The following is a 72,089-nucleotide window of genomic DNA, read 5'->3' as shown; positions in this document are numbered from 1 at the left end:
TCTCTATAACCTTCCCTGATATTATATATCCCATTGCTCCCATACCAGAATGAGTTGTTTTTCTTTCTGTGCTCCCAAAACACTCTATATATACTTCTCTGATGGTTTTTAGCATTTTATGTGGTTTACTGTAATTGAAAGTGTATTTCTAGAAGCCATATTATGTTTGAACCCCTGGAATTGTATATGGTGTCATACAAGCAAGCATCCAACAGATGGTGATTGAGTTACTCTGAACTCAACTGAATTAAATTGAACTTAAAAGTAAGACATAGTCATTACTTCTGAGTATAAAAGATTGGGAGACCTTTTAAAGTCTGACGTATGATGGCAATGTGCCCTTTTGAGTTCATGGAGGAATGGAGTTTGTGCCTTTTCTCCGGAGCAGATATTATCTCTTCAGAAGCCAACTTAGTAGCCAAGAGCAGAAGAGCTGCTTCCTCTTCAAAGTGGATGTAATCTGGATCCACCAGAAGAAGTTGGATTGATAAGACGACAAGAATATCTATGACTAGAGCAAGATGTTTTCTGACAATGTTATTTTTCCCACATACCACTCAGTAAAAGTCCATGGCTTAGAAAATCCTACAGATAAAACTATCTGTGTTAGAATTTTTACAACCTGGGAAAAATAAAGGAAATTAACAAAAATAAAGAGCATACAAACACATAAGTATAGGCAGGTGAGTATGAGAACCAGTGTTTAATTGCCAATTGTGCTTTACTAAGGACTATCTTTCATTGTGAGAATAAATGCTTTCTGATTTCTTCCTGTTGATTTTTCCTAGTATAGAAGAAACGATGGCAATAGTTATATGTTTATTCTTTGATTGATATGTCTTTGTTCGTTGATTTCTTTTTTTGTTGTGGTTAATTTGGATTTCTATTTTTAAGGTTCTTACTTGAACAAATTAAAGTTTAGCAGCACTCTAGTAGAACTTAAAAGGGTGTTTGAAATTCAACTGATCCAAATAAAAGCCAGTCTGGGAGCAAGAAAGTTCCTGAGAACACAAAGTAAAATTGTTGATAGGTAGTGGGAGAACCATAGGTTGAGAGGCCAGAGGCCAGAGATTCTGTCACTACTTGAATATGTGAATGCCTGAAAACTACTTTGTGTAACTATGGGAACCCAAGCTTCTGCATTTATAAATGAGGTTAGTGTAGCAGGCCGTTGGTTTTTGAGATGTGTTATGAAGTTTCTGGGTGGCACATAGTTATTGCTAGAGCCACAGAAGGAGAGAGGTAACCATGAGTGGAGAGAGTGTTTCTCCACTGACCTCTTCTTAGTGTCTCATTCATATTTTTTACTTACTGTGTTTCCATAAGATTTCTCTGAAGACAAAAACAAAACAAAAAAAACTTGTGTTGTTGACATCTCCACATAAATGTCTAATAGATCATCAAGTCCAAATCAGAGCTTTGAAGTTTATCCCAAATCGGCTGCATCCATAGCCTACTGTGTCTCTGCTGATGGTAACGCCATGCATCTAATAGCTCAGACATGAAATCTGACCAGTCGTTCTGATTCTTCTCTTTTTCCTACAATCCACATCAAATCTTTAAGTATATCATGTTGGCTACATCTTCAAAATCCATTTGGCATCATACCACATCTCACCCCCTCCTTGGAGGCTGCCTCCATTGTCCCTGACATGGATTCTAGGAATACATTCTTCTCTCTGCTTTTATCTTTAAGCCCAACAGTCTATTATCCACAGAGCAACCAGATACCTACTTGTAAAACTTAAGTCAAATTATGTCATTTCTTTGCTCACAGCTCTCCAGTGGTTATCTCACCTAACTCAGAATAAAAGATAAAGTCAATATCATGAGATAAAAAAATTCGAGAGATCTGTGCTGCAGGTGGGCTGGGGCACTGCCCCACTGGCTGCTTCTTCCACTTATCTGTCTTCATCATCCAGTTCCTGCCCCACTTGCCTCCTGGCTGTTCTTTCAGCAAGATGGACTTGCTCCTGCCTTGGGGCCTTTCCATGGCCTTGGATGCTCTCCTATGCTCATGATTAAAATGACTAACTCCCCAACCTCTTTAAAGTCTTTGCTAACATTTTTTGTTGTTGTTTTAAACATTTCATTTTTTCAATGCATCCTGCCTTGGCCACTTTATTTAAAATTCAATCCATCACCTCCTCCAGCTGCTCCTATTCCTCTTATCCTATACCACTTTTTTTTTTTCTTACCCATCATTCATTTTAATTTCCTACATTTTACTTATTGGCTCTAACTTTTTCTTTTTTTTTTTTTTTTCTGATATGGAGTCTCGCTCTTTCTCCCATGCTGGAGTGCAGTGGCAGGATCTCGGCTCACTGCAAGCTGCCCCTCCCCAGTTCATGCCATTCTCCTGCCTTAGCCTCCTGAGTAGCTGGGACAACAGGCGCCTGCCACCACGCCTGGCTAATTTTTTGTATTTTTAGTAGAAACGGGTTTCACCATATTAGCCAATCTCCTGACCTTGTGATCCGCCCGCCTCAGCCTCCCAAAGTGCTGGGATTACAGGCGTGAGCCACAGCGCCCAGACAGCTCTTACTGATTACCCACATATATTTGCTAGAATATAAGCTTCATGATGGAGGGCTTCTCTGCCTACTTTTCTTCATTTTTACATCTTAAATATCTAAAACAATGCTTCCAACTAACTAGGTGCTAAATTCATATTTATGAAATGTTAATAAAATCAAGAAGGAATTTGATAACTTAAAAAAAAAGGAAGACTGTGAGGCCATATGATCACCAAGGGTTTTCCTAGTTCCTCTAAAATACTGTTATTCTACCAGTCAATAAATAAAATTGATGTGATCTCCTAGGCATACTATCTTGACTGTGAAGCCTATCGGCTTCTAGGAACATTAATAAGAAAGCAAGTTTTTTCACGTTTTGGTTGGCCAAACTCACACATTGCTCAAACCATCTTGCACACCACTGGTAGCTGATATACTCTCTCAGCTCCCCATGTTCTTGTCAGCATCACTCACAGAGTGATTTTTAAACTCTCCTGGATTTCTCTATTGCTTATGACATCTGTGAGGTTCAGACACTGGGAGATATTATTTAGAATTTACACTGCTACCATACTCAGACCGGCTAGCCAACTAGTGACCAAAGAAGAGAGATGATTCAGCAAACACGATTCTTCATCTGAAAGTGTGTCTCCAGCCTGGGTCTCCTGAAAATAAGTGCAGCTGAGGCTTGAACAAGCTATAATGACTTCAAAGGAAATCAGCTTGTCAGAAGTTTTGGAGATGGGAAATTCTCTCACTGACCTGATCCAGAAGGGACCTTTCCTCAAGGGAAATACGTTTTCTGCTTACTTTGCACAGGATATTTCTGTTTTACCTCCTTACATTATTAAATCCGTACCTAGGAAACACCTCTAAGTGCTTTCAGTAAAGACAAACGGTTTGCCAAGGATGCTAAGGAAGCAAGTTTAGATATGTGCTCTTCTGTTGCCCCCTCTCATAAATGTATTCTGTACTCATTCCAACAGTTGACTTTCTTATGTGTGTCCTCCTTTTTGTTTTGCTTAAATGAAATATTAGAGATAATTTTCACAATTCCCTTCCTGGGTAAGAAAACGGGTGACATATTAGAAAAAAATAAAAATAAAAGATGGGTAAGACAATGTAGCTTTTGTGGAAACAAATAAAAATGAAATCGTTTTTGTTTCTGTTTGCCGTTATCTATCTGTTTTGTCTTTTTCTTCCTTTTATTTTTTTTTAAATGACTTTAAATTTTTGTTGCATTCTCTTTTTCTCAGAATTTTTATCACACTATAAAGGAAAAGATTTGGAATTTAAAAAGTGAGCTTAAAGTATCTCAAGCTATTTCTTTAATTCATTGAGTGATTATGTCAGTCAACTTAAACCAGTAGTACATTTCTTATCTTCAAAATATGAGTACTAAGAATGCTGATTAAACAGTTTTGTGTGAAGATGAAACAAGATAGTGTAATGTGCTACATTGCAGATATATGCATATATATGTATGTTAAATATATGTAAAATCAATTGCTTGGCAACGTGATTAATACCGAGGATAAGAATTCTTCTATTTGTTTTTATCGTTATTGTTCCTTAAATCCTCCCCAACTAGTATGAAGTTTCAAGACTTTAGAATTTTTTTTCTTATTCAACAGCCTGTTGCCAATGCCCAGGACAGGGACAGCCCAGTGTAGGGCCCTGATACATGTGAAGAATAAATCAATAAATAAGGGGTCTTTTAGGAATTTCTACCTCTTTTTATATTGTCTTGTGAGTTTGGTTAGAGATGGCAGTTTTGGGAAAATCAAGAAACTTTTGAGAAGTACATGACAATTAATTTATTACCCCTCTAGGAATTTTCTTCCTCTATCATTTCCCTATTCTTTATATCTTGATAGATTTCTAAATGTAATTACTCTGCTATCTCCCTAAAAGAAAAATGAAACAGGCTTAGAACTATGAAGAATTGTTTTTCAACACACTAAATTATGCTATATTAAGTGGCATCTATGCCAGTTTTGTTTTCTTTTATATTTTAGTTTTCAGGGCCCAAGATGTGAATGACAGAGAGACAAAGGTCAAAGCCAGGCAGTAAAGGGTGTAATTATACGAAATGAAAGACATTTCTTTATGTGGATAGAATGAAAATCTCTGACATTTTTCTTTTTTAACCTTGGGGAAGTGGGAGGATATTCATCAAATACTGAAAAGTACTCCTGTTCTTTAGACAGTAGTAGAGAGAATTCAGTTGGCTCTTTGAAAAAGTAGTGAAATGACAAAAGCTTGAGGTAAATTTCTTGTTAAGACTCAACAGCTGCAGAGTATACATTGTTATCATCAGCATATGGGACATTCTCCAGGACAGACCATAAATTAGGTCATAAAACAAGTCTTAACAAATTTTAAGACATTGAAATCATATCAAATATCTTTTCTGACCATGATAAATAAAACTGGAAATCAATAACAGAAAGAAAATTAGAAATAGTACAAACACGTGAAAATTAACCAACATGCTCCTGAGCAACAAATGGGTTAATGAAGACTTTTTAAAAATACTTTACTGTTTGGACGAACGGAGGCAAGATGGTGCACTTCCGGGTTCTTCATCACCAACTTTTCCTGCGCGCACGAAAATGCAGCCTGTGCCAGGGAAGGTGCAGACCAACCGGGCATGCGCCAGGTGACGTCAATCTGAAGAGACCAAGATTTACCTGGTCGCACCTGCTGAACACCCCCCCTACACGCCCGTGCCCCGCCTATTGCCCTCCCACTCCCAGAAAAGCCGCTCCCGGCCGGCGGGCCACGCGGACTTCCCAGCCTCCCCACTCCTGTCGGGACTGCAGGAACTCTGTCCCAGAGCTCCACGGGGGACTCTGTTGGCCTCCTTTGCCGGAGGCCGACAGACCTCTCCCCCCACACCTTAGGTGACCAAAAATAAACTTGCAGTTTTGCTCCTACCCTTGCCTACTTGCTGGTTCTTTTGTGCCCGCTCTGGTGGTCTTTAGAAAAAACAAATAATTTGCAATACTTGAGATAAACGAAAATGGAAACACAACATACCAAATCCTATGGGATACAGAAAAAGCAGTCATAAGAGGGAAGTTTATAGCAATAACTGCCCACATCAAAAAACAAACAAACAAACAAACAAACAAAAAAACAGAAAGATCTCAAATAAGCAACCTAATGTTATACCTCAAGGAGTTAATAAACAGGAATGAACTAAACTTAAAATTATTTGGAGAAAAAATAACAAAGATCAGAACAAAAATAAACAAAGTAGATATTTAGAAAAATACAAAAACAGGTCAGGTGGGATAGCTCACACCTGTAATCCCAGCACTTTGGGAGGCTGAGGTGGGTGGGTCACGAGGTCAGGAGATCGAGACCACCCTGGCTAACACGGTGAAACCCCGTCTCTACTAAAAACACAAAAAATTAGCCGGGCGTGGTGGCAGGCACCTGTAGTCCCAGCTAATCAGGAGGCTGAGGCAGGAGAATGGTTTGAACCTGGGAGGTGGAGCTTGCAGTAAGCTGAGGTCGCACCACTGCACTCCAGCATGGGCGACAGAGCGAGATTCTGTCAAAAAAAAAAAAAAAGAAAGAAAGAAAAGAAAAGAAAATACAAAAACAACAAAACAAAGAGTTGATTTATTGAAAAGATAAACAGAATTGACACATCTTTAGCTAGACTATAGACATAAGACAGCACGAGACCAGCCTGGCCAACATGGTGAAACCCCGTCTCTACTAAAAATACAAAATTAAACAGGCATGATGGCACGTGCCTGTGAATCCCAGCTACTTCTGAGGCTGAGGCAGGAGAATCGCTTGAACCCCGGAGGTGGAGGTTGCAGTGAGCCGAGATCATGCAACTGCACTCCAGCCTGGGCAACAGGGCGAGACTCTGTCTAAAAAAAAAAAAAGAAATAAAGAAAAATACAAAAACAACAAAACAAAGAGTTGCTTTATTGAAAAGATAAACAAAATTGACGCATCTTTAGCTAGACTAAGAAGAAAAAAGAAGGAAAACATTCAAATAAATAAAATGTGAGATGAAAATGCAACCCATAATACAGAAATTCAAAGGATCATCAGAGACTATTATGAGACTGTTAGCAACAAGTATATGCTAACAAACTGGAAAATCTAGAGAAAATGGATAAATTCCTGGATACATACAATCTACCAAGATTGAACCATGAAGAATGGACACCCTGAACAGACGAATAATAAGTAATGAGACTGAAGTAATAAAAACTCTCCCAATCAACAAAGCCCAGCACCTGATGGCTTCACTGCTGAATTCTCCAGTTAAAGAACTAACACCAGTTGCTCTCAAACTCTGAAAAAAGTTAAGAAGAAGGAATATGTCCAAACTATTCTTTGAGTCGAGAATTAACCTGATTCCAAAACCCGACAAGAACACAAAGGAAAATGAAAATTCCAGGCCAGTATCTCTGATGATCATAGATGCAAAAATTATCAACAAAATACTAGCACACTGAATTCATCAATAAATTTAAAAATTATTCATCATGATCAATTATAATTCATCTCAGTGATAAAAGGATGATTCAACATACACAAATTAATAAACATGATACATTACATTGACAGAATCAAAAACAATAACCATATGGTCATTTCAACAGAAAAAAAAAGCATTTGACAAAACATACTATCTCTTCACGATAAAAACTCTCAAAAAATTAAGTATAGAAAAAACATACCTCAAAATAATAAAGGCCATATATGGCATACTAAAGGAAGAAAAGTTTTTCTTTAAGATCTGGACCAAGACACGGACATTCACTTTCACCACCCCATTCAATATAGTATTAGAAATTCTAGCCAGAGCAATAAGCAAATAGGGAAAAGAAAGAGATAAAGGGCATCCAAATTGGAAATGAGGAAATCAAACTGACCTTGTCTGCAGATTATATCCTAATATACACGCTATAGATATATAATTATATATTTATATCTTAATATGTAGTATACATGTGAATATATAATTATATATCCATATATAATATAACATATATTCATATATATGTATCTCAAAGAGTTTACCAAAAAGCTTCTAGAACTAATAAATTCAATTAAGTTATAGGATACAAAATCAATAAACAAAAATCAGTAGTTTTTAAACACACTAATAGTGAACTACCTGAAAAAGAAACAAGAATGCAATCATATTTACAATAGCTACAAAAATAAATATGTAGGAATAAATATAACCATGGAGATTAATGATCTTTACATGAAGATTATAAAACACTGATGAAACAAAGACACAAATATATGGAAAGATATCCTATGGTCATGGATTGAAAGAATAAATATCACTAAAATGTTCATACTATGCAAAGTGATCTACAGATTCAACACAGTTCCTATCAGAATACAAATTACCTTCCTAGCAGAAACAGAAAAGTCTTATAATTTGTATGGAATCATAAAAGATCCTAAATAGCCAAAGCAATCTGAAGCCAAAGGACAAAGATGGAGGCATCACACTACTTGATATGAAAACATACAACAAACCCATAATAAAAAAAACAGCATGGCATTGGCAGAAAAACAGACACAGACTAATGGAACAGTCTAGAAAGCACAGAAACAAATCCACACATCTACAGTCAACTGATTTTCAACAAAGTTTGCAGGAATATGCATTGAAGAAAGGACAGTCTCTTGAATAAATAGCTCTGGGGAAACCAGAAATCCATATCCAGAACAATTAAACTAGACTCCTATCTTTCACCATATATAACAATCAACTCAAAATAGATTAAAGACTTAAATGTAAGACCTTAAACTATGAAACCACTAAAAAAATAGGGAAAATGCTTAATGACATTGGTCTCGGCAAAGATTTTTTGAATAGGACCTCAAAAGCACATGCAACAAAAGCAAAAATAGACAAACGTAATCACATCAAGCTAAAAAATTTCTGCACAGCAAAGAAAACAACAGAGTAAAGAAACAGAATGAGAGAAAACATTTACAAGCAATGCAACTGACAAGGGGTTAATATCCAGAATATAAAAGAACTCAAACAACTCAACAGGGGATACACCAAATAATCCCATTAAAATGTGTACAGTGGACATAGAATAAGTGTCTCAAAATAAGACATACAGATGGCCAACAGATACACAAAACTGTGCTCAACACCACTAATCATCAGGGAAGAGCAAATCAAAACACAGTAAGATATCACCTTACCCCAATTAGAATGGCTCTAATCAAAAAGTCAAAAATGAATGTTGGCAGGAATGTGGAGAAAGAGGAACTCTTATATACTGTTGGTGGGAATGTAAAGTAGTACAGTCATTATAGAAAACAGTATTAAATTTCCTCAGAAAATTAAAAATGGAACTACCATATGATCCAGCAATTCCACTACTGGGTGTATATCCAAAGCGGAGGGAAAATCTGTTCGTCAAAGAGATATCTGCACTGCTGTGTTTACTGTAGCACTATTAACAACCAAGAGATGTATTAAACTTAAGTATTCATCAAAGAATGGATGGATAAAGAAAATGTTAGATAGATAGATAGATAGATAGATAGATAGATAGATAGATAGATACCTAGTTGGTGTCAGATAATTGGAAAACAAGTTGTTGAAGTCGGAAAAGATATCACATATTTGGTATGAGGGAGCAACAACAACAACATATATATGTGATATATATATATATATATATATATATATATATATATATGTGAGATATATATATATATTTTCACAATGGAATACTACTCAGCTACAAAAAAAAGAATGAAATTCTGTCATTTGTGGCAACATGGATGAACCTGTAAAATGTAACATTAAGCAAAATAAGCTAGGCACAGAAAGACAAACACCACATGACCTCACTTATATGTAGACTCTAAAACAAAATAAAATGTTCTTATAGAAGTAGAGAGTAGAACAAGTGATTTACCTGAGGCAGGAAATGGGGATCCTTAGATAGCTTTGAGGTCGGGAATGGTTGCCAGAGAGACCAAGCATTTATGAGTAGGTTGGAAGTTTTAGATCCACCTTGGCTCTAAAACCCCATCTCCACAAAAACTACAAAAATTAGCTAGGAGTGGTGGCACACGTCTGTAGTCCCAGATACTAGGGAGGCTAAGATGGGAGGATCACTTGAGCCCAGGCCGTTGAGGCTATAATCACGCACGTACACTCCAGCCCCGGCAGCAGAGTGGTCCCTTGTCTCAAAAGAAAAAACGAAAACAAAAACAAAAAAACTGTGTAATCACGTCCAGAGAGCTGGATTTGTTAACACACTGAGGTGTTGAAACTGTAGCACATCCAGGCCGGGCACAGTGGCTCATGCCTGTAATCTCAGCACTTTGGGAAGCCAATGCAGGCGGATCACAAGGTCAGGAGATCAAGAAGATCCTGGCTAACACGGTGAAACTCCGTCTCTACTAAAAATACAAAAAAATTAGGCAGTCATGGTGGCGGGCGCCTGTAGTCCCAGCTACTCAGGAGACTGAGGCAGGAGAATGGCGTGAACCCGGGAGGCGGAGCTTGCAGTGAGCCGAGGTCGTGCCACTGCAGTCCACACTGGGAGACAGAGCAAGACTCTGTCTCAAACAAACAAACAAGCAAAAAACAACAGTAGCACATCCAGATAGGGCATGGAAGCTACGTGGCCTCCATAATAAACCAGTAATGGCAAGTACAGCACTTTGCTATGTTATGTGATTTGTTCTGGGAATTAACAAACCTGAGAGGGGTCATGGGAACTCAATTTGTAGTCTGCTGGGTAGAAATATAGGTGTCCTGCACACCTCATTTGCAGATAATGCCTGAGGTAGGAAAGTCTTCTGGGGTTCTGCCCTTAAGTTGTGGGGTTTAGGCTAACTCCAAATAGTTTCAGAATTGAATTGAATTGAATTGTTACCTAGTTGGTAACAGAAGTTTTTCAGAAAACTGGAAAACTTGTTGTTGAAGTTGGAAAAGATATCACATATTTGATATGAGGGAGCAACAACAGCAACTCTCTTCTACCTACTTCATGGACCTGGGCAAACCAAACAACTGTCTAAACTTCACTTTCCTCAATTTTGAAATCTGCATAATACTTGCAAAGTTGCTACAAAACACATAATATGTGTATATATAGTTGAGAGGCTGAGGTAGGAGGATCACTTGAGCCTGGAAGGAGGAGGCTGCAGTGACCCACTGCACTTCAGCCTGCAGCCTGGGTGACAGAGCCAGACCTTGTCTTATTTATTTATTTATTTATTTATTTATTTATTTATTTATTATTTTTTTGAGACAGAGTCTCCCTCTGTCACCCAGGCAGGAGTGCAGTGGTGTGAACTCAGCTCACTGCAAGCTCCACCTCCTGGGTTCACACCATTCTCCTGCCTCAGCCTCCCTAGTAGCTGGAACTACAGGGGCCCGCCACCACATCCGGATAATATTTTGTATTTTTAGTAGAGACGGGATTTAACCGTATTAACCAGGATGGTCTCACTCTCCTGACCTCGTGATCCGCCAGCCTTGGCCTCCCAAAGTGCTGGGATTACAGGTGTGAGTCACCGTGCCTGGCCCAGACCTTGTCTTAAGAAAAAAAAGGGATGAAAACTCACAGGCTTAGCATATAGGAAAAAAGGAAAGGAATGAGGTAATTCTTTTCACCTCAGGACTGCTTTGAACAACAGTAGGCAGATGCATTTCACATAAAATGATAGTTCCATGGCCAAGTTTGAACACCAAACAAGTCCTTCCTTCAAAATTAAAATGACATGACCCTACCTTTTGGTTTCAGGTGAGAAGCAGCAGAAACATTCTTTAGGATATGTTAGTCTATCAGGATGTGATAGTCTAGACCATCTATCCCTTTCTTTGGATTCTCTAAAAGGGATAGCTTTGAGAAGTGAAAACCTTCACCCCAATTCATACTCCACCAGGAAAGAGAGGAAGAATAGTCCCAGAAATATCTCAAACCATGATTCTCAAGGGGAATTTTCAGTCCTTCTCCCAGGTCTCACCTTAGTCTTCAGCTATTCTGAAATATACTGTACATTCTAATGAAACCCTGGATTTCAGAATCAAACATGAGCTTGGGTGTACCCTCTATATTCAGGAAATAAACTGTGTTAAATGGCTCCATGCTCCTAACAGATTCAAGGCAGCCACAATGAGGTCTCCCTGCTTGAGAACCAGTGACTTGGGAGATCATAACTCCTCGTGCATGTGGGTGGGCAAAGAGGCTGGTAAGACCATTAGGCTATTTATCACCAGTGACCAAGCTACCCATGGTCCTCCCTTTTCTATGTCTAGATGGACACACTAGAGCCATACTCAGAGGGTTCTACATGATCTGCCTCCCATCTGACCTGCCATTTTGCCTTTCACATCTTGAGTCACGTTCCCATTGTGAAGTCAAAATGACTGAAATTCTGGACAGATTTGGAATCTAAGAAAGGATATGACTTATGCCCTTGTACCCTGACCGCACCTTGAGTTGTAGCAATCTCCGTAAAGTCCCTTAGTCCCAGCAGATTGTGGTATGTCATGTAAAAACAAAGTGGCATTTATTTAGTTGGTGAATGAGGTTTTATACCCATTTTAGAGGTATTTCGTTCTATAAAAATTTTGCCTTTCATAAACTGTGTCTATTAGGCTTTATCCTGAGGTAGCCACAAAATAGTGAGGAAAGCATGGACATGGGCTTTGGCATCTGCCACACCTAGATTTAAATTATAGCTCTCTAACTTACTGTCTATGTGAGCTTAGTAAATGGACTGAATATCCCTGGGCCTGTTTTCCGTGCAGAAAGGTGGGGAAATAACACCTGGATATCATGGAATTTGTTGGAGGTTACCCTGAGATGAGGTAAATGGAAACCCATAGCTCTATATGTCCTATGTGATCTATTGTGCTTTTGAAACCATTAGCACAGGTGAGGACAGGCTCAGCCCAGGAATGAGTGGGCCCTGACAATAACTAGGTCCCAGCATCAGATGATCTCCCATTCTAAATGAGACTGTATTAGGCCACTCTTGCATTGCTATAAAGAACTATTTGAGATTGGGTAATTAATAAAGAGGTTTAACTGGCTCACAGTTCTGCAGGCTTTATGGGAAGCATGGTGTTGGCATCTGCTTGGCTTCTGATGAAGCCCCAGGGAGATTTTACTCATGGCTGAAGGTGAAGCAGGGCAAGCACATCACATAGCAAAAGCAGAAACAAGAGAGAGTGAGGGGGTGGGGGTGCCATATACTTTTAACAACCAGATATGAAGAGAACTCACTCACTACCACAAGTGCATTGCCAAGGCATGAGGGATCCACCTCTGTGACTCTAACAGCTCCCACCAGGCCCCACCTCCAACACTGGGGATTACATTTCGGCATGAGATTTGGGCGAGTATGAACGTCCAAACTATATCAGGACTCTCCAAGTTCCTTTTACATCCAGAGTCAGGAGGATCAGGATCTCCTGAGAGAATGATAGAATGACTGGTCATCAGAGCTGTGTGGTGCTCTTCAGAGCGCTCCAGCTCTTCCTCAGGCCTGGTTAGTTCAGCTTCCATGGGGACAGCTTTCTAATCAACCTTATATCCCCATCAATTCTTTTACTAAATCACAGCAGCTTAAGTATCCTATTATCTTAATTCCTTTGCCTCTGAAAAAATGACTAATTAACTGAATGAGTAACTCATTTAATAAAATTTAGGCATTAAATAATTTCCTTGGTTCACCATCTTAAAATTACTTACCATGTGACAGTTACTGCACTGGCCTACAAGGATGCAAACATGCATAGAACAAAGCCCTCAACCTCAAGGACCTCAAAATATAATATAATACAAATACATACACAATCAATTAGAAGAACATGTGAAGGGTACAGTAAGAGAAGCGTTTTCAGGATGCAATGGGCTTGGCATAAATGTTAGGGAGCAGAGAAAAGATAAAACTACTAATTATTGACCACCTATGTGATTTTCATACCACCTTTAACAACAAAGATTATTGAATCCATTTCAGAGATAAGGACCCTGAGAGTTAAGGAGCTGGTGACATTTTTAAATTCAGTTGCCTAGCCAAACGCAAGGCTAAGAAAAGCCCCCGTGTCAGTCAAAATTCACTGCTTCAAGATCACTTAGTGCCTGCTTGGCAGAAAGCAGCTCAGAACCTTACATCTGAACTCAACTAAACCTCATGCATTTCCTCTGCAGTGCCTTCTACATCTGCCGCCAGATAATTTCTGAAAAGTCCATGAACATCCATAGGAAGGGGCATTACATTTTTTTCAAGCACTCCATTATGAACATCGGTATTATATCATATTTACGCCTTCTCTTGCCAAGTATATTAAATTTGACACATTTACTATACATTTTTATTCCTTCTCTAGATCTGATTGAAACAGAGGGATTTTCTCTAATTAGTTTAGGTATTAGAATTTATGTACCATTCTGGATCTACCCACAGACCTATTGGTGTTACAGGTAGAGTGTAAATGCTAGTCGTTATCATGACAAAACACCAAGAAACACTTAGGCAATGTAAAGTTGTAATTTGAAGAGTTTATAGAAGAATCGAAAATAATTTGAATCATGAAAGATTCCACTATTAGCAGCTTCTGGGATGGTCTCAGCAACACATAATGCTTTGTATATTTCTCCCCTAGCTGTCCTTCTACATGACTCTATTTTAACAGGCAAAAGCAATTAAAGTCAGTATTTTGGAACTTAGTTCATCTTCTTTGTCATTCCTCCTTCTTGTCTTCACCCTACATCCAATATGTCATTAGTACACACCACTCAATGCCCTGGCCTTGAGCAAGTCTCAGCAGAGGTGAAGAGAGAGAAAGAATTTCTAGGAAGGAGGGCCACCTACCAATAGAGTGTGAAGGACTTTGCACCAGGATGCAAGGATCCCAGAGACTGCCCATGCTTTCTGGCCTTTGAAGGTGTATATAGTAGCAACTTAGCCACAAATACAAGTGTGTATTCTCTAATAAGAGCCATTATCATCAAAGAAGTAGAAAGCTGGCCCTTGGTTAAAGGAAGGGGCTTTATGAGATGCTAAAACAAACTGCTTTCAGCTCTTTATAAATGCTGAAAGCCTCGGCAGGGCCAGATGGAAAGAAATTACTCTTGTGGCTATATCAGGGCTTTTTCTCATGTTTATGGAGTAATATGTTGCACATGCAAACAGAAATAGGCTTCTACAGCAGGAACCCTGTAACACTGACATGGGTGTTGGAGAAGAGAAATTTTTTTTTTTTTTTTTTTTTTTTTTTTTTTTTTTTTTGAGGCAGAGTCTCGCTCTGTAGCCCAGGCTGGAGTGCAATGGCACAATCTGGGATCACTGCAAGCTCCGCCTCCCGGATTCATGCCATTCTCCTGCCTCAGCCTCCCGAGTAGCTGGAAATACAGGTGCCCACCACTACGCCCAGCTAATTTTTTGTATTTTTAGTAGAGATGGGATTTCACCGTGTTAGCCAGGATGGTCTTGATCTCCTGACCTTGTGATCCGCCCGTCTTGGCCTCCCAAAGTGCTGGGATTATAGGTGTGAGCCAGCACGCCTGGCCGGAGGAGAGATATTTTACTCGGTTTAACTTACCTGAGCACCAGAATCTTGGCTATAATAGGTATGTTCTAATAAACCAAACTAGCTACATATTTAATTTCTGGACAGGGTGATCTTGTTTTCACATTATTCTCAAGTGATGTCAAGTATACAAATCTTAAATGCACAGCTTGGTTCATTTTTCCGTATGTGTACACCTGTGTATCTGCCACCTTCTTAAAAATACATATTTTCTTAAGCCCCAATGTGTCTCTAGCTCCTCTTTCTGGAGGGATTCTTTTCTGTATGATTGATTGCATAAAGTTGATCTTATTTTTGAATAATAAATAATCTCTCATTCAAAAATGGTATCTAGAAAGAAAAATACAAAGTAAAGATAATCCTGATCTTTTAAAAATTTTCTTTGTTTTAAGTCACCCCACAGATCCTTGTTACCAGGAAACCCATAGCCACTCAATCAGGGTTACAAAGGGAAACATAGTCTGAATTCTCATCTGTCTGACTTTCTTTTTACCTCTGTACCAGTGAGTCAGTGTCTTGAATCAAGGTCTCTCCCAAAGAGTTTTTATGCATTGGCTCAAGATGAATTTCTTAAGTTCCAAGTCTTTTTTCAGTTGATTTGAATGGAAAGAGTTCGTTTCTTTAATATAACCCCCCAAATACTGGAAATGGCCATGGAATGTTGTATCTCTTTCCCCCATAACATGAATAAGCAGTGTCTTTTCTGTGTTCCCTATGACAGTAATGTTCTGTCTGTAGGATCAACATAATCAATGCCTCCTGAGGTGATGAGAAGTATTTTATCCTCATTTGGCAGGAAGTATTCTTCCTGCCTGGACCCTCCATCTTCAGAGTGCTATAAGACTCCATGTGTGATTACATTAAATCCACTCCACCCATCCCACAGCAATAACTTCTAATGATAAGATGGTTATTTGATGCCAAATACCTTGTGAACTCATGAGGCAAAAACAACTATAATTCATTTAACCAGAGTTTTATATTTCACCAGGTAACTCACCATACATTAATTCACACAACTTTCCTGTGGAATAAGGTATTTTCAGTAGCTTCATTTAATGCATGAACTGTAGGAGACTTCAGAAAGTTAAGGAATTCTTCCAACACAAGGCAGAGCTAGGGTCTGAAGTATTCTAATTCCAAACCCTATTCACATCTCATACATAAATGTGCTACTCTGTCTCCATCCAGGATAAATTTTGGAGATGTTGAATCTAGCTGGATGAAATCAGTCTTCTATCTTTATTTCTGTTGCTTGTTGGTAAATAGATTGTGCTGTTGTTTGTTTTCATTTACCTGAGGTTAAAATGCATGAACAAAGTTTTTAGCGAAACCGGTAAGTTTCAAGGTTTAAGGAGAAGCAACGATAGATGCAAAAACTCCTTGTGACACTGTTCTTTCTGCTCTTGTATTGAAAGTGTCTTACTGAATCACAAAGGTGACATATTAGTCTCTTACTTAGTGCTGCTGTTATTCTCTCATCTTTCGCAGATGGAATTAAAAACTCGTAACTAAGCGGAAAGGAGCTTCATGCTCTAACACCTCTCCATATTTATCTACCCTCTTAATGCACTCACATACATTCTCTCAAAAACTGTACTTTAGTCAACCTGATCACCTGATCTTCTTTTTTTTCCCCACCCCCGAGATGGAGTCTTGCTCTGTCGCCCAGGCAGGAGTGCAGTGGCATGATCTCAGCTCACTGTAACCTCCACCTCCTGAGTTCAAGCAATTCTCCTGCCTCAGTCTCCCAAATAGCTGGGATTACTGGCATGTGCCACTGCACCCGGCTAATTTTTGTATATTTAGTAGACACGGGGTTTCACCATGTTGGCCAGGCTAGTCTCGAACTGGCTGGTCTTGAACTCCTGACCTCGTGATCTGCCCGCCTCGGCCTCTCAAAGTATTGGGGGGTTACAAGCATGAGCCATCACACCTGGCCAACCTGATATTCTTTTATTTCCTCACACAGTATGTTCTTTCTCATTTCCAGGCCACTATGCATGCACTTTTCTCTATCCTGTTCATTTCCCCTACTCTTTGCTTAGTTGGCTTTATCACATCTTAGCTTACAAGTCCTTCCTTTGAGAAATTCTCCCTTCTGATTGGTTGTTTTTGGCTTGTCTAATCATTCCTAGCACATACTAGGTTCTAAGTAAATTTTTGATAAATAAAAGAAAATTATCAGGTATAGAATAACATGGGAAAGAGAAGTGCAGATAATAAGTCTGGATTTTTAAAAATTATTTTTAGAAAGAAGGAATGCTAAGATTGAAAATTTGGCAGATGTAAAAAGCTTTTTATAGTTTTCATTCTACGTTTTTAGCCATTTTCTCCCCCTGAGGACCACTCTCTAAACTCCAATAAATCAATACAGTGTCCCATTTCCTCACTATTCAACAAAGATATACTATGCATTCCTGGCTTGGCACTGATCTAGAGGTTGGGGATATGGCAGTGATCAAGACAGATGAAACGCACCCCATCATGGAGCTTAGTCATGGGGAATAGGAGAGACAATGACCAAGTGCATAGTTTCAGATAGTGGTAAATATTATTAAATAAAGTGTGAGGGGAAGAAAATATGATTGATACGGAGTCACTTGGGTCACTTTTAAAGAAGGCCCTTCTGAAGAAGGGCCAACAGATCAAAGACCTGAATCATGTAAGAGCATGAGCCAAGCAAATATTTGGAAGAAAGCACTCCAGGAACAGGGAACAGCAAAAGCAAAAGCTGTGAGAGAAGAATGAGGTGTATGGACGCATCAATCAGAGTGCTATGAGAAACAGAGCAATATTATAACTAGGTTTTATGTATAATAATATATATAAAACCTATGTATAATAGTGTTCTATTTACATATTGTGCTCTCTCTCTCTATATGTGTGTGTGTATATATATATATGAAAATGGTGCAAGCCAATTCCTTGAAAGAAATCAATCGCTCTCTCTCTATCATTCACATTTCATACACACACACACATATGTGTATATTTGTGTATACACGTGTGTGTGTGTCTATGAAATGTGAATAGAGATTGATTTCTTGCAAGGAATTGGCTTGCACCATTGTACACACACACGCACACACACACACACACACATATATATATAGAGAGAGAAAGAGTGCAATATGTAAATAGATTAATATTTTACATAGGTGTTATATATATAATTACACATAAAACCTATATATAATGTTGCTCTGTTTCTCATAGCACTGATTATTAGTGTGTGTGTGTGTGTGTGTGTGTGTGTGTATATATATGTATATATATATATATATATAGAGAGAGAGAGAGAGAGAGAGAGAGAGAGAGAGACAGAGAGAGACAGAGAGAGACAGAGAGAGATTTATTCCAAGGAATTGGCTTGCATTAGGGCCTGGCTAGGTAAGTCTGGAATCTGTAAGGAAGACCATTAGGAAACTCTCTGGTGAGAGTTGACTGTAGTTTACAAGAGGAATTTCCTCTTCTTACAGAAACCTCAGCTCTGCCCTTGAAGTCTTTCATTGGATTGAATCAGGCCCACACAGATTATCGAGGCTAATAGCCCTTACTTAAACCCAACTGATTGTAGACGTTAATCACATCTACAAAATACCTTCACAACAACACCTGAAATGTTGTTTGAGTAAATGTGTGAAGACTATAGCCTGCCCAAGTTGTCGTACAAAATCACAATGAGATGATGTATACCAGGAAGAGCAGTAAAAGGACCTGTAATGTCAGTGAAGCAAGCCAGGAAGAATCATGAGATGAGATAGAAAAGGTGTACAGGGGCAAGATTATGCATTGCCTTGAAGGCTATGGTAAGGAGTTCACATTTTGGGAAAATGTTGGATTTCAAGTAAGAGGTTTCACAGTCTATTAAATGTTAAATTTTCAGGCCAAGAACAGTGGCTCATGCATGTAATCCCAGCACTTTGAGAGTCTGAGGCAAACAGATCACTTGAGGACAGGAGTTCGAGACCAGCCTGACCAACATGGAGAAATTCCATCTCTACTAAAAATGCAAAAATCAGCCGGGTGTGGTGGTGTGTCCCTGTAATCCCAGGTACTCAGGAGGTTGAGGCAGGAGAATTGCATGAATCCAGAAGGTGGAGGTTGCAGCAAGTCAAGATCGCGCCACTGGGCTCCAGGCTGGGTGATAGAGTGAGACTCTGTTTCAAAAAAAAAAAAAAAAAAAAAAGTAGATTTTTAAAAGATTGCTGTGGCTGTAATGAGAAAAATAGAAAAATAGCTTCCAACAGACAAAGTACTTACAAGACTATTGCTTTGGTCTATGATACAAATGTGGATGGTTTGGATTAGGGTGGCAGAGGTGGAGGTAGGAGTATATTATTTCCAGGATATAATTTGAAGGTAGAGACAGCAAGCCTTACTGATAGATTTGGTGTGCTAAGTAAAGGCGAAAAATAAAGAAGCAAGGATGACGTCCAGATTTTGGACCCAAGTCATTAGAATGAAGATATCATAACCAATACAGGAAAGACTAGTGAAGGATGAGTATGTGGGGACATCAGAGGTTGAGTTTTTGATATACTATTTTGAGATGTCTTTTAAGCACCCAGCTAGTGATGTTGAGTCAGTAGTTTGATATATGGATGTGAAGTTTAGGAAGGGTGGTGGTGGAAGGTGAATTTAGGATTATCAGCAAATTCTAAGCCATGAAACCCTCTAAGAATAGAAGGAGAACCTAGCAAAGGAGGCTACTAAGGAACAAAGAAGGAGAGAGAAGAGTCAAGAGAGGATGCTAAGTGGAGAAATGGTCCATGAAGGAATAACAAACTATACAAACACCAAGACGTTAATAGATTTCTAAACTGGCTGACAACTGTATCCCAATTTATGACTCAGACTAAAACAGCTCAAAAGTGTGATAGGCCCAGAAAAAACTGGGGTGGGCTGAAGACTTTTAATGGGTATATCCTTCACACCAAAGTATCCCTTTCATCACTATGTCCATTGCCTATTACTTTTCCCTAGCTTATCTCCTCCCAACCTAAAACCTCTATTATATCTATACTTCTTTAAACACTCTAAATATAATAAGAAATAAAATTCAATTGGGTCCCGTGGCTCATGCCTGTAATCCCAGCTCTTTGAGAGGCCACTAGAGGATTGCTTAAGCCCAGGAGTTTGAGATTAGTTTGGGTAACATTGAAAGACCCCCCCATCTCTACAAAAAATTTTAAAAATTAGCCAGATGTGGTGGTATGTACCTGCAGTCCTAGCTACGGTTGAGGTGGGAGGATCACTTGAGCCCAGGAAATCAAGGCTGCAGTGAACTATGATTGCACAACTACACTTCAGCCTGTGTGTGTGTGTGTGTGTGTATACACACATATATATATTTGTTATTAACTCTACATATATATGTTATTAACTCTAACAAATATATATATTTGTTATTAACTCTACCTCTATCTATGATTTTATGTATGGAAGAGAAAGCCGGGGGAGGCTGAAATCTTGGCAGATTGAGAATGGAACCATTGATGGTGGTAAGGAAGAAGAGTAGAAATGCATGTTGTTATGGGATGGATAGTGTGAGACACAAGGGAAATTACATAGAAAACATGTGTTAAATATATGTAAGCAGTATGCAAACATAAATCAGTGTTGTAATTCTACTGCAGTGAGCTCTCCAGCAGATTCTCACCTCCTTGACACAGGGCTACCTAATGATCATATTTACAATGCCTTATATAGTACTTGGCACACTCTATGCTCTCAATGTTTTTCAGATAAATTAGTGAAGGCTTTGGCATGATAAGAAGCATACCATTTGGGAGCTGCAAGTCATCTTACAGACTCTCTGGTACAACTCCTTTCTTTTATAGTTATAGAAAATTGGTCTTACAGAGATGACATAATTTGTGCAACGCCATCTAGTAATATTGAAAGAAGACAGATTTTATAAAATTTGACTCCAGAAATGGCTTAGCTATTCAACAACAAGTATTCGTGGCAATTAATTATGACATATAACACTTGAAAAACTGCCTCTTGAAATTCTGAATTTATTAAAAAGAATAAACCAGGTTGTATAACCAGACTTTCAGATCCAAGACTGAGGCAGTTTGAATTGAAAGAGGCCCACAGGAAATAGTTTTCTGATGAAAAGTAAAGATGGGAAAGGGGATCGATTTCTTAAAACTTCAGATTATTAGAAATGAGTAATATGATAGAAAAGCCAAAGAGAGGGAAAGAAAAGGTTGTGTTATTTTGTTTTATTGTTTGTTTCAGCAGTAGTGATTCAATACAGTGTGAGTTAAGGCCTTTGTCAAAAGTTCCAAAACATTTTTTCCATGTGTATACCTATTATATCTGTCCTTGAGATATGAGCTATGTGTTGTTATTCAGACTACTAAACTTTTAAACTTCAGGGTCTTCCTCTGGAAAGCTGGAAAAAATAACAGGTATCCACTGGTGAGGACTGAATGTGACAATCTAGGTGAAGTGCTTTATTTGTGCAGAACTCACTCCAGGTAACATTGTAAACAACATTAAGCAAAAAGTAGCTGGCCGCAGTGGGAAGAACACGGGCATAGACCCTGGCATCCTACAGCCTGGGTTCCCATGCTGTCTCTGCTTCTCCAAGTAACTGTACATGTGTCATGTTCGGTCTTTGAAGTTCAGTTTTTCATATGAAATATGGGTGTGGTAATGACTAAATCCCAGGTTTTCTGCAGGAATTGATAAAATGTACATAAGAGAAACTAGCATTTAGTTATTCTTTATGTCTGTTGTCTCCTCTGTCACCCCATTTTTGTCCCTCCCTGATCTTCCTAGCCCCCTTTGTCCTGGTGGATCACCCATGCCTTATTCCCAAATGGCCTGCCCCTTAAGAGATCAGTCAAAACCTCCTCAAATATACGGGCAATAAACACTCTAATATGTTATTCCTCCCCTCAGGTTTGCATTTTAATGGCAATCCTTGAAAACCTAAAAGCCTTAGAAACCAGAAGAAATCAATGTTTAATGATGGAACTTGAAACATTATGACAAAGGAGAAGGAGCTGAAAGGAATTTTTAGACTTCACTGAGTACAACCAATTCATCTTCTGCATGAGCAAACTTAGAAGGAGAGAGAGAAATGACAGGTGTCACACTACAGCCCCAGGTCAGTAACTCAGGCAGGGATTCAGGTTATCAGACTCATAACAGGATGCTCTGCCTAACGTGCCATTTGCTTTGAGGGAAGACTCAGCAGTAGCTACCTTACTACCAGCAGCCAAGATTTGCTGTCCTTTCTACCAAATGCTCATATCCAATAGCAGCTGGATAAGTTCCTGAGCCCAGCACTCTCCTGAGCCTCTCATCCTAGAGAGCAGTATATTAAATTGATTATTTATCACCTAGAAATAGCAAGGGCACTGACAATGCCTTACTAGGAGAATACTCACTAATCAATTACTATCAAACAATTAGCCGTTCTTCTGGGACCATCCTATTGCAGGAAGGGATTAATTGGCTTTATTTATTTATTTTTGAGATGGAGTCTTGATCTGTCACCCAGGCTGAAGTACAATGATGCAATCTCAGCTCACTTCAACCTCCGCCTCCTGGGTTCAAGCAATACTCCTGCCTCAGCCTCCCTAGTAGCTGGGATTACAGGCACATGCCACCACGCCTGGCTACTTTTTGTGTTTTTAGTAGAGATGGGGTTTCACCATGTTGGCCAGACTGGTCTCGAACTTCTGACCTCAGGTGATCCTCCTGCCTCAGCCTTCCAAAGTGCTGGGATTACAGGCATGAGCCAGCATGCCTGGCCCAGCTTTATTTTTATTTTACCCCATTCTGAAGAAGCAGCCAAGCTTTAAAAGCAAATATTTTAAAAAAGGAAAAAAGAAACGTAACAAGTTATCTACTATATTTTTTCCCCATCCCAAGTTAGCTCAAAGGTTGGAGAAGACTCTCTTCACTCTAATTATAGTCTTTATGTTAACTTAGAAACTTGGACTTTAGTTTCTAATGGTGAGAGAGAAAATAAAAGATGCCAGGAACCTGCTGGGTTCTCTGATAATTGGGAGGTTGAGGTGAGAGGGTGAGAGGCTGAGGTGGTAGGATGGCTTGAGGTCAAGAGTTACCAGTCTGGGCAACATAGTGACCCCATCTATACAAAGTAGAAAACACTAGCTGGGCTGTAATCCAGCTACTCAGAAGGTTGAGCCCAGGAGTTCGAGGCTGCAATGAGGTATCATTGCTCCACTGCACTTCAGCCAGAGCAACAGAGCAAGATAAAAATTTTAAAAATGCCAAGAAACTAGAAATCACCTGTATTCTGGAGGGCTTATTTAGAAAACTATGGAATGTAAATGACACATATAACCTACAAAATGATAGAATTTCGCCTGAGTTAAACCTCTTCTTTCAAGTCATACAGCTGCCCTTCAGACCTGACCCTCAATTTGTCATCTCTCAGACCTTGATTTTTGTAAAGCTTTAGGTATTTGGCAATATCAGTTTGGTCCTCCTTTAAACAACTAAGAAAGCCATTCTGGGTAAACAATTCTTTTGTAAAGGACCAATTCCAAACAAAGGAAGGGGGAGAGGCAAAAAGATGAGGTAAGATAATGAATTATTTTAAATTATAAGGCCAAGAATGGGAAAGGGGACATAGGAGTGGAATCATAGAAACAGTAAAAGGAAAGTGGGAGGATCATGTTACAAAGACATAAAAAAGAGTAAAGATGATGAGAGAAACTGTAATAAAGTTGTCAGAGGAAGATCAGAGACAAGGCAAGTTAAGAGAGTTAAATAAAAAATAGAATTTGCATAAGAAGGGATTTACAAGACTTGAAAAAATACAAAGTAAAAGATCTAATAAAGATTATTGGAAAACAAATGAACATGGCAACGACAAGGTTCTGCAAAGAACAATAAATGCATTACAGATTATAAAAGCACTGCGAGAAAAACATCAGAGAGAAACCGCATGGTGAATTAAAAAAAGAAAAATCAAGTTCAGCCACAGAGGAACCAACATGATGAAGACAAAAAGGATAAAAGTGTTGAGGAAGTGACAGATACTAAGACAACACACAGAAGGCATGAGAGCACTACTCATAGCATAGAAAAGCAAAAGTGGGTGATGGGTGTAAGGAAAATGTAAACTGCAAATAGGCTGAGTTTTGTTTTTGTTTTTAAATCTACTGCAAAAGCATTCGATATTGCTTGAAAGAACATCAACAGGATGATAAAAGTATTCTTAAGCTGTAATTAAGAGTTATTTATATATAAAAGCAGCTATTGCAATATTAGAAAAGTTATGTCAGGGACCCTTATATCACCATAAATATCCAGCGAGATGATTCTGCCTGTATTCACAATTTAGCTACATTATCAACCTCCCTGCAGAGGAGAAAAAGAAAATAGTTGTGAACTCTTTCTTTACACATATGACATGAGGTTTTGGACATTTGAAAGAACAGGACTGAGTTCTAAGTACATTGCTATCAAAAACAAGGTAGCATGTTTTCATCTACATCATCCTTCCTCCAACTCCAAGACCTAAGCAAAATTATAAAGTCTGAAGAATTGCCTGCTCCACAATGCTCAGACATTCCTGTCTCATGTACCATGAGCGTTGACACCTATTTATCCAGGGTCTTTCTCTGGTACCCTTTACTTTGGACAATGCCCACATCAGTGCAGAATATCAGATGTCAAAATTGTAGGCCATTGCTTCCAGACAGAACATGAATTCTCTCTTTAATTAACAATGGGTGGAGAACTCTCTTGATTCTACCATTTGATGGCCTTCTAATGATATTTTAAGAATCTTCCAAGTTTATAGTATTACGGAATTCTAGATTGTAAACAGAGTGGGAATATCAAATTCTAGATTGTAAAGAGACTGGGAATATCAAATAATATCAAATTATTTCATAGATGTGGAGAGATCAAGGCCAACAGTGGTGAAGTGACTTAATCCAAAAGGTGACACTCATATATCAGAACCTCTCCTGGGTGCCCTATGAGAAAAATGTATTTTACTTAGACAGATTGTACAAAAAAAAAAAAAAAAAAAAAAAAAAAAAAAAAAAAAAAAAACAAAAACAAACAAACAAAAAAAAAAAAAAAAAAAACCTCTTAAAACTGTCATAGGACAGTAAAGGAATTGACATAAAAATTAAGCAGATATAGAAGATTTGGCTTATGGAAAATCAAACATATTTCATTGCACTAAGCAAGTAGCTCCCAATATTTCTTAATCCACAGTGCTCACAATGTCTCAATAATTTTTTACAGCACACTTGGGCAAAAATGAAGACCTAACAGTTCAGTTTATTAAAGTAGATCCAAACACCTTAGCAAGTATTTATGTCTTAACAATTTATTAGCACTCTGAAAATATAATACACATAAAATTAAAAAATATTCTTATTTCATTCTTATCCCCAAAACTATAGTCGCCTCTTATCCACAGTTATACTTTCACAGTTTCAGTTAACGCCATCAACTGTGATCTGAAAACATTATTTTGAGAGAAAGAGGAGGAGAAAACATTCACATAATTTGCATTACAGTATGTTGTTATAATTGTTCTAACTTGTCATTAGTTACTGTTTCTAATCACTTACAGTGCCTAACTTATAAATTAAAGTTTATTAGAGATGTATATGTATAGGAAAAAACACAGTATGTGTATAGTTTCGTACTGTCCACGGTTTCAGGCATCCATCGGGGGTCTTGAAATATATTTCCTATGGATAAGGGGGCACTACTCTATTTGGGGTTGGCATGTGAGCACTGTTAGGTACTGCACGACTTCTCAAACCTTAGAATCAGATTGCATACAGCCATCTTCATTTCCTGTTCCACCCCAGTTTTCATCCCATATTTGCTTTTTATCAAACCTGCTACAAACTCAACTTCACAAAGATATGTCATTGAAAGGAAGGTGCCATGACATGGTATGGAGTACCACTACACAGCGTTTGGGAAACACAGGTCAAAATCCTCGCTTTGATCTTAGAGGAGTATTCTCTTCATTAATGGTGACAAAGAGGAAGGGATTAAACCCTAACAACACATCAAAAGTATTTTTCTATTATGTTATATTACATTATGCCAAAAAACCCTTTGGGGTCTCTATTTTATGAGGTATGTAAGAATTTCCCAACTAGCCTGCTCAGTTGTCTTTAGAACTGGAGTCAGCCCGGGTTTGGAGCAAAACTTTAAAAATCTCTAACTAGAGTCAGTATATATTCAGGATTTGATTGTTTTCTTTGTTTTGATGAAATTCTAAAGCAGGAGGCAAAAAAGCACATCCTGTAAAATAAAGAACAATTTCAACCTGAATTTCTCTTAATGACCTAATAGGTCTTCATAACATCAGTGGAGTAATTTCCCCATCACACCTGACTTGATCCTCACAGCAATCATATAAAAGGCAAAGGCATTATTAGTATTTCTATTTTACCTACCACGGTTTTGTAAGAATGATAGTAAGTAATCAGTCCATTAATTGATAAATCAAAAGGTTTTATTGGGTACAATGCCAATATTTGGCATTATGCCAAAAACTGCCACATTCAAGAGGAGTATGAAACATGCTTTCACCCCTAAAGAAGACCTATACTAACTGTTGAAAGATGGTCTATATACATTCAACAATTAATAAGTTTATAGAAAGCAATAGTGACAGTAACACTATAGAACAATTAATGAATGAAACAACCTGGCAGTTGTGGGGTGCTGGCAATAAATACAAAGAGTTAAACCACAGAGAGAATAATGTGGCTGCAGTGCTCCTGCAGTACCGAGCTTTATGCTCAGTACTAAGGTCACCAGTAAAGAATCTCAAGGACACTCCAAGTTCACTTACCCGATTTATATCTGGAATGACTGGGAGGACTCAAATAAGCATGGTTTTTAATTTCAGTTGTTATATTGCTGCAGAAAACAATATGGTGTAGTAGACAAAGTTGCTTGTCACTTTATCAGTCTTCATATTGCAATCAAGAAGTTCTAACCCTAAGAAAATAGAAGCAAGTAGATGAATTCTTCCCAGTAATCGACTAAAAATATCTTCAGACTTTATTTAATATAACTAAAATGGGGGCAGGAAAATGGGCAAATATACTGGAATGATGAATAAAAAAAATCTCGGAATTGTACCTTATTTCAACGAAACTTAGCAGGAATATTGTATCTTAAAGATCAGGGATGAGTAATGTAGAACAGGCAATAAACAAGTGCAGGGTCACTTTCAGACACAATCTTAGTCAGCCTCCAGGTGGAAAGGAAACAGCATATAACTCAGGTATACTTGAGAGAACACATTTTGGCTCACCACCAAGGGGCTGAATGGTTTAAGGTACAGGTATAAGGTCCTCACACCCACGATTAGGTCAACAATACAGTCATGGAAAAAAAAAAAAAAAAAAAAAAAACCTTCTCAAATACTCTAAGCTGAGTGTATCTGCTTCTTCTTGCCACTTAAATGTGATATTTTCCACAGTTAGACACTTCGTGCTCCCTTTCCTCCTCTTATTCTACACTGTCTTCCTTGGCCGTATCATATACTTTCACATCTTTAGCTACTACCCAAAATTTAGATTCTGATGAGAAAGATGCCAACTTTAACCTTTAACCCATACATACTGATCTGAGTATTTGACATCTCATTTTATTTTTTCTCTTTAAACACCCTTCTTTCTTTCCTTCCTTCCTTCCTTCCTTCCTTCCTTCCTTCCTTCCTTCCTTCCTTCCTTCCTTCCTTCCTTCCTTCCTTCCTTCCTTCCTTCCTTCCTTCCTTCCTTCCTTCCTTCCTTCCTTCCTTCCTTCCTTCCTTCCTTCCTTCCTTCCTTCCTTCCTTCCTTCCTTCCTTCCTTCCTTTCTTCTTCTTTCGTTTCTTCCTTTTTCCTTTCTTCCTCCTGCCCTCTCTCTCTTTCTTCCTCTCTTTCTCTCCTTCCTTCCTTCCTTTCCCTCTTATTACCAAGATCTCTCTCTCTTCTAGTCTCTTCTGGGCTTTAGACTCACAATTTTCCCCCTCACTTACACCATGGCAGTGTTTATTATTGTTTTTACTGTTTTCGTTATAAACTATTAAAATATATGTAATATTAATCCATATATTTATTTATAAATAGTTATTTTTGCTAGCAAACAAATATAAAAAATGCTAACATTTAGCCACATTTGCTGAATATCTTTTTTACACAAAAATTAAAGTAGCATAGTTTTTATTATTTGATTTTAAATTTGAATTCTAAAATTTTAATGATTTGATTATTCCCCTCACAAAAACTTAAAGATAACATCACAAACTCTTTTTCTTTTTTTTTTTTTTTTTTTTTTTTTTTTGAGACGGAGTCTTGCTCTGTCACCAGGCTGGAGTGCAGTGGCATGATCTCAGCTCACTGCAACCTCTGCTTCCCTGGTTCAAGTGATTCTCCTGCCTCAGCCTCCTGAGTAGCTGGGATTACAGGCATGTGCCACCACGCCCAGCTAATTTTTGTGTTTTTAGTAGAGATGACATTTCACCATGTTGGCCAGGATGGTCTCGATCTCTTGACCTAGGCCTCCCAAAGTGCTGGGATTGCAGTCGTGAGCCACCGTGCCCGAACAACATCATAAACTCTTTCACATAACTTACCACCCTATCATGATCTTTCTCCCCTCTACTTCCTCCTCTCTAGCCTCACTTCTGCCCACCTCCCAGGTGCTCTATCCTCTTACCTACCAAGCTACTAGCAATGCCTTTGCGTGGGCTGCTCCTTTTACTAGAAACATTTTTTCCCACGGTATTCAGCATACCTTTCAAAACTTAACTGACACCTACATAACATAACAAGTGGTATAAAACATATACACATCAAATCTTTCTACTTCTAAACCTCATCTATATTTGTTTCAACATATCCTAGAGTAAGCTTGTGTGATGAGGATGGAGCAGACACAAAAGGTCATCCAGTGCAATGGATACTAAGAAAAGAAGGTACTTGATCCTGTGCGCATATAAAAATATCAAACAGACAAAAAAATTCACAGAACTCCTGGGACATCCGGGAACCAAGGACGAGGTCAGGGGTCTGAAGGAAGACAACATCTATAACAATGATCAAGATAACAGTCTCTAAGGTCAGACTTTCAGAATTCAATTCTAACTCCACCACTCTCCTGCCAGATAAGATTAGGCGAGTTATGCAACCCTCTGTGCTTTGCTTTCCTCATCTAAAGAGGATACCTCCTGCATATTGTTGTTGTAATGGTTAAATATGATAATCCATATCAAACTGATGAAAGAAATTGACACGTAGTCAACTTTAAATAAGTATCAGCTAGTATTTTCATTACTCATTAGATAGCCAAAGATCAGTAAAAGAATGACTTGCTGTGGAACAAGCTAGTCTGATAAAATTCAGATCTTAGACAACAAAAAAACGAGGAAATCATGCAGAAACTTTTTGGAGAAATACAGTTTTCAAAATAATATGCTGGAAATAATTTATTATTATAAAATGGTATATGATAGAAAGGGCCCCCGTGAATTAATATTAAAAAAGAAAAAAGAATTAACTCTGTGAATTAATATTAAAAAAGAAAAAAAAAAAAAAGCTAATGCAAGGCGCAGTGCCTCGTGCCTGTAATTCCAGCACTTTGGAAGACCAAGGCAGGGGGTTTGGTGGAGCAAAGGAGTTCAAGACTAGCCTGGGTGACAAAGTAAGACCTTGTCTCTACAAAAAAGAATATAATTAGCCAGTAATTGAATTGCATGTAACACAAAGGATAAATGCTTGGAAAGATGGATACCCTGTTCTCCATCATCTGATTATTTCACATCGCATCCCCTGTATCAAAACATCTCATGTACCTGGTAAATATTTACAACTACTCTGTACCCACCAAAATTAGAAATTTAAAAATTTTGAAAAAGTTAGCCAGGCCTAGAGGCAGACACTTGTAGTCCCAGCTACTAGAGAGATTGAAGCAGGAATATAGCTTGAGCTCAGGAGTTTGAGGCTGCTGGGAGCTATGATCAAGTCATTGCATTCCAGCCTGGGCAACAGAGCAAGATCTTGTCTCAAAAAATAAAATAAAATAAAGTCAAATTCAACTTTGAAAAAAAAAGAGGTTTTGAAAGACATTTTCTAAAGGAAAAGGTAAAAGATAGACTTTTAGCTTGGTATTGATGACACAGTGATAATGAATGAATGAAAGCTATCTGGACAAATTTGTCAACCCCTCTTTGGCTTCAAAACAGGGTAAGCTTCAAGATAGATAGATAGACAGATAGATAGATAGATAATAGATAGATAGATAGATAGATAGATAGATAGATAGATAGATAGATAGATATACAAGAATCATCGTTAAGAGGACATTGGAGTCTAAGAGAAGTAAGGAGTTGAGCTCAAAGTACTGAGATCCCTAAAATATGAGCAGGAAACTTTGAAAATGCATCGTCATGACTGGGAGAGAATGAAGTTGAGGTAACACAATTTCAAGGAGTAGAAAAAGGTAAATTGTTGAAATTATTAAAAGTGAGTTTGATACCCATTCCGGTCCACAGTTTAGAACTCACCGATGGGCCGGGCGCGGTGGCTCACGCCTGTAATCCCAGCACTTTGGGAGGCCGAGGTGGGCGGGTCATGAGGTCAGGAGATCGAGACCATATTGGGTAACACGGTGAAACCCCATCTCTAATAAAAATACAAAAAATTAGCCGGGCGTGGTGGCAGGTGCCTGTAGACAGAGTGAGACTCCGTCTCAAAAAAAAAAAGAAAAGAAAAAAGAACTCACGGATGAAAGAGTGTTCTGTGAGCATTTAGAGAGGAAAGCAGGATTTACCAAGCTATTTGACTGTATCTGTAGAAGAAGACTAGGACAAGGGAAGAGAGAGAAACATTCCATCCTGGGCCTTCACTCTGGGGCACCATCTCTTTAGTGTGATAACCTGGAGGTCACTCAAAATAAAATATCAAAATAGTGAACATATTCAAAGCAACATTGTAAGAGAAGGAACAGCTTAATCAAATTGTTGATGTCCTGCTATTTTTTACAGATTGTTATTTTTAAAATGTAAATTTCTGTATAATTTAAAATATTAGAACTAAGCATTTATGGGAATCAGCGTTCACTTTTTCCCACCTTTCTTTGTTAAGTTTTCATTTTAAACAGCTTCATTCAGATGTAATTAATATGCCATACAACTTACCCATGTAAAGCGGATAATTCAATTTTTTTAGTGTACTCAGAGTCATGTCACCATTACCTCAATAAAATTTAGAACATTTTTATCATATATCTCTTGTTTTGACAGAGATCTCACTGAATAAGTAGGTCAATATGAAAAGTATTGCCATTTTGACAATATGGAGTCTTTCCATCACGAACATGGAATATTTTCTTTATTTATTTAGATCTTCTTTAATTTCTTTCAAAAATGTTTTGTAGTTTTCAGAGTAAGTTTGCACTTTTTTCATTAAATTTATCCCTAAGCATTTTATTCTATTGTTTCCTCAATTCCATTTCCAGATTGCTCATTGCATGTGTATAAATATATAATTGATTTTCACATGCTGATTTTGTACACTGTAATCTTGATGAACTTGTTTATTAGTTCTAATATATTCGTAGTGCATTCCTTAAGATTTTTCTGCATACAAGATTATGTCATCTGATTTTGGGGAGAAAGCATGCAGTCTTTCACCATTAAATACAATGTTGTCTATGATTTTCTTATTTCTATGGTATTATTATTACACATATTATATCTAATAATGGTACAGATCCGACAATGTATTGTTATAATTATTACTGTGTATAATTTTATGTCTCAAAGAAGTTGAGAGGAGGAAAGAGAGAAAATAAAAAAAAAAAAACCTTAGTAAGAACTATAAGTTAGAGATTTTTATATGTAACATTCTTATTTAAGATTTCTAATTATCTTCATTACTTCTTGTGGATTTTAAAGTTGCCATCTGGAGTCATTTCCTCAGCCTAATACAACTTTGCTCCCACCTATTATATCTTCCTTGACTTGTTCAATAATGGTTTCCTTTAGTTATTTAAACATATTTATAATGGCTACTTTTGTTGTCTTTTTTCTTTTAAATCCAACTTCTGGTCACTTTCATAGGCAGTTTCTGTTGCATGCTTTTTTTTGTTGTTGTTGTTCTAGTATATAGGTCTTAGTTTTATAGTTGCATAGCTCATAATTTTTTGTTTTTGGAAACTGGACTCTCTATATATACACACATGTATATATGTGTATATATATACACACATGTATATGTGTGTATATATATACACACATGTATATATATGTGTGTATATATATACACACATGTATATGTGTGTATATATATACACACATGTATATGTGTGTATATATACACACATGTATACATGTGTGTATATATACAGGTATATATATATACACACATGTGTGTATATATACACACACACACACACATATTTTGTTTTTGTTTTTGTTTTTGAGGCAGAGCCTAGCTCTGTCACCCAGGCTGGAGTGCAGTGGTGGATCTCGGCTCACTGCAACCTTCGCCTCCCAGGTTCAAGCAATTCTCCCACCTCAGCCTTGCGAGTAGCTGAGATTACAGGTGCCCATCAACACGGCCGGCTAATTTTTGTGTTTTTAATAGAGATGAGGTTTCACCATGTTGGCGAGGCTCTTCTCGAACTCCTGACCTCAAATGATCCGCCTATGATCCGCCTGCCTCAGCCTCCCAAAGTGCTAGGATTATAGGAGTGAGCCACTACACTCTGCCTAAAATATATTATTTTGACAACTCTGGGCATTGCCTCTCCCCTGAGGCTTATTATTTTTGTTTGCTTATTTATTTTTTCATGACTCATTCTTTTAGTGACATAGCTTTTCCTTCCACAGTGTTAAGCTTCTGATGATGCTCCTCAGTGAGGTGCAGCTTAGGACAGGTCTCAGAGTTTCCAGATAAAAGTATTTCCCAGCCAAACCTTGCTGTCAACCTTGTGGGACCTTAAACAATGAATCCAGCTGTATGGTTTGTCAGTGTCTCCAGCCAAATCTTGTCTTGAATTCCCACGTGTTGTGAGAGGTAATTTAATCATGGGGACAGATCTTTCCTGTGCTGTTCTCATGATAGTCTCAAGAGATCTGATGGTTTTATAAGGTGGAGTTTTTTCTGCACAAGCTGTTTTTTTGCCTGCTGCTATCCATGTAAGGTGTGACTTGCTCCTCTTTGCCTTTCACCATGATTGTGAGGCCTCCCCAGCTATGTGGAGCTGTGAGTCCAATTAAGCCTCTTTCTTTTGTAAATTGCTCAGTTTCAGGTATGTCTTTATTGGCAGCATGAAAACAGACTAATACACTGGCCAAACCCATTGCAATTTCTTACTGGCAGAACTGTGAGCTAATACATGGGTTTTGTTTAAGTCCCTTGTGCATTAGTAGTTATTTCTCATCCGTTAACAGAAAATGAATGCAATGATTAACAGTCTTCAGTACTATCCTCCTCTAATCTATTCTCCAAGCTGCTGTTAGAGAATTATTTCTAAAAACAAAATCTGATTGTAATCCTTCCCTGTTTCCCATTAGCTTTAAAAGAAAATTTAAACAGTGTAATGTCCAAGGCCTTACCACATGTCACCTATGCTAAAATCACATGGTAAAGTTAAGCTCTCATTTACCTCCATGTGACTGCACCTAAAATATCTTTATCCTGCCTGCTTCAACTGCCTCTCACTTTTTTCTAAAGGCTCAGTTTACTCATGATCTCTTCTGAACTTCATGATACCCATAGCATCCTTTACATATCTATAGCATAACACAAAATATTGTGTTCAGATTTTCTGTTGTTACTACAATCAGACTAAGAATAGATATTTCTCCTTCTGTGTTTTAATTACTAGTATTGTGCCTGACCTCAATAGATGGTCAATAAGTTTCCATTGAATGTTTAACATATATTAATCAAATATTGAAAAAAATTAATTATAGCCTCAATCACCCCTTGAGCCCCAAATATGCTTATCAAACAGCTTACTCAGCAACTCACTTGAGTATGTATCTAAAAACAGCATATTAGGCTTAGTATATCTAGAAAATAACTCTGTATTCTACCCATTCAACACCACAAACCTGCTTGTACACTGGACTTTTCTATGTCAGTAAATGACAACAAAGTTTCTTTAGGTGCTTAAGATAAAAACAAAGGGTGCTGGGTGCAGTGGCTCATGCCTGTAATCCGAGCACTTTGGGAGACTGAGGCGGGTGGATCATCTGAGATCAGGAGTTTGAGACTGGCTAACATGGAGACATCCCGCCTCTACTAAAAGTACAGAAATTAGACCGGTGTGGTGGCACTTGCCTGTAATCCCAGCTACTTGGGAGGTTGAGGCAGGAGAGTTGCTTGAACCCAGGAGGCAGAGGTTGTGGTAAGCCATGATCATGCCATTGCACTCAAGCCCTGGTGACAGAGTGAGACTCTGTCTCAAAAAAAGAAAAAAAAAGAGAAGGAAGGACGGAAGGAAGGAAGGAAAGAAGGAAGGAAGGAAGGAAAGAAAGAGAGAGAAAGAGAAAAAGAAAGAAAGAAAAAGAAAGAAAGAAAGAAAGAAAGAAAGAAAGAAAGAAAGAAAGAAAGAAAGAAAGAAAGAAAGAAAAGAGAGAGAGAAAGGAAGGAAGGAAGGAAGGAAGGAGAGAGAGAGAGAAAGAAAAAGAAAGAAAAGGAGAAAAAAAGATAAAAACACAGGGGTTGGTTTTAATGCCTTACTTTCTTATATATAAAATATCTATCCTATATGTAGGATATTAGCATATTCTATTGTCTGTACCTTCAAAATATATCCTGATCACAGCCATGAAGAGCATCCTCCACCATGCCATCTTTATTTCTCACTTGGAAAACAGAAGCAACTATTAACTGGTGTCCCTGCTGGGTATCCTCTATCACTCTATAACCAGAGCATCTTTTAAAAAACATCTGTCAGATCATGTCATTCCACTGCTCAAAAAGCTCTTATCCCTTTATACAGTGTTTAAAATAAAATCTTAACTCTTTACTCTTGTTAGTTACTACACAACTTGCTCTTCATCTCTTTAATTCTATAACTTTATCTAGTATCACTTTTCCTTTGTTTACTAAACTCCAGCCACACATGCTCTCTTCATACAGCCTTGGGACTTTCTGTTTCTTCTACTTAAAATACTCCTTTCCAGAACATTGCTTGCTTGTATACTTCTTATCATTCAGATCTTAGCTTAAATGTCATATTTTCAGGAATACAATTCTTGACCACTTAGTCTAAAAGAGTCCTTGAATCACTTACACATCATACCATTCTATTTTATTCATATCACATAAATAGCTGATATATTTTCTTGTTTGTTTATGTATATCCCTCTGGCACACATGCATAACACACACACACATATGCTGAAATACTTGTTCTATGAAAGCAGACACCTAGGCCATCTGGTTTAATGATGTTCCTATCTTTTAGAAAAAAAGGCACAAAATAAGCACTTAATGTTTGAATTAAATAATTATAGTCATCAGTGTGGATGCAAGGTCATTACGCATGGGAGCACAGTGCAGAACCTGTTCAACCATTCTCAGGACGCAGCTCCCCAGAAGTAAAGCATGCCAAGTAAAACCCTTCCTTATAATCATGATTTAACAATCTTAAGAATGTTATAGAGCCATATATAAGGGGTGAGTGGAAAATTTTCATTTTAATTCATTTTCCCCATATGCTCAAGATTACATTATTTATTACCTTGGCAAAAGTCTTGATCACTCTCATATTAGAACCGTGGCAAGTATTATATTTGCAGAAAGGCAGGGTAGGAGATGAGTAGTTGATTTATTCAGGAGGATAATATAATTACACTAATTATTGTCTTACAATAAATTAGTAGCAATCAAGTTTTGTGATGAAGATGTTCAGTCCTTTTAGTCTGGGAACCAGAGGAATGAAATTCATTGAGCAATCTGTAAAACAGACATATTCAGTATTTTTTTCTAAAAGCATACCTAGCTAATGTTGGCATAAGAAAAAACTGGTCATTAACACCAATGTGAATCACTCAAATTATACAACGTGAATTTTAACTCTAAAAAGACCCTCTAAACTCTAAAACAAATGAAGTGACTACAGTCATAGGTATATAGATTACCAAGAAAATGTGTATTCTCAAAGAAGGGCTATTTAGTGGATTAGGAGTTCCAGAATCATTGGCATAGGAGTGGAAGGTTTTATTAGGGAATATTTTCTTGACAAATGTAAAAAATGTAACCTCAATCATCATTTAGTAATATTGTCTAGAGGAAGACATTAGTGGATCTGGTGTTAGATAATCAGTTGGTGCCTTCACAGTTTTGTACGAGTCTATTAAATTCTGATAGCCTTAATATCTCCTTCTATAACACAAAAACAAAACAACAAAAAAGTTCCTTCCTGTCACTTATGAAAGTTGGGGGCTCAAATGAAAAAACATATGATATAATATTGTAAGTTGCAATGCCTTATTAAAGGTGAGCTATGAATTTTAGGTAATAATGATACGCAGATTTGCTAGACATTGAGCACCCATATGCACAGAAATAATCCAACCCATTTATGATACAACAGAGATTGCTATGAAAATTCAATAAAAATTACATGGAATAACAGCTATTCTAATATTACATTTGAACCTGCTAATTTTTACACCCCAGAGACACTGAGGCCCTGAGATCAAAGGCTAGCATGAATTTCAATAGTTACATTAAAACAACAGATCACAAGGCTGTAAACCTTCAGACCCCCATCTTCAGATCTTGAGAGTACTGTATACATGAAGAGATCCTCCCTGCTCCTGAATGGGTCTTTAACCATAAGGTTATCCCTGTAATGTAGCCTTTTCTTTTTTTTTTTTTTTTTTTTTTTTTTTTTTGAGACGGAGTCTCGCTCTGTCACCCAGGCTGGAGTGCTGTGGCCAGATCTCTCACGCCATTCTCCTGCCTCAGCCTCCTGGATAGCTGGGACTACAGGCGCCGCCACCTCGCCCGGTTAGTTTTTTGTAGTTTTTTTTAGTAGAGACGGGGTTTCACCGTGTTAGCCAGGATGGTCTCGATCTCCTGACCTCGTGATCCGCCCGTCTCGGCCTCCCAAAGTGCTGGGATTACAGGCTTGAGCCACCGTGCCTTTTCTTTTTTCTCTCTCCATTTTCCCTCCATGTGGCATTTCTGTTGCTGCATATAAGTCCCTAGAGGCCTAAGCATCTGTAGTCACAGCTGTCATTGAGTGATTTCTATAAAGCATTTCAGGGTGAAAGGTGCTTCATCCACCTACAATGCTATCATTATCAGTCATCTCAGAAAAATCAGAGCTGAGCCTCCTTCCTGTGTGATAGCAGCTGAAAACTGCTGATATCTTCTTGATACGGATTTCTTGATTGTTAACCTAGAATACAATGTATATTGCTTTGATATTAAATGCATGCAGAAAAGCTTCTTATTTGAAGGATTAAAAGTAAAATCTGGTTTTGTTCTCATTTCCTTCTGTTCTATTCGAACAGCAGGAGTACAGACTTATTTTTACTATCCTGCTTAGGGCAATGGGATTTTGATATTAAACAAAAGAAAGGATTTATTTTAAATATCTAGGTCTAAACCAAGCAAGGAACAAAGGCTACGAGTCAGTGACATGAAAATTGGACTTTGTTACGTTAGAAGCAACTCTAGATATTTTTTCCCTAATTGATTCAGCAACTGCTGAAAAGTTCATTTACTATAATCAATATTACTTTACATTGTACCTCAATCAAAAACTACTTTTCCATGGTCGATAGCAATTAGACAAATGGATAGAAATGACAACACTGATGGTGATGGACTTCAAGATTTATACCTGCCATTCTTTTAAAAAATAATGCCAGGGAAACAGCTAATTGCATTATATTGAATTTGAAACTTTTTAAAAACAACCTAGAAAGGGCTGTGAAAATAAGTCAGAAATATCCTAGGTCAGGAAGCTGAGAAAAAAAAGATACATCTAAATCTTTCTCACTGATGTTTTATTAAGTTAATCAAGGTCTAACAAATGATAGGAAACACATGGAAACAAAACCAAGAAGAACACAAGTGGGATATAAATGGGTACCTTATAGGAATGTTCTAAGAAATGAAACATTTTCACCTGAAAGCCCTTTATAAATAGCAGTCTGTGGTTTTCATGAAGAACTATGGTCTGTGTCCCAATGGAATGGTAGTAAGGAAAAAAGGCAAACTATAGCAGGAGGCATACTAAACATAAGTGATAAGAAATGAGTGTGCACCTGTAAAGAACCAAATGGCTTGTCTGAATGAACAGAAAAAAGGATTTACCTTCTGGTGCAGTGCATGTCAATCCAGCTATGTGTATGCATCCCACATCTCGCATGCTGGCTGCTTTGTGATGGACATTCTCATTTTTCTCTTTGATGCATTTCAAAACCTATGGTGTATGCTTTAGACCAATACTTCCAGGAGAACAAAATTGCAGTAGTACAGAGGGAAAGTTCATTCAGCATTGTTAGAATCAAGATGGGGTGAGTTAAACTAAGGATAGTACTGGCAGTGGAAGCCAGAGGAGCACTTGCAAAGGTGCATGAGGAGTTGCAGCAGAGAGAGATGGAGGCTGGGGTGGAGACCTCATTGGCACAAGAGGTCATCAGTGGGGATGCAAGGTCATTAAATATGGGTGTACAGTGCACACCCTGCTCAACCATCCACAGGAAGCAGCTACCCAGCAGTAAAGCACACTCAGTACAACTCTTTCCTACAGTCATGATTTAATGTTATATCACAGTTTAATTTGATCAAAACACTATGACAGTAAGACTATGTGACCAAATCCAAATTACATAAACACAGCAGTTAGTAAAGTGGCAAGGTCCTGGGACTGGGTATGCAGATGAAGTCTGGTGGATAGTATATCCCAAATTACTATAGGACTCTAAGCCTTGGGGAATATTAATATTAAAAGAGCATAACTGTATCACAACCAATGTAACTTTCTTATTTTTCTGAGGATTTGTCTCTTCAAAATAGTAGTCCTTCCAAAAAAGACCTGGTGGTTGGTATAAAATATAACATATTATATACATAATATATAATAACATAATAAAGCATATATTAAAATAAAAAATAATCTGGTAGTTAGTATATCCCTCCAACCCAAATTACTACAGGACACTAAACCTTGGGGAATATTAATATTAAAAGGGCATAATTATATCACGACCAATTTAACTTTCTTATTTTTCCAAGGATTTCTCTCTTCAAAATAGCAGTCCTTCCAAAAAAAAAAAAAAAAGAATACCTGGAAACACCAACCTCATACTTTTGCTTTCTGATTTGTAGAAGTTTTTGGACTGTGTTACAAATGCCTACAAAATATTCGCACTTTCTTCTCTCATCTTGCTGAAGCGACCCCTGACTTTCTTTGACCATACGCCTTTTAGCATCTATCCTCACCATCCTTCTCCATTCATTACCCTCATAGTTCTCAGAAAAATCCAGCATATAATGAATTGGCTAATACTATTGTCCTATCTGAACCATTTCGATAACTTTCAATTATACTTCAATTTGGTTCCACCATTGTACTAACGGGTCTGAAATGACCTGCAAGATACCCTTCCCCCACAGCCTTAGCTCATACTATTCTCTGTAGTTTATGGTTCTCAATGCACTAAGCACTTTTTTTACCTGAGGAACCTATCCTCTTAATCTCCCTTTCCTGTCTTTCTGTTAAGAGCCATTCCCAGTATCTGAGAAGCTATGAGACAATCTTTCTTAGCATATGATTTATGGGTATTTGTCCTGGAAAAGAGCAGAATTACCCAGAAGCCCTGATAATCTCCCATATTTCTTTTATTTGATGTAAATAGTTATCTATGAGCACTACACTTTGATTCCTAATAGTGTGGTTCATTGATGAGCTTCCGATGAGATTTTAAGAAGCCCCAAGAGGCAAGAAAGAAGGGAGACAGATGGAAAACAAGCAATTATAAGTGTAGTGATGAGTATGAAAAATGAGAAAAGATCCATTTAGAAATAATAAGTTTTAAAAAGCTAAGGAAAGAGATTGTTATCTATAGCAGGAGAAACCTAAGGAAGTAATGAATAAAAAATTCCAAAATTAAAGTACCAGTGGACCTAAAAAGTCAAAGAAGAACTACTAAACATGACATAAACACACATAGAGAGACAGGGAATGCAAGCAAATGAATGAGAAAGTCCAGTGTGAAATATTTTTAAATAATATCTTGACTTACATTATATAAGAATAAGAGAATTAAAAAAGCTAATTTTGAATCTTTGTAAAAAGTTGATTCCTAAAATTTTGACCTGTTATAAAATTAGCGTTGATTCCCAGTTCTCATTGGTCCAAGACTCTGCCACATGAACTTTCTTGTTGTGTCTCAAAGGGACAAAATAGATGTTAGTACTTCAGGCAGGTTTGTTTTCCTTCAATTACGCTATTTACTTTCTGCAATGCAAAGACTTTCATCAATGATCTTCTGTTAAAAATAAAATGCTGTATGTACAATGCACACACATCTTGTTGAAAACAGAACAGAGCTTTTACTCTTTTAGCTTCACTCAGGCATTTAGTACAAGTCTGCTCTTATGTTAAGCTATATTGTGTTCCTACCTTCTCATTTAAGAGTGACATGGAGATCCAATTTATAAGCATCTAGCTGAATGCAGAGGCAGTCATGTCTTGTGAGGACATACACAAGTGTAGTAGGCATGAATGGGTTTGCTGAGCTAGTCACAGTTCATTGGAAGCCGAAGATGAATGAATAACAAAGAGGACATTTTAAATTATCATTTTGATTTCAATTTACTGCTACACCCACAAGTCTCTCTAAGTAATAGAGCAAATAAATAACCACTCTATAACAGGAAAACCACTCATCCTTTACACAAACCAAGAGGACTGTAATAATTACTGGGGACTTGAATAGGGCTAAATTGTCAACTAAAAATGATAACAAGCTGTATGAGTATTATGACTCCAAAATTGAGCTTGTAGAATTTTTAATTTTGCTTACGTTTGTTTTTTTCTTCTACTGAGAATTATGAAACAATGTGATCAGAACAGAGTTCTGATATAGTTTCTAAAACAATTCACTTGGACAAAAACTAGAATATGAAAAAATTCTCTGAACCAGAATAACCTTTTTTATTCCAGTACTTTCAATTATATTTTATATAATCAGAATATATTGCTAAACATACACATATGGATTTCCGTGGGTGAATAATTATGTGTGTATTTGTTCACCAAAGTTTTGGGGTACCTGATATACAACAGATATCAAATATTTAATTTACTCTTTACAATAAACCAGTTAAATGGGTATTACAATTCCTAATTTAGAGAAGAAGGAAGAGAGATTTTGTTAAAATAGACTCAATGAACACAGCTACAGGTTGATGAAGGTGATATGCAATTTGTACCCAGGAATTTTGGCCATTGTTATGGGTTAAATTGTGTTTCCCAAAAACAGATGTTGATGTCCTAATCCCCAGTGCCTGAGAATGTGAACTCATATGGAAATAGGTTCATTGGCAGGGTGCGGTGGCTCATGCCTATAATCCCAGGCTACTCGGGAAGCTGAGGCAGGAGAATCACTTGAACCTGGGAGGTGGAGACTGAAGTGAGCTGAGATCGTGCCATTGCACTCCAGCCTGGGCAACAAGAGCAAAACTCTGCCTCAAAAGAAAAAAAAAAAAAAAAAGAAAAAAGAAATAGGTTTGTTGTAAATGAGTTAGATTAATTAATTAAGATGAAGTCATAATGGAGTAGGGTGGACCATTAATGCAATATGACTGATGTCTTTATAAAAAGACAACAAGGGACACAGAGACAGACACACAAGGACAAAACAAGTAGTGAGATTAAAAAAACGTCCATCATCGGTCCATGATACTTTGTTATTGCAGCTCTAGAAAATGAATATAACCCCCTGAACCCGTGTTCCTTCTCCTGTGGCACACTGCCTCCACTTCTTAGGAATGAAGTGGGACCAAAGAAAGTTTGAAGCCATGGAAATGATTTTACTCTAAAGTTTTCTATGACTTTCAAATGCTCATCTTCTCTCTTCGTTCTCCCTATCTTCCACTTCTTTAACTTTATTGGTCAGACATTGAGATAAACACTATACACACATTATTTTGTCTTATTTTAGCAATAGCCAAAGAACAAGTACTACAATTATTATCTTTATATTATAAATGAAGAAACTGACACTTAGAGAGTCAAACTTGCCAAAGGTTACAAATAAAGTAAGTTATGGAACTGGGATTCAGAGTGGAATCTAACTGATTTCAGAGCCCAAATTCAAGCCATCTTCTCATACTGCATTATTTCAGTCTAATTCAGGCCTTGATAGTATACAATTCACTGTTTATACTTTCGAATAAAGGTAAACAAAAGTAAATGGAAGCAATGTCTAAAAACAATGTCTAACAAAATTATACCCTGTGGAACCTTAGGGAATACGATGAAGAAAGAACTAATATTTGGTGCCAGCTTACACTATATTAGGTAAAAGGTTAAATTGAATTTACATATTTTCTTATTTAATTATCAGAGTATAATTTAGATCCATTGTGCAAGCAAAGCAGTGAGGCTCACAGGATTATATAGAGTGTACATGACAGAGGCAAGATTCAAATCTAGTACTTTATGCCTCATACTTTCCAGTTCCCACTGAAATAGATGAGAAGTTTGTCATTAAAAGCAACTTAGTGCATTGTTTCTTTTTTATCTCCATCTCATTTTCCATACATATCTCTACAGTATTTATAATTTTAGGTCTTCCAATGACCCCTTTCACTTTATGTTTTCTTTTTCTTTTTTTCCAGAGATTTCTAAAATACCACTGGTTGCTTTTCACAGATGTCACATTCTGAAGAATTGGGAGGAATGTCCATATGCATAGGGAAAGATGCCCAGCATACAAGGCAGTGACTGTGCATGTTCTCCCAGGCCATAGGCATCAGCATTCCTTTCCAGAAAGCAATTGGAGAGGATCAACAGAACACTATTTATACAAGGAAACAAGATACCCTGATACCTACATTTCTATTCTCCCATCTATCAAAGACTATAGAAATGGTTCTTGGTTAAGTTAGGAATGGAGGAAAGACTGAGAAGTGTAAGTAAAATGATTCTGTACTCTAACATATCACTGACGGCTGTGAACTGAATTGTGTTCCCATGACATTCATATATTAAAGCTCTAACCTCCAATGTGAAGGTACTTGGAAATTAGTCTTTTGAGATGTTATTAGCTTTATAAGAGTGGGGCTCTCATGATGAGATTAGTACCTTTATAAGAAGACATACCAGAGAGCTTACTTTCTCTCTGTTTCTCCTCCATGCGTAGACTCAAGAAGGCAGCAGTCCTCAAGCCAAGAAGAGGGATCTTGCCTCTGGAACTGTGAGAAATAAATTTCTGCTGTTTAAGTCACCAGTCTATGGTATTTTGTTATGATAGCCCAAGCAGACTAAGACACCACCCAGTAGAAATTTTTGTGGTGATGATGAAAATGTTATATATCTGTGATGTTCAATATTACTGTAACTAGTCACATTTGGGTAATGTGGATCAAGAACTGAATTGTTAATTTTATTCAATTGTATTTAATTAAAATTTGTCTAGCTGTGTTTGGCTAGTGCTTACCATATTGGACAGTGCAGCTGTACAACAAAACACAGTATTGTTGCAATTTGTCCCCCAAAGAAGACTGCAGTATAGCTGTCTGGTCACATCATTCCCATACATACTCCCATCTGCCCCAACAGCTGGTCCTACAGTGACCATGTCCCACTGACAGACCACTGCAGAGTCACCCAGCACGAAAGGTGACCCAACAGCAGCCTCATCTCCTCAGAGAGACAGATGCCTGCCTAGCTGTGCCCATACATGCCAAGCTGGTCATCACATAAGATAACCATAGCACTGTCATCACAAATTCTCACAGCCTAGGCCACTGAGGCAATTGCAGACATTGCTGACACAAAAGATGTTGACACAGATTATAGCTAAAGAGACTGCATTATGCTATCGAGTCTACTCAAAACCAAACTAAATGCAACATAACCAAATAAAACCCCAGAACCGATCTACAGCAAAGAGCCTTCCCATAAAAGCTACTCCATAAAGATCACACCACTGCACTGCAGCCTGGGTAACAGAGCAAAATTTCATTCGAAATTAAATAAATAGGTAATTTTTTTAAAGGTACTGCATAAAATTGTAAAAAGTTTTTATTTCAACAGATATGCAGATATCAATGTAAGGACACAAGAAACATGAATAATCAAGGAAACATGACACCTCCAAAGAACACAATAAGTCTCCAGTAACAGACCCCAAAGAAAAGAACACTAACAAAATGCCTGAAAATAAATTTAAAATAATGATCATAAGGAAACTCATCGAAATACAAGGAAATACACACAAATAATTCAATGAAATTAAGAAAACAATTCATGGTCTGAATGAAAATCAACAGTCATAATTATAAAAAAGAATTAAACAGACACGTTGGGGCTAAATAATGCAGTAAATAAAATGAAAAACACAATTGAGTGCTTCAACAACAGAATAGATCAAGCAGAAGAAAAAAGTGTTTAAACTTGAAGTTAGGTATTTTTGAAATAACCCACTCAGAATATTAAAAATAAATAAAAGTAATAAAAACTGGCCGGGCGCGGTGGCTCAAGCCTGTAATCCCAGCACTTTGGGAGGCCGAGACGGGCGGATCACGAGGTCAGGAGATCGAGACCATCCTGGCTAACACGGTGAAGCCCCGTCTCTACTAAAAAAATACAAATATCTAGCCGGGCGAGGTGGCGGGCACCTGTAGTCCCAGCTACTCGGAGGCTGAGGCAGGAGAATGGCGGGAACCCGGGAGGCGGAGCTTGCAGTGAGCTGAGATCTGGCCACTGCACTCCAGTCCCGGCGATAGAGCGAGACTCCGCCTCAAAAAAAAAAAAAAAACTAAAGGATGCCTACAGGACTCATGGGACACCATAAAATAAACAGGAGTTACAGTGGAAGAAGAGAGGGATAAATGCACAGAAAACCTATTTAATAAAATAATAGCTGAAATCTTCCCCAGTATGGGGAGAAATAAGATATTCAGATTCAGAAAACTCAAATGTCCTCAATTACCTTTAACCCAAATGGATCTGCTTGAAGGCATTTTATACTCACTACCAAATTCAAAACAGAGAGAATTCTAAAACATGAAAGAGAATAGCATCAAGTCACATAGAAGAGAATCTCCATTAGACTACCTGCAGACTTCTCAGCAGAAACCTTGCAGGCCAGGAGAGAATAAAACAATATATTCAAATTCTGAAAGAATAAAAAGAACTGTCAACTAAGAATACTACTTTCAACAAAACTATACTTCAGAAATATAGAAGTAAAGACTTCCCCAGACAAACATAATCTGAGAAAATTTGTAACTACTAAATCAGCCTTATAAGAACTGCTTAAGAGAGTGCTACAACTGGAAACAAAAGGACAATAATTACCATCATGAAAATACAATAAAACAGAAAACTTGCCAGTAGAAGTAAATCCATAAATTGAACTCAGAATACCCCAGTGATGTAACAGTGTAATGTAAATCTCTCAATCCTTTAGTATGGAAGGTTCAAGTCAAAATAGTCAAAAACAGTAAGGTATCATTAGCAGCTAAGGAACACATATTAGATTTTTAACAAAGTAAATTAAGACAACAAAAATATAAATTGTGGAGAGGAGAGAAAATGTCTAGAGTATTTTTATGTCACCAAAGTTAAATTGCTCTCAACTTAAAATATGTTATTACAACCACAAGACTGTTTATGTTATCCTTATGGTAACCACAAAGAAAGAAATTGTAGCAGATATACAAATAATCCAAAAAAGAAAACAAGGCTCAGCATGACAGAAAACCACCAAACCACAGAATAAAAAACAAAGAGAGGAAGAAAGAAACAAAGGATCTACAAAATATTCAGAAAAAAATTAACAAAAAGGAAGGAGTAAATCCTTAATTTCTTATCTATTAATAATAACCTGGAATGTAAGTGGATCAAATTCTCAAATAAAAATACATAGAGTAGCTGAATGGATAAAAACAGCAACAAAAACAAACAAAAAAACAGAAGACCCAACTGTATGATGCTTGTAAGAGATTAATCTCACTGTTAAAGACAAACAAACTGAATGTGAAGAAATGACAAAAGACATTTCATAGAGAAAAAGAGTAGCCACCTTTATATAAGGTAAATTAGACGTTAAGTCAAATATTGTATAAAGAGACATAGAAGTCATTGTATAATGGTAAAGACATCAATTCAAGAAGAGACTATAATAATTATAAATAAATGTGCACCCAACACTGAGGCACTTGGCTACTAAAGCAAATATTAACAGACCTAAGCAGAGAGAAGGACAGCAATATCACAAAAGTATGAGACTTTATCACCTAACCTTCAACAATGAACAGGTGATCTGTTCACAAAAAAATAGACAAAGAAATATTAGATATAAATCATATCATAGACAAAATGAACCTAACAGACATTTACAGAACATTCAGGACATTTCATGCAACAGCATCAGAATACTTATTTTCCTCAACTGCATATGGAACATTCTCCAGGATACATCACATGTTATGCCACAAAACAAGTCTTAAATTTAATAAGACAGAGATAATATCAGGTATCTTTTCCAACCACAATGATATTAAACTATATAAATGAACAATAAATAAAACTTTCTAAACTTTATGAAAACATAAAAATTAAACAACATACTTCTGAAAGATCAAGGAGTTAATACATTTTTTAAAAATTGAAAAATTTGAGACAAACAAGAATGGAAACACATCATACAAAATCTACGGGACCCAGCAAAAACAATTCTAAGTAGAAAATATATAACAATAAATGCCTACATCAAAAAAGAAGAAAGATTTATAATAAATAAGCTAATGATTCAACTCAAGGAACCAGAAAAACAAACTCAAACTAAACAAAAAATTGGCAGAAGAAAGAAATGCTAAAACTCAGAGTAGAAGTAAATAAAACAAAAACTAAACAAAATGAAGAGTTGGTTTATTGAAAAGATAAACAATATTAACAAATCTTTACCTAGATTAAGAAAAAAATGAAAGAATACTCAAAAACGGTTTAAAAGGAGACATTACAATTGATATCACAGAAATACAATGAATCATAAAAGACTATTATAGAAACCTAAATATCAAATAACTTAATAACAGAAGAAATGGATAAACTCCAGGATATATACAACCTATGAAGATTAAATTATACTGAAACAGAAATCTAAACAGACCAGTAATGAATGATGAAACTGAATCTAATAAAAAGTCTTTTATCAAAGAAAAGCTCAGGATATGATGACTTCACTGCTGAACTCTATTAAATATGCAAATAATAATAATATCAATTATCCATAAACTATTCCAAAAAATTGAGGAAGAAGGAATACTTCCAAACTTATTCATGAGGCTGGGATTACCCTGTCTGCAAAACCAGAAAAGGACACACACACACACACACACACACAACTAAACAAAACAAAAATTTATAGACCAGTAGCTCTGATGACCATAGATTAAAAAACTCCCAACAAGACACTAGCAAACCAAAGCCATCATCACATTAAAGAGATCATTCACTATGATCAACTGGGAGTCATCCCAGGGGTGCAAGGATGATTTACAGAAATCGATAAATGTGATGGACAACATTAGCAGAGAGAAAGATAAAAATTATATGTTTATTTCAATAGATGCAAAAAAGTCCTTTGACAAAACTCAATATCCCTTCATGATAAAAATTATAACAGATTAGGCATAAAAGGTGTGTACTTCAACACAGTAAAGACTATATATGCCACACTCACAGTTAACATCTTACTGAATGGAGAAAAGGTGAACACATTTCCTCTGAGATTAAGAACAAATGAGAATGCCCACTTTTGCCACTGCTATTCAACATAGTATTGGAAGTGCTGGCCAGAGAAATTAGCTGAGAGAGAGAGAGAGAGAAAAAAAAAAAAAAAAAAAAAAAAAAAAAAAAAAAAAAAACTCATCCAAATTGGGAAGAGGAAGTCAAATTGTCCCTTTTGCAAATGACATGATTTTATATAAGAAAACCCTAAGGATTTCAACAACTAAACTGTTAGAACTAATAAACAAATTCAGATAAGTTGCAGGACACAAAATCAAAATACCAAATTCATTATATGACAACAGTGAGCTATCTGAAAAATAAATAAATAATAATAATTTCATTTACAATAGCCACAAAAAATAAGCTACCTAGAAATAAACAGGTTAAAGATCTCTACACCAAAAATTATTAAACATTAATGCAAGAAATTTAAAAAGACAGAAAAACATGGAAAGATGTCCCATAGGAATGGATTGAAACAATTAGTATTATTAAAATAGCCAATATAATGGTAGTTAAAACTACCCCAAAAGATCTGCAAATATAATGTAAGCCCTATCAAAATTCCAAGAACACTTCACAGAAATAGAAAAAACAAATTCTAAAATGTATGTAAAACCACAAAAGACTCTGAGCAGCCAAAGCTATCCTCAGCAAAAAGGAACAAAGCTGGAGACATCAAACTACCTGACTTCAAAATATACTACCAACATATAATAACCGTGGCATAAAAACAGACATGGAGGCCAGGCGCAGTGGCTCACGCCTGTAATCCCAGCGCTGTGGGAGGCCGAGGAGGGTGGATCAGGAGGTCAGGAGATCAAGACCATCCTGGCTAACATGGTGAAATCCCGTCTCTACTAAAAATACAAAAAATTAGCTGGGCGTGGTGGCGGGCGCGTGCAGTCCCAGATACTCGGGAGGGCTGAGACAGGAGAATGGTTTGAACCTGGGAGGCGGAGCTTGCAGTGAGCCAAGACTAGGCCACTGTACGCCAGCCTGGGTGACAGTGAGACTTCGTCTCAAAAAAAAAAAAAAAAAAAAAAAAAAAAAAACACAGATATGGGTCAGGGGTCAGTAGAACAGAATAGAAAACCCAGAAGTAAATTCAAGATCTTCAGCAAGCTGATTTTCAACAAAGTTTCTAAGAACACAGATTGTAGAAAAGCTAGTATTTTCAATTAACAGCGCTGGAAAAATTGGATATCTACATGCAGAAGAATGAGAGTAGACCCGTATCTGTCACCATATAGAAAAACCAACTCAAAATGGAATAAAGACTTAAATGTAAGATGGAAAATTATGAAACTACTAGAAGAAACCACAGAGGAAAGGTTGCATGACATTGGCTGAGCAAGGATATTTTAAACAAGACCTCAAAAGCACAAAAATAGACAAATGAGATTACATCAAACTAAAAAGTACAACAAATGAAGCTATTAACAGAGAGAAGAGAAAACCTACAGAATAAAATAAAATGTTTGCAAATTACACATCTAACAAGGTGTTAATATCCAGACTACATAAGAAACTCAGTTAGACAGCAAAAAGACAAGTAACTTGATTTAAAAATGAGCAAAATACCTTAACAGACATTTCTTAAAAAAAAAAAAAAAAAAAAAAAAAAAAAAAAATCGCCAACAGGGATGTTTTTAAAATGCTTAACATCATCAGGGAAATGCAAATCAAATTCACAATGAAGTACCACTTCACTTTAGGTAGAATGATGATTATCAAAAACACAAAAGAAAATAAATGTCAGTAAGAATGTGGAGAAAAGGGTGTGTGTGTGTGTGTGTGTGTGTGTGTGTGTGTGTGTGTGTGTGTATGAATACTATTCAGCCATAGAAAAGAATGAAGTCTTGTCATTTGTGCCTACATGGATGAACCTGGAGGGCATCATGTTAAGTGAAATAAGGTAGGCACAGAAAGACAAATAGTGCTTGATCTCATTCATACGTGGAATTAAAAAGAAAGAAAGAAAGAAATAGAATAGAAACAAAGAGTACAAGAGTAGTTACCAGAGACTTGCAAGGGGACAGGTTAGGGAGAGGATGGAAAGAGGTTGGTCAATGGGTACAAAGTTGAAAGTAGATAGCACAAATAAATTCTGGTGTTCCATTGCACAGTGAGGGGACTATGGTTGACAGTAAACTATTGTATATTACAAAATAGACAAGAGAGGCTTTTGGATGTTCTCAACAGAAAGAAATGATAAATGTATGAGGTGATGGATACATTAAAGACCCTGAAAGATCATTGTACAACATAGATATGCATTGAAACATCAAATTTTACCCCCCAATATGAACAATTACAATGTCTCAGTTTAAAAAATTAAAAATTAAATTTAAAAAGACTAAAGCTAAACAGAACATATGCTAAATTATCTTCTGGAACAGGTGTGGTACCTTAGGTGTAGGCCCAAGGGAAAGAGACTCTAGGACAGAGATGTGTACCCAAAATTATTGGAGGGTGCCCTCAGGACTGATGCCTGTCTGGAAATAGGATTAAGCCAAAGGAGAATTTTAACTGAAATGTTGATCCCATTAGATCTCTGGTGCCAACGAGGCCCTTCAGAAGCATCCTATCCTGGTGGAATGGGGGCTGGGCCTTTAGACCCGTTATCATTCCGCACAATTGACCTGCCATTGTTTGAACTTTGGCCCCAGTGAAGATCATGATTTAGGCAAGAAAGTTCTCTTCCACAGAGGGCATTGAAAGTGACTCATCTGTGCATGGTCATCTGCACAGCTACTCCCAGATGTGGGTGGAATGTTTGTCTCAGTCCTGAAGGAGTAATCTGGGCTGTACAGCATAGTATCAACTATGCTTGATTTAAAATATTATTTTACTTTATTGCCATAAAGATGTTCTTACCTATCTGTTCATAGTCCCAGTTTTTTGTCTCATAAAATATATGTGTCTCCACAAGGGCATTAAGTGTATACTGCTAATCCTGTATGTAGGTTTACCTCCAAAGCAAGCGTTGCATAGAATAACTTTTTTTTTTTAAAAAAAAGACTTATTTTCAGAGCTAGTTATTTTAAATTATCAAAGACTATAAGGGACGATCTTTTCAGAAAGACTTTCTGGAAGGTCGAGAGGTCCAAACTTTAGTGTTCTGCCTGTTTGTTCTACTAATCAAATGCTAAAAGTGGCTAAAAATAAAGTAAGGCTTTCATTTTAAATATTAGGAAAGTACAGCCTAGAAATATTGAGAGAAATGCTTAGTATTTTTATTCGTGTGTCCATTCAATGTGTTATTCATTGAATTTCAACCATGTGCCAGATACTGCTAAATACCAGGATATAAAAAAGTAAGTGGTGAGTCTTGCAGTTGAGGGACTGTAGTCTCATAGAAAAGCCAAGTGAATTATAAAATAATGTAATAACTGCTCTGTATTAGGCTGAATTGTGGTCCCCCAAAGATATGATCACCAATATCATCAGGACGTGACTTTATTTGAAAAAAGAATGTTTGCCGATGTACTTAATTCAGGATCTTCATATGAGATCTTTTTGGTTTTGGCGGTCCCTAAATTCAATGATGAATGCACTTTAAAAAGACAGAATAGGATGATGTTGACTTCGTAAAATGAGTTAGGGAGGATTCCCTCTTTTTTTATTGATTGGAATAGTTTCAGAAGGAATGGTACCAACTCCTCCTTGTACCTCTGGTAGAATTCGGCTGTGAATCCATCTGGTCCTGGACTTTTTTTGCTTTGTAGGCTATTAATTATTGCCTCAATTTCAGAGCCTGCTATTGGTCTATTCATGAATTCAATTTCTTCCTGGTTTAATCTTGGGAGAGTGTAAGTGTCCAGGAAATTATCCATTTCTTCTAGGTTTTCTAGTTTATTTACATAGAGGTGTTTATAGTATTCTCTGATGGTAGTTTTATTTCTGTGGGGTCGGTGGTGATATTCCCTTTATCATTTTTTATTGCGTCTATTTGATTCTTCTCTCTTTTCTTGTTTATTAGTCTTTCTAGCAGTCTGTCAATTTTGTTGATCTTTTCAAAAAACCAGCTCCTGGATTCATTGACTTTTTTGGAGGGTTTTTTGTGTCTCTATCTCCTTCAGTTCTGCTCTGATCTTAGTTATTTCTTGCCTTCTGCTAGCTTTTGAATGTGCTTGCTCTTGCTTCTCTAGTTCTTTTAATTGTGATGTTAGGGTGTCTATTTTAGATCTTTCCAGCTTTCTCTTGTGGGCATTTAGTGCTATAAATTTCCCTTTACACACTGCTTTAAATGTGTCCCAGAGATTCTGGTATGTTGTGTTTTTGTTCTCACTGGTTTCAAAGAACATCTTTGTTTCTGCCTTTATTTCGTTATGTACCCAGTTGTCATTCAGGAGCAGGTTGTTCAGTTTCCATGTAGTTGAGTGGTTTTGATTGAGTTTCTTAGTCCTGATTTCTAGTTTGATTGCACTGTGGTCTGAGAGACAGTTTGTTAAAATTTCTGTTCTTTTATATTTGCTGAGGAGTGCTTTACTTCCAACTATGTGGTCAATTTTGGAATAAGTGTGATGTGGTGCTGAGAAGAATGCATACTGTTGATTTGGGGTGGAGAGTTCTGTAGATGTCTATTAGGTCTGCTTGGTGAAGAGTTGAGTTCAATTCCTGGATATCCGTGTTAACTTTCTATCTCATTGATCTGTTTAATGTTGACAGCGGGGTGTTAAAGTTTCCCATTATTATTGTATGGGAGTCTAAGTCTCTTTGTAAGTCTCTAAGGACATGCTTTATGAATCTGGGTGCTCCTGTATTGGTGCATATATATTTCAGATAGTTAGCTCTTCCTGATGAATTGATCCCTTTACCATTGTGTAATGGCCTTCTTTGTCTCTTTTGATCTTTGATGGTTTAAAGTCTGTTTTATCAGAGACTAGGATTGCAACCCCTGCTGGTTTTTGTTTTCCATTTGCTTGGTAGATCTTCCTCCATCCCTTTATTTTGAGCCTATATGTGTCTCTGCATGTGAGATGGGTCTCCTGAATACAGCAAACTGATGGGTCTTGACTCTTTATCCAGTTTGCCAGTCTGTGTCTTTTAATTGGACCATTAATGCATTTACACTTAAGGTTAATATTGTTATGTGTGAACTTGATCCCGTCATTATGATATTAGCTGGTTATTTTGTTCACTAGTTGATGCAGTTTCTTCCTAGCATCGATGGACTTTACATTTTGACATGATTTTGCAATGGCTGGTACCTGTTGATACCAAAGCCTGGCAGAGATACAAGAAACAAAGAGAATATTAGACCAATATCCCTTATGAACATCGATGCAAAACTCCTCAATAAAATACTGGAAAACCGAATCCAGCAGCACATCAAAAAGCTTATCCACCATGATCAGGTGGGCTTCATCCCAGAGATGCAAGGTTGGTTCAACATACACAAATCAATAAACATAATCCAGCATATAAACAGAACCAAAGAGAAAAACCACATAATTATCTCAATAGATGCAGAGAAGGCCTTTGACAAAATTCAACAGCCCTTCATGCTAAAAACTCTCAATAAATTCGGTATTGGTGGTATGTATCTCAAAATAATAAGAGCTATTTAAGACAAACCCACAGCCAATATCATACTGAATGGGCAAAAACTGGAATCATTCCCTTTAAAAACTGGCACAAGACAGGGATGCCCTCTCTCACCTCTCCTATTCAACATAGTGTTGGAAGTTCTGGCTAGGACAATCAGGCAAGAGAAAGAAATCAAGGGTATTCAGTTAGGAAAAGAAGAAATCAAATTGTCCCTGTTTGCAGATGGTATGATTATATATTTAGAAAACCCCATTGTCTCAGCCCAAAATCTCCTTAAGCTGATAAGAAAATTCAGCAAAGTCTCAGGATGCAAAATCTATGTGCAAAAATCACAAGCATTCTTATACACCGGTAACAGACAAACAGAGAGCCAAATCATCAATGAACTCCCATTCACAATAGCTTCAAAGAGAATAAAATACCTAGGAATCCAACTTACAAGGGATGAAAAGGACCTCTTCAAGGAGAACTACAAACCACTGCTCAGTGAAATAAAAGAGGACACAAACAAATGGAAGAGCATACCATTCTTATGGATAGGAAGAATCAATATTGTGAAAATGGCCATACTGCCCAAGGTAATTCATAGATTCAATGCCATCCCTGTTAAGCTACCAATGACTTTCTTCACAGAATTGGAAAAAACTGCTTTAAATTTCTTATGGAACCAAAAATGACCCCACATTGCCAAGACAATCCTAAGCCAAAAGAACAAAGCCGGAGGCATCACGCTACCTGACTTCAAACTATACTACAAGGCTACAGTAACCGAAACAGCATGGTACTGGTACCAAAAGAGAGATATAGACCAATGAAACAGAACAGAGCCCTCAAAAATAATACCACACATCTACAACCATCTGATCTTTGACAAACCTGAGAGAAACAAGAAATGGGGAAAGGATTCCCTATTTAATAAATGGTGCTGGGAAAATTGGCTAGCCATAAGTAGAAAGCTGAAACTGGATCCTGTCCTTACTCCTTATACAAAAATTAATTCAAGATGGATTAGAGACTTAAATGTTAGACCTAAAACCATAAAAACCCTAGAAGAAAACCTAGGTAATACCATTCGGGACATAGGCATGGGCAAGGACTTCATGTCTAAAACACCAAAAGCAATGGCAACAAAAGCCAAAATTGACAAATGGGATCTAATTAAACTAAAGAGCTTCTGCACAGCAAAAGAAACTACCATCAGAGTGAACAGACAACCTACAAAATGGGAGAACATTTTTGTAATCTACGCATCTGACAAAGGATTTATATCCAGAGCCTACAGAGAACTCAATCAAATTTAAAGAAAAAAAACAAACAACCCCATCAAAAAGTGCGCAAAGTATATGAACAGACACTTCTCAAAAGAAGACATTCATACAGCCAACAGACACATGAAAAAATGCACATCATCACTTGCCATCAGTGAAATGCAAGTCGAAACCACAATGAGATACCATCTCACACCAGTTAGAAAGCCAATCATTAAAAAATCAGGAAACAACAGGTGCTGGAGAGGATGTGAAGAAGTAGGAACGCTTTTACACTGTTGGTGGGACTGTAAACTATTTCAACCATTGTGGAAAACAATATGGCGATTCCTCAAGGATCTAGAACTAGAAATAACATTTGACCCAGTCATTCCATTACTGGGTATATAACCAAAGGATTATATCATGCATAAAGACACATGCACACGTATGTTTATTGCGGCACTATTCACAATAGCAAAGACTTGGAATCAACCCAAATGTCCATCAATGACAGACTGGATTAAGAAAATGTGGCACATATACACCATGGAATACTATTCAGCCATAAAAAAGGATGAGTTCGTGTCCTTTGTAGGGACATGGATGCAGCTGGAAACCATCATTCTCAGCAAAGAACAGAACAGAAAACCAAATCACAAGAACAGAAAACCAAATACCGCATGTTCTCACTCATAGGTGGGAATTGAACAATGAGATCACTTGGACACAGGAAGGGGAACATCACACACTGGGTCATATTGTGGGGAGGGATGGGAGGGATAGCATTAGGAGATATACCTAATGTAAATGACAAGTTAATGGGTGCAGCACAGTAACGTGGCACATGTATATCTATGTAACAAACCTGCACATTGTGCACATGTACCCTAGAACTTAAAGTATAATAATAATTAAAAAAATGACAGAATAGGAAACACACAAAGATAAGGGAAGAAGGCCACATGAAGACAGGCAGAGACTGGGGCTATGCTTCCCAATCTAAGGAATGCCAGGAATCCCTGGAAGCCAAAAAGAACAATAAAGTATTCCTGCCTAGAGCCTTCAGAGGGAGCATGGTCCTACCAACACTGATTTTGGAGTTCAGACCTAAAAAGTGTGAGAATAGAAATGTCCTCTGTCTCCAGTTAGTAAGTGGTGGTTTGTTGGGACAGCCCAAGGAACTCCCTACCTACTGTAACAGAGATAGAAGCAAAATATGTGGTGAAACAGTGTAGAACCAAGCTCTCTGTGGGGCAATGTGGTTTTCCAATGGACATGATACTAGACCCAGAACTTTAAAAAAGAGTCAGTATTTTCCAGGTAAAGTTAGTTTAGGGCCAATCTACAATTTCATTCCTGTTGACAGAGCTTAAGTTGGTCATGCTGGTGATGTTTGGGAATGATAAGCTCACTGCAGTTGACCTTTGAACAAAACAGATTTGAACTACACGGGCCCACTTACACAGATTGTCTTCTACTTCTGCCACTTCTGAAGCAGCAAGACCATCCCCTCCCCTTCCTCCTCCTCCTCAGCCTACTCAACCTTCATCACAAGCATGAAGACCTTTATGATGATCCACTTCCAATCAATAAATAGTAAATATATTTTCTCTACTTTATGATTTTCTTAATAACATTCTGCTGTCCTCTAGCTTACTTTACTGTAAGAATATAGGATATAATACATATATAAAATATGTGTCAATTGACTGTTTATGTAATCAATAAGGTTTCCAGTCAACAGTAGACTATTAGTAGTTAAGTGTTTGGGGAGTCAAAAGTTATATGCAGATTTTTGACTGCACAGGGTGTGGGGTTCAGCAACCCTGACCTTGTTGTTGCTCAAGGATCAACTGTGGCTATCTTAAACTATGTAAAGTTTATTTTAAGGGTAGACATGTAAATAAGTAAACAAGGATTTCAACCATATGCATAGATTTCAAGGGAAGCCAGGCAAAGCAAAGCATCCTAGATAAGAAGGAGCAGAAACAGTAGCAAAACTAGTCTCTGAGCTTGGACAAGTCAGTCATTTGAATCCTAAGCAGCTCTAGAAATATTTGCAGCAAAGCTTCTAAATTTTTTTTCTAACTCTTTACTATTAATTCAAATCTACCTCTATATCTGTCCACTTACTTTTCTGTTAACAATTTGATGATTTCCCTCCAGATTTCCTAATACAAACTGCAGGGAAAGAATCATATTGACTCACCTAGTAATCTACCAAACCCTGTCAGAGGCTACTGTCCCTCCTATTCCACTTTTCAAAGCCTGTCAAAGATGACAAAGATGACAAACAAGTGATAAGACTCTAGAAAAGGCTACAGTTGTGAAGGGCCTTAAATGTCTATCTGAACAATTTTAATTTTATTCTTTGTTTTGAGGTAATTAAAATATTCTTTTGTATGGGGAAATGTCAAGATTAACTTTGCTTTTTAGAAAGACAACTAAAATGCAATGAGACTCATGGTAAAGGTGTTAGCGAGAAGCTTTTCTAGTGTTCAAACCAAATGAGGGCTGAGATAGAACTGGAATCCAATGTTTTTCTGCCATCCACTCCTTAGTAGTTTCATGTAGAAAGCTGTCTAAAATATGAAGCACACAGATCTCTTGAGATTTTCTGCTTTGATCTTTGGTTTTTTATTTAGCTTCATTTATCACCAGTGTAAATCAGTGGAAAAGGGGATTTGATGACTTCAGGTTCGTAGATGGCGATGTACCGTGCTTCCACACCGGAGGGAGGCAAAACTTCAAAACCTTGGCATTTCTATCCATGATTTTAACAGCTTGAGTTATATAAATGCTTTTTGCTGTAGGAAAAAAAAAAAAAAAAAAAAAAAAAAAAAAAAAAAAAAAAAAAAAAAAAAAAAAAAAAAAAAAAAAAAAGCCAGGCATCAACCAAAACACCTTCCACAAAATGACTAGGTAATAAAGATTAAGTATAGAGTAAATCCATTTCACTTTAGGTAAAAGACAACCCCGGATATTTATTATTGCTGTCTTTTTTAATGTTTTCCTTTTCTTTCTCTTTCAATTAAGATACAACTTTGAGTACTAAGCATTCCAATCGTGTCATTATCCAGACACTTTGGAGAGGGGAGGAAGGAGGGTTGGCAAGATTTATACATATACAGTGCATGCAGGTACAATAGGCACAGAGTAGAAAACAAAGGCTTGTGTCAACCAGTCATTTTCCATCTTACATTTCAAACTGTCATTTTAAACAAGCAAATACAAACATTCCTGAGCAATGAGAAAAAGCAAAGCAGGCTGTTTTTATTTTATTTTATTTTTTTTTTTGAGGGGGGTGTTCTTTTTTTTGGTTCCACTTTTTATCTTTCAGTGAGTTTCCCAATAATGCCTTTGACAAGTAACATGCTTTTTCCATTTGCAATAAAACTCACTAAAGAATAAGCGGCCCTCCCTTCCTTTATCAGCTTCCTTTGTTGCTGCTGCCCCAGGAGGCTTTTTTTTTTTTTTTCCAAATAAGGCCTCAACCAAGAGGGAGATGTTTTATAATGAGTAATTACACCAAGATCATTTTATTAACCCTTTATTGTCCTCAAATCTGATTTAGTCTGCTGAAAAAAAGAACATAATTGAAAATATAGGAAATCCATAACAATAAATGACAGAGCTGGAAGAGATATGCTTGCATAGTATGTGATGGAAAAATGTACCTTCAGGGACACTGCCTGACCTTTTCAAGAAACCAGCAGTCATAAGTGTGTTCTAGAAGCACACTGAGTTTTCAAAGATACCAAAGGAAGAAGAGAACAACATATTACAGTTAAATGCACTTACCCTCCATTTACACTGAGTATTATGTGCAGTTGGGAAGAGCATGGGCTCTGTAGTCAGATGGAAAGTTCGGATCTAAATTTCCCACCAGGCAAGATACCTAGCCCATGATATATCTTCCTGAGATAATGGAGATTATGTTGGTTCCTAACTCATGGAAGATTGCAAAGAAGAAATGCAACACTGTATATAAAGCTCTAAGCATGAGGTCTGCTTTATAGTAGTTCCCTGAAAAATGTTAGCTGTTCAAGATAAGATAGACAACAGCATCTTTATGCTCTACATTAAGTGACTGCCCTTGCACTAAAAGAATTTGTCATCTAATATAGAGCATAAAGAGTCCAGAGATATTACTGTTTTCTCTGATGAATTTGGTGGGTTGGTTTTAATTATAGGTCTGTTTGGAAGTGTTCATGTCCTCAATCACTCTTCAATTTGTTGTGATATCACACAATTATTCTTGGCGTCTGTTGTCTATCTAAAGCAGGAATATTTTATTACTATTGTCTGTACCATAAGTAAAAGAGATGACCCAGAGCCCATCTAATTTTAGAATTAAATAACCAAGGAAAGATTTAGCAGTGTAGTATATTGAAAATACCTGTTCATAGTAGTAGTCAAAAACACTTGGATCCAGCATCTCATTTGTTTAGCAATCTTAATGTTGGTGCTTTCTCTTTGGGTTACACTTTCTTCATTTATGAAGTGGGGGTAGTAATATCTACACAATAGTGTTAATGAGAGGATGAAGTATAGAATTTTTTAGAATTTTATTTTGAAATAATATTAGACTTACTAGAGAGTTGTAAAAGTAACACAAATTTTCTTCATCCAGCTTCTCCTGATGTTAACACCTTCCATAGCCATACTACAATTATCAAAACCTGGAAGCTAGCATTGATATCATTCAAATTTAGAGATTCTTAACTAATGTATGTGTATTATACAAATTTCATCAATTTTCTCATTAATGTCCTTTTTTCTGGTCCAAGGTCCAATTCCAAATTTGGTAGTGTATTTAGTTTTCAAGTCTGTTTAGTTATTTCCAGTCTGTGGTATTTTCTCAGTCTTTCTTTGTCATTCATGACCTTAACACTTTTGTCTTGTATAGTACTAACAATTTATCTTTTAGACTCTCCTTCCATTTGGACTTGGCTGATTTATTTTTATAATTAGGTTGAGATTACACATTTCTGTCAAGAATGCAGCCCAATGTGTAGCATTGTGATAATTGTGTGATGAGTCCTCCTCAGCACAACAAAACAGTGAGAACATGATGTTATGGCTTGTTATTAGTGATACTAATTTTGATCACTTGATGAAGATAGCCCTGCCAGATTTTATCACTGTAAGGTGACCATTTATTCCTTGTAATGAATGTCTTATGGTGAGATATTTTGTGACCATACAAGTGTCCCTTTTCTCATACTTCTGTCTACTAATTTTATTATCTACCCATGATTCCTGCCTGCAACCCTTATGTGTTGATTACCTAATGGTCACTTGTTATTCATTATTCCCGCAAATTAATTGGAATTTTACTGTAAGGAAGAGCTATCTCTTCTTCCCTATCTATTTATTTAATTGTTTACTTCCATCAATATGGACTCATGTATATCTAGTTTATTGTATGGGTTATAATCTCTTTCCATCAGTGTATATTCTTTGCTTGACTCTTCCTAGATTTGACCATTGAGAGGTATGTCACATTAGACTCTGAGTTGTTTGAACACGGTCACATCAGTTTTCTGAGTAGTTGTTTACTTTCTGGAACCACAAAAATTCCATGCTTAACTTGTACTTTTCCTGCTCAACTTTGGAATCAACAATTTCTCCAAGGAGTCCTAGTTTCTTTACTGGGAAATTGCATTTAGAAATCAAGATCCAGATGCTAGGTGAGCTGATGCCTACTAAGATATTATTGCTTCTAGGTGTTTGCAATAAATACTCTTAGGAAATATGTGTATAATACAAACACATACATATGCACATGCACATATACACATGGCTATATATACACACACACATATACACATACATATGGTTATATGATTTCTCCAGCAATGAGTTAATTTCATTCATTCATTTTTTGATATGTTCTACAGGTCAGAGCTATAACAAAAGTTGTACTCAGCAAAGTATGACTCCTGCCAATCCTTTTATCTCATTTTCATTTACTCATCCTTTTTACCTTAATGTCATCTTCCCCACCTAGGTAAGCTATGTCATTAGTCTCTGGGTTATCTTTCCTGTATTTATTTTTGCATATATTTTCAGGTATATATATATTTTCTTGTATTCCTCTCTCTTAAATAAAAGTAGCATATCATAGATATTTATATGTGTTTTGATTTTTTTTCACTTAACAATACATCCAATAAATTCATCCATCTTACTTAATAAGATATCTTCTTATTCATTTTTATTGCTGCATAGTTCTCTATTGTGTGGCTATACTTTAGTTTATTCAAACGCTCTTCTATGTATGGCACTTGGGTTGTTTCTAATATTTTGCATTTACAAAGAATGCTGCAGTGAATAACCTTGTGCCTATGTACTTTTGTATTTGCATAAGTATCATAACATTTTTAAAGTGTTGGATACATAGCAAAAGTAGTCACTAATCCTTCCAAATTTGTAGAGGGCCTAGGCTGACATCCAGAAGTGTTTGAGGTATCAGTGTTAGGAGGAGGTTATTATTGACTGTACATGTCTGGTATATAAAGAGGAAGAAAAAGCCTCTGACTGATAAAGCTTGAAAATCAGGAGATGGTTGAAAGCACCAAGTGTATTGGGAAGAAAGAGCTGGACAAAACTTGACCTGACATAAGGGATCTGCACAGTCAGCTAATCAAGAAGTTTTGGAAGAGGAAAATCAGAGTCAGAAGAGAGGGCCTGAGGCCACCAGGAGCAGGATTGTTTTCAGTGCATGGAGAACCAACTAGTATTAAAGATGTAACCAGGGAAGCAAATGACTCTCCTTGCAGAAAACCTGGCAAGTGTGGCTACTTTTTAAAAATATGTAAATTTCTTCAAATTGTTATTAATGAAAATGTAGTAGACAGAGGCTATAGGAAGTAAATGACAGTTTGTTCTCAGTCTTACATTTCTTGTAAATGCATGTAGGGTTTCCTGACCTACATTCCTCCATTTGAGAATTCTTTCTTAAGACCATTTTCTAACTTTCATAACTTCAAATTAAAAGATATTAAAAAGAACAATTTCTGATTGTGTGACTGTTCCTTTTAATTTTATCCTGGTTTGCCTGAAGTCAAAAAGTTATTAAGACTCTATTAATGTAGCAAAAGAAAACAGAAAATCATTGAAATTATCTTTATGGTATTGTCTTGGTTCATTTTGTGTTTCTGTAAAGGAATACCACAGACTTGTTCTTTCATAATCAGCATTAATCTCTGCATGAGGTTGGATCCCTCAGGACCTAAATGCCCATTAGGCCACACCTCCCAACACTGTTGCATTGGGGATGAAGTTTCCAGCACCTGAACTCTGGAGGACACATTTAAATCATAATAGGTATCTAAACATTCCATCCACAAGGTGAAAGAAGTGTTGTGGTATCAATAAATACATCCATCCTCCTTTTCCAAATTCTAAAATCACTGAGAGAAGGAGACACCAGAGAGATAGAGAACAAAATAGTAGCTTCATTACTACAAAACTGTGCAAATCTGGAGAAAGTGATGTAATACCTGTGATACACTGATCTTGTTCATGCTTCATCCCCATGACGGGAAAAACAGGAAAATCGAAGTTCACTTGTGAGGAACTGTCTATCAGAAAATGGAAGTTTCTTGTTGACAAGATCAGCCCCAAAGTGGAGAGCAGGAAGAGCAGAACCAAGCACACTCAAGCACTTCTTCCAAATTCATCAATTAAGAAAGTTACATCTCTTCCCATTGGGTAGGGGTGGTTATATATAGGAGGAGAGGCTAGAGTTCCTCTGCACACCTAAGTTGACAGAAGGGAAATAATTTTTTTTTTTTTTTTTTTTTTTTTTTTTTTTTTTTTTTTAGAGATTGAGTCTTGCTCTGTCACCCAGGCTGAATGGAGTACAGGGGCACAATCACAGCTCACTGCAGCCGTGAACTCCTGGCCTCAAGTGATGCTCCCTCCTCAGCCTCCCAAAATACTGGGATTACAGGCATGAGCCACCGTACCCAGCCAGGATATAGTTGACTTTTTTAAATTTTTTAAATTTTTTTGAGATAGAGTTTCACTCCTGTTGCCTAGGCTAGAGTGCAGTGATATGATCTCAGCTCACTGCAACCTCTACGTCCTGGGTTCCAGCGATTCTCCTGCCTAAGCCTCCTGAGTAGCTGGGATTACAGGCATGTGCCACCATGCTCTGCTAATTTCATATTTTTAGTAGAGATTGGATTTCACCATATTGGTCAGGCTGGTCTTGAACTCCCAACCTCAGGTGATCTGCCAACCTCAGTCTTCTAAAGTGCTGGGATTACAGGTGTGAGCCACCACCCACCCTCACCATTGAGAACTCCCAACCTACACACTTCCAAAGATGAGATTGGAGAGCTACTTTAATACTCTGGATGCACTCATTTCCAAAGGCATACTTTCACCTTCTGATGTGGCCCTCTGTTAGGACCCTCAGGTTTATTGTATACATTTGGTGGATCAGGACTTGCTAAGTCCTGACCTCAGAGGCATGCTTGGTGGCAAAATTCTTAGCAAGGGTGCTATTTAATGAAAATTAAGCACTCCAGAATCCTACTGCTTCCGTCTCTCTCTCTTTTTTTTTAATCTGATGCTGCTTTTACATCTTGAATTAATTATTCTTCCAAAGCCCTTGATTTGTTTGTATCATGCAGGGAGAGACAGGTAGGAGAGTTAATTAAATATCTTCTTGTCAGACAGCTGATGAAATCTTCAGTGACACTAGTCTTGGAGTGTGTTATGTATATATGTGTTTATGTGTGGTTGTTCTTAACTTATTTTTCTGTGAAGAGATTGAAAGTCAATAATGGTCTCCTTATGTATTTTAATGGCTGGGTGGACTTTGCTTTGAAAAAGATCAGACTACAGCAGCACAGAAGCCAAGTGGCTGTAGGGGTCTAACTGGGTGATTTATCAGACAATGCTCATAAGCAACTAGGGCCATGTCATAGTCAAAACCTCTTTCCTGGGCTTTGCACTACATGGTACCTCAAGATCTATTTCACTGCATCTTTTGTGTTAATAGGGTTGGACACAGCCCATTGCCTATAAGGATATAGGAGGTTGTTGGAGAGAATTGTGTTGCTGTAAGAAGAACAAGACTATTACAAGAGCAAATATCTGGGTGAGGAACAGGGAGTGAGCGATTGGGGTGCTCGCCGGGCTTAAATATCATCTGGGAGAAGAGAGTACCATTTTTGGTAACAAAGAATAATTTCCAGGTTTTTTGCATCTACAGTCACAGCTATTTTTTTTTTTTTAATTTTAGACAGTTAGTTTGTTTATATATTCAAAAATAGTGTGTATCTTGTCGTTGAGGAGACAATAATTGGGAAGAAGAAACATCGGATTTAAGATTCTTTGAGATTATCCCTTCTATTATTTAAGCAACAATCTCCTGTCCAAGGGAAGTAAAGCATGGTTTATTATAGGTAGCCAAGTATTTGATTATATGCTATATATAAGCTATGTGATTATGCTCCTTTTACAGGAGAATGTAATTTATTTTTGCTTTTTTTTTTTTTTTTTTTTTTTGGAAAGAGAGTCTTACTCTGTCACCCAGGCTGGAGTACAGTGGCCGGATCTTGGTTCACTGCAACCTCTGCCTCCCGGGTTCAAGCAATTCTCCTTCCTCAGCCTCCCAGATAGATGGGATTACAGGTGCCCACTACCACGCCCAGCAAATTTTTCTTTCTTTTTTATTTTATTTTATTTTTTTAATATATATTTTAGTAGAGACAGGGTTTTACCATGTTGACCAAATTATTTTGAACTCCTGAACTCAGGCAATCTGACTACCTCGGCCTCCCAAAGTGCTGGGATTACAAGTGTGAGCCACCGTGCCCTGCCAACGGGTCGTTTTGTTGTTGTTATTGTGTTTGTTGTTGTTGTTGTTGTTATTTTGAGACAGAGTCTTACTCTGTCCCCCAGGCTGGAGTATAGTGGCGTGTTCTCCCCTCACTGTAACCTCTGCCTCCCGGGTTCAAGTGATTCTCCCGCCTCAGCCTCCTGAGTAGCTGAGATTACAGGTGCACACCATCATGCCTGGCTAATTTTTGTATTTTTAGTAGAGTCGGGGTTTCACCGTGTTGGCCAGGCTGGTCTTGAACTCCTGAACTCAGGTGATCCACCTACCTTGGCCTACCAAAGTGCTGGAATTACAGGCGTGAGTCACCGTGCCAGGTAATGTAATTATTTAAAATAAGTTATTTATTTACTGTTTTCAAGTCTTTAAGGAAAACTGCCTTGAATTTCTTAGTTTGAATGATGGGAAATATTTTTGCCACATAATGAAAGAAATAATAAAATTCTTTGGAGGGCCTTGGCTACCTCACCTGGTCTCTGTTCCATCATTCTTGGATGGCAGCTTGGGGTTCATTTTCAATATGTCTTGAAAAATATTTGCCTATGCTTTAGCCTGAGTGGAATAGTCCCCTTAAATCACCCTCAAGCCCAGATCCTTTGTCAATTAAAGGATCACCTCGATCACAATGCTTTCCTTATTAAATGTAACTAGAAGTCGTCTTTCCTTGACCTCTTCCAATCTGTGGCTCACCTTCACTTATAGTATTTCTTGCACATTGTCTTTCATACCTATTTAGATGTATTCCCTATTTGCTTTACTACTTATCTTTCTTAAGAGTAGGGACTATATCTTAAATACACTGTCACATAAATATGAACATTAAACATAGTCTTGTTTTCCTGGAATGCATTTCTAATTGAAGGTAGGTGTAGAGAAAATAAAAAAATAAAGACGCAAATAAAATAATAAGATAAGCATATTAACACTGTAATCATTTTTAAAAGAAATAAAACAGTCATGTGGTAGAGAGTGACCAGGCAGTGGAGGTGGAGTGCATTGTTATGCATGAGGAGGTAGATAGTAGAGGAGTTGAATAATCAGAAAAAGCCTCTGGGATGTTCAAGCTGAGGCCTGAAGGAAAAGAAAGAACTGAAGATGCAAATATCTCTTATTAGAGTGTTTTATGGACAAGCAACAGAGAGCAAGTCTCTTTCTTAGATAGTTATGACCTTAGAAGGCACGGTAAAGAAAAAGTGGCTAGTATGTGGGTATGTGTTCTCGGTCAACATTAAGGGATGGATAGAAGTTGGGGAAACCATCATAAAGCTCTAGTGGGCCATGAAAAGGAGCGTCTTAAGCAGGTGGGTAACACAGACTAAGTTTCATTGCTAAAGACCCTTCTGAATGTTGTGTAGAACAGGATTATAAGCGTACCAGAATGGCAAGAGGAAGACCAATTACAAGGAGGATGCATTAGTCCAGGTGAGAGTGAAGGCGTCTTGAACCAGGGTGGATTATTTAAAATCTCCGTCTCAGAGACGGAGATTTTAAAAGATGTTTTATTAATGTGTCCCTTGATGGTTTCACCCTGGGGTTGTTGAGGACAAAATATGTAGGCAATTAAATGAAACAAAGAGGAAGTCTTCCTGGAATGAGCATATGTCTTTATTTTGGCAACCTCTATTTATAAATCAGGAAAATGTGGGGCAACATGAATTCCAATCCTTACCTAACCCAAACTCTAACCCTAACACAAGCTAATGGGATTAGCAGGGAAAATTATACAGAGAAATGGCTTTATTCTCTTTTGGAAATTTTGATATAGGTTTGGTAAAGTTGTACTTTTTAAAGATGAACAAAGACTCTGGACTTCCTTCAGAGCAATAAATCTAAACTCTGCGTCTCTACTAGTATTCTTGCAAATGAGGGGCTCACCTCCTTCATTTGGATGAAGCAGAACTGAACTGAAGTGGGATTCTAAGTGGGCACAGTGTTAAGTAAATTAGGCCAAAATGTATAGAAATCAAGAAAATTTCTGTTTTATTATCCTATAGTGTCCTTAATTATATCAGTTGTAGACTCTTAAAACACCCATCTCATCTCAGTACTTCTGTAAAATTGATTTTTCTCTGATACCTGGAAATTTTGTGCCACCTTGAAAAAAGTATTTTCCTGTTTGCCTACGAATTTTACCTTCAAAAATGGAGTGATATCCTCAGGAAAGCACAGACTGGGTCTTATGATATCATTATACACTCAGTGCCAACAAAGTCATTCATACAGTTAGACTTCAGTAAGTATTTGGGGTGTTCTAATGACAAAATTGTTCACCATCCCTAAAATGACTATTCTGTGCCTTGACATGGGGACAAATTTCCTGATGAATACAGGCTTACTAGGTAATCTCTAGTCACACCCCAGGTCAGTAGTTCTTTTTATAGGATTGTAGAAAATTCTTCCTGCTCTTGATTCCAGATCCTTGTTGTTGATCTTGTTTACACTGAGCTTTCTTGACAACCACTGCTCTGTCCAAGGGCAGTGACAGGTTGATATGCTAACAGCTGGTTTCTTCTTGTGCCTGCATTGCTCTTCATAGCGAAGAAGAAACATGCCATGTCAGTAAAATACATTTTTATATCTTTTGCATTAACCAGTGAGAATAAGATGAGCCAAGTCACTTAACTGCCTCAAAGCTGTGCTGTTCAGTGACCCTGACTGCTCCTTTAGCCTGGGCTGAATGTGAACAGTGACCTCAAGGTGAAAACTTTCATTGGCTCCTCCTAAATTCCTAACACTTCAATTCCCCTAGGATCTTGAATGTTTTGCTTTGCAGATAGAAATGTCGAAAGGCCCATCTATAAATTTATATTTAGTGACCCAGTGAAAAATTCTGGCTAAGGATTTATTTACTTAGGGAATCATTCTAAGCTGTGAATCAGCTGGAGGGGTGTGGATACCTGTGTGAAAGATGGCACTGGTTTCCTAAAAGGCACTGCCTTCTGTCTTCTGTCTCACTTTGCTAGACATGCTGGGCAGTACCAAGAGCTGCAAGATAAGCAGTGCGGTTTACTTTGCCTTGGGACAGCATGATGAGAATCAGCTCAGAGACGGAGATTTTAAAAGATGTTTTATTAATGTGTCCCTTGACGGTTCATTTGCTAAGGGTTTACAAATGCTTTATCAATTTTTAATGGCCTTTATACCTGGATTTTAAAAAATCCTTAAAGTTGGGAAGGATATGGGCATTGAATAATTCACACTCACTGTTACTTCTACTAAACAAATGCCTTTTAACAGATAAAGTCAGGATAATCTGGAACAAGTTTGTTTATCTCTGGGTTTGTTTCCTTTTCATTCCTCAGTGAATGAAGATTGCACCTGGAAGAACAGGACATACCATCTAGTTATTAAAATTGGAACCTAGGAACAAGGACATTCATGGTTTCAAGCTAATGTTTCTCCTGACCTTGGATAACAGTTGGAAAGTCATTTAATAGGTCTCTCTTCTTGACATTTTCAGATTTCTCGGGCTCTATTCTGCTACTTATATCTAAATGAATTATTGAAGATGAATTTAGCCAGCCACCCATTAGTTTGCACTTTTCTCACTCTCCACATACCACTTTTGGCCTGGCTTTTTTCTTGTAAAGATGCAAACTATGACTATCTCTGCATCCTGTACTCTCAGTAGATGCGTTTTCTGATTCCTCGATACTTCACACTTAGATTTTGTTGCTTTTAACCAAATGCAGTTTGAAATCAAAGGTCATTTTGCATTCCCTGAATGTGCACGTGTGTATAAATGTGTGGACGTTTCAAGGTCAAGAAACACAGTGAATTTTCAGACAGGCCAACTTCAAAATAGAAAGGAGTTAGAGTAGCAGAGCATTTAGAATGGTCAGCACTCAGTGAATCAAGGTGGAGCCTGTTGGTCAGAGTCCTTTTCTCTGAATTTTATGACACAGTTCTGAGACAATTAACCTGGCTATAGAGATTGGTCTACACAAGTACAGCTAGAAGGTCCAATACAATGAGTTTGTTCCAGGAGATTCATTTCTGATGAGAAAACATACCAATCTCAGATAGAAGGCAAGAATTTACAAAATAAAGCATGATGGTAAATTTTATATGATAACTACTGGAACCAACGTGTACTCAGATTAAATATGTCTGTGTGTGTCTGTAAGGGTGTTTCTGGATGAGATTAATATTTGAATTAGTGATCTCCATAAGTAAATTGCTTTCCCCAATGTGAATGGCCATTATTTAATTCATTGAGGCCCCAAATAGAACAACAGGCAAAGGAAGAAGGAATTATCCTCTTTTGTTTCTTGCCTGCCTGTTTTAGATTAGACATTGATCTTCTTCTGCCCTTGAGTTAAGATTTACACCATCAACACCCTTGGTTTCTAGGTCTTTAGACTCAAACTGAAATTACACCCCTGGCTTTTGTGGATCTCTAGCTTCCAGATGACATCACTGGAACTTCAGCCTCCATAATCAGACAAGCGTTTTCCTAAAAGAGTTTTTCTAAAAGAAAACTCTCTCTCTCTCTCTCCATATATATATATACACATATATCCTATTGATTCTATTTCTCAGAACTCTGACTATATAGGAGTTGTTGCATTTTAGTTATTGGATGTTGTGATATAATAGGACTTCAACCAGTAGTTTAGAATACAAAGAATGAGGACTCAACACAGTGGGGTAGGGAAATAGAAGGGATTGGTATAGTATCTGGTGGATACTATGGACTTAGATGGAATTTCTTCCAATGACCTGAAAGAATCTCAAGAAGACAGTTTCAGATATGTATACTTCAGTACCACACCCAAGGCAAGACAGAAGCAGACCTATGGGTTAACTCAGATCCAGCACAACAGACACGTCACATTGGACCTGAAATTCTTACACTCAGTACCCACTTCTTTCTGTCTTAGCACAAAAATTGTGCTCTTCTCTGATTCACCAGATCAAATTCCTCCTCATCTTGTGCTTGGCCTAAAACCAAAGTTGATCTATTTGTATTGATCCTTGGATTGCCAGTTGTATCTCTCAGAGATTTCATCTCTGCCTTCATTTCTCTGATACTATGCTAACTTTCTGATAATTCCTTCTCTTCAGAACTTCTTGAGAAACATTTCCCAACATGCTGTGTGACTCAGAGACCTGTACAGTCAACAGTGACTACTCTTTATTGTAAACTCTAACCTTACATTGCAGGACTAATCAGTAATAAAACAAATGCTAAGGTTCATAAGACATTGATTTTGAGCCTGCTGATGCCAGTTCTGTTCCTGTAGGGTTTATTCTGACAGACCAAGTCTTCGTTAGCCTAGGTGTCAACAGGAAACTGATCAAATACTCAAATTAGGACATGTCAATAATGATTCATTCTCAAAACATTACCTCCATAGATGGGGTAGGGAATCACAAGAAAGAGATTGGTCATCCAGAGTTTATTTCTCATAAGCTCAAAAGTATGAGGTCAAAAAGGAGTGCATAAAACCAAAGAGGAAAAGAGTGCTGTAGTATGTTGCTCATTTTGAGAAGAATAGTACTTCTGTGGAAGAACACAGGCACCCTGGGGTAGTCACAGGAAGGGAGTTAGAGGGCATAGAGAAAGAAGTACCCTGACCTCAATTCTCTTTTTCCTTTGATCTCTAACTAGGATCCCTATTGGATGAACGTAACTGAAAGCTAGAGGATGTGGAAACCCAGTCATGTAGTCCCCGTGGGCTAGCATCCAACCTCACCACTCTCATCACGCCAACAGATGTGATTTCAGTCTGTGTTCCGGCCCAAATCTCATGTTGACTTGTAATCTTCAATGTCGGAGGAAGGGCCTAGTGGGAGGTGACTGGATCATGAGGGTGGATTTCCCCCTTGCTGTTCTCATGATAGTGAATGAGTTCTCATGACATCTGATTGTTTAAAAGTGTGTAGCACCTCCCCCTTTTCTCTCTTTCTTCTGCACTGACTGTGTAAGACGTGACTGCTTCCCCTTCATCTTCCACCATAATTGTAAGTTTCCTGCGACATCCCCAGTCACGCTTCCTATACCGCCTGTGGAATTGTGAGCCAATTAAATATCTCTTCTTCATAAATTACTCAGTCTCAGGTAATTTCTTTGTAGCAGTGTGAGAATAAACTGATACCAAAAATTGATACCAGAAGTGGAGTGTTGCTATAAAGGTACCTGAAAATTTGGAAGCAACTTCAGAACTGTGTAACAGGCAGAGGTTGGAGGGGAGTGGAGGGCTCAGAAGAAGACAAAAATGAGGGAAACTTTGGAACATACTAGAAACTTGTTAAGTTGTGTCCAAAATGCTCATAGTACTATGGACAACGAAGTCCAGGCTGAGGAGGTCTGAGATGGAAATGAGGAACTTGTTGGGAACACTTTTGCTTTATGTTACCAAAAACCTGGTGGCATTGTGCCACTGCTTAAGGGATTAGTGGAACTCTGAACTTGAGAAAGATGATTTAGGGTATCCAGTGGAAGAAATTTCTAAGCAGCAAAGCGTTCAAGATGTGGCCTGGCTGCTTCTGAAACCTATGCTCATATGGGTGAACAAATGAATGACCTAAAACTGGAATTTATATTTAAAAGGGAAGCAGGGTGTAAAAGTTTGGAAAATGTGCAGGCTGCTCATGTGGGAGAAAAGAAAAACCCCTTTTCAGGGTAGGAATTGAGGCAGGCTGCAGGAATTTGCATAACTGAATGAAAGTAAAGGACCACTAATAGCCAAGACAATGGGAAAAAGGCTATAAAGGCATTTCAGAGACTTTCAAAGCAGTCCCTCCCATCACAGACCCGTAGGCCTAAAAGGGAAGAATGACCTTGTAGGCCAGGTCCAGGGCCCCATACAGTACCCTGTACAGCTTCAGGACACTTCTCCCTACATCCCAACTTCTCCAGCTCCATTCATGGCTCAAAGGGGCCCAGGTCCTCAGGTTGCTGCTCCAGAGGGTGCAAGCCCCAAGCCATGGTGGAATTAAGCCTGCAGGTAGGCAGAGTGCAAGAGTTGAGGCTTGGGAGCTTCTGCCTAGATATCAGAAGATGTATGGAAAACCCTGGATGTCCAGGCAGAAATCTGCTGCAGAGACAGAGCCCTCATGGAGAACATCTATTAGGTCAGTGCAGAGGGAAAATGTGGGGTTGCTGTCCCCACACAGAGTCCCCACTGGGTCACTGTCAAGTGGAGCTATGAGAAGTGGGCCACCATCCTCTATACCCCAGAATGGTAGATCCACTGACAGCTTGCAGTATGCACCTGAAAAAGCCATAAGCACTCAATGCCAGCCAGCCCTTGAAAGCAGCCTTTGGGACTGAGCCCTGCAAAGCCACAGAGGCAGAGCTGGCTGAAGTCTTGGGAACCCAGCCCTTGCAT

At 37.5% G+C, this 72,089-nt stretch overlaps 1 long non-coding RNA gene across 1 annotated transcript; it reads left to right on the top strand.

The window, feature by feature from the left end:
- The first annotated feature begins 14,278 nt into the window (after positions 1–14,278).
- LOC104657928 lies at positions 14,279–57,195 on the top strand. Its single transcript, XR_747363.2, has 3 exons — positions 14,279–14,454; positions 22,021–22,228; positions 57,060–57,195. It is a non-coding gene; the product is annotated as an uncharacterized LOC104657928 (long non-coding RNA).
- The last annotated feature ends 14,894 nt before the right edge of the window (positions 57,196–72,089 follow it).

The sequence above is a fragment of the Rhinopithecus roxellana genome, chromosome 9 (genome assembly GCF_007565055.1).
Source record: "Rhinopithecus roxellana isolate Shanxi Qingling chromosome 9, ASM756505v1, whole genome shotgun sequence".
Classification (NCBI taxonomy): Eukaryota; Metazoa; Chordata; class Mammalia; order Primates; family Cercopithecidae; genus Rhinopithecus; species Rhinopithecus roxellana.
This window is presented reverse-complemented; position numbering and strand designations above follow the sequence as displayed.